General features: G+C 49.5%; 2 protein-coding genes, 1 long non-coding RNA gene and 1 other non-coding gene across 6 annotated transcripts; 1 reads left to right on the forward strand and 3 right to left on the reverse strand.

The window, feature by feature from the left end:
- Nucleotides 1-318: 318 nt before the first annotated feature.
- On the forward strand, nucleotides 319-17,452 carry LOC140712439 (uncharacterized). Its single transcript, XR_012094079.1, has 4 exons — nucleotides 319-1,330; nucleotides 3,288-3,425; nucleotides 12,497-12,620; nucleotides 14,809-17,452. It is a non-coding gene; the product is annotated as an uncharacterized lncRNA (long non-coding RNA).
- Nucleotides 10,698-45,517, reverse strand: CHRDL2 (chordin like 2). Of its 3 annotated transcripts, XM_008020141.3 has the most exons (12): nucleotides 44,900-45,517; nucleotides 32,833-32,945; nucleotides 27,479-27,572; nucleotides 24,924-25,066; nucleotides 22,707-22,800; nucleotides 20,888-20,943; nucleotides 18,884-19,052; nucleotides 17,711-17,905; nucleotides 17,215-17,388; nucleotides 15,992-16,046; nucleotides 11,622-11,714; nucleotides 10,698-11,012 (listed from the first exon to the last, which is right to left on the reverse strand). In XM_008020141.3, the coding sequence occupies exons 1-12, from the start codon at nucleotides 44,979-44,981 to the stop codon at nucleotides 10,922-10,924; spliced, it is 1,359 nt and encodes a 452-aa protein (XP_008018332.3). In that variant the 5' UTR covers nucleotides 44,982-45,517; the 3' UTR covers nucleotides 10,698-10,921. The 3 variants fall into 3 exon arrangements, with proteins under 3 accessions (XP_008018332.3, XP_008018334.3, XP_072875585.1); XM_008020143.3 differs by lacking the exon at nucleotides 15,992-16,046; XM_073019484.1 differs by lacking the exons at nucleotides 15,992-16,046; nucleotides 17,711-17,905; nucleotides 44,900-45,517 and having other exon boundaries at nucleotides 32,833-33,118.
- On the reverse strand, nucleotides 12,632-13,509 carry LOC119626615 (uncharacterized). Its single transcript, XM_038005469.2, has one exon. It carries the CDS (start codon nucleotides 13,258-13,260, stop codon nucleotides 12,784-12,786), a length of 477 nt encoding a protein of 158 aa, XP_037861397.2. The 5' UTR covers nucleotides 13,261-13,509; the 3' UTR covers nucleotides 12,632-12,783.
- On the reverse strand, nucleotides 30,800-30,862 carry LOC119626634 (small nucleolar RNA SNORD43). Its single transcript, XR_005242793.1, has one exon. It is a non-coding gene; the product is annotated as a small nucleolar RNA SNORD43 (small nucleolar RNA).
- Nucleotides 45,518-57,909: the final 12,392 nt, after the last annotated feature.

Raw genomic sequence — 57,909 nt, forward strand, 5'->3', positions numbered from 1 at the left:
CTCAGTTTTCGAGTGTGAGCAAGACCTGTGATTTGCTTCTGACCACTAGAACATGGCATAGGTGAAGGGATTTTGCAGATGTAATTAAGGTTCCAAATTATTAGATTCTGAGTTACTCAAAAGGGAGATTATGCTGAGTGGGCCTGATTTAGTCAGGTAAAATTCCTTAGAAGAGGAACTGTACCCTCCCTGGAGTCAGAGACTCTGAGTTCTGATTTTGAAGAAGTAAGCTGTTGTGCTGCAAGAAGGCCTATGAGAAAGGCCACGTGGCAAGACTGTGGGTCACCTCTAAGAACTGAAAGTGGACCCTGGCTGACAGCCAGCAAGAATACCAGGGTTTCAATCCTGCAACTGCAAGGAGGTGAATTTTTCCAACTTAAGGGAGCTTGGGAGTGGATCTTTTCCCAGTCAAGCTTCTGATGAGACCACAGCCCCAACTGATGCCTGGATTGTAGGCTGGTGAGACCCTAAAGCAGAGAACTGTCTGTTTCCAGGCTTCTGACCTACAGAAGCTGTGAGACAATAAATATGCTAAATTTGCAGTAATTTGTTACTCAGCATACAAAATTAATACAAACAGTATCCACATTATAGGGGTCTAATGAAGATTAAATGAGGTCACAGAGGTAAATAAAGCCTTGGTCTGGTGCCTGGCTCATGGGAGATGCTCAGTAATTGGTAGTAACTAGCTGCCAATGCTATTATGTTTAGGATTAGCACTTTACAAAGGTATGTTTTTAATCATCAGCTTATTAGCACGTTTAAAAAAATGATAGGTTTTGCAGGCAGGAAACCTACATCTGAAACATAGCAAAGTTGCTGTTAGACCTTTACTTTGCTGGGTCTGTATCTGTTAGAATGCATTAGGCTGCAAGTATAGAAAACCTGACTAACAGTGGCTGTCTTAGGTTGGGATTCTTAGAAACAGAAGTTGAAATGAGGAGTCATGTGAAAGTGATGTATTGGGCAGTGTTTCCAAGACAAACCAGTAGTAGGGGAGTGGAGAAGTGGGAAGGGAAGAAGGCAAGGCAAGGGTGTGATTCAGGCCAAGTCCCACAAAGGGGAGCTTGACTCAGACTTGCAAAGGAGCGCCAGAGATCATGCAGTCACTCCTGAGTCATCCACATCAGCATAAGGGAGCTGGAGGATTGGCACCTCAATACTCATCTGTCTGGGCTAAGGGCCACCTGGGGTGGAGTGGGGGTGGACATTCTCAGGCTCTTCTGGTTTTCCATGCTCACTGGCAAAGTGGGCTCTGGCAGCCTGAGGGCAGTCCTCTGACAAAGAGAAGCAGGTGCTGGCTGTTGAGAATGAAAGCTCACTGGAGTTGGTATGTATGACAATGGTAAAGGTATAAGAGGCATTGTGTTTGGGTCAATGGCAGTGCTGCTACAGTGGCGTAAACTGCAAGGACATCTGTTGTTTTCTTAACAAGAAATGTGGAGGTATGTGGTCCCCAGACTGGTTCAGTGTGGGCCGTCAAGGTCATTGAGGACTCAGCTCAGGACAGCCTTCCTCAGCATCCTGGCTTTCATCATTCTCAGCCTCATGGCCACAAGATGGCTGCTGCAGCACCAGGGCTCATGTCCTTAACTGACAGCATCTGAGGCCGGAAGAAAAGGGAGGGCTGCAGCAAAAAGCCTTTCTCCTCACATGACCCTCCCCTACAGAAGGAAAATCTTCCCTGCTCACTCCACCAGCCCTGGGTCATGTCACCAGTGCGTGTGAAAGGGCTTTATAACCTGCGAAGCACAACAATGCTGATTTGAATTGCTATTGAAATCCATGCTTTTTCTTCCCCTTTGTACTGTGAGGGGCTGTTTGCGACTCACCGTGGCTTCTGTTGATTCTACCCTCTAAATGGCTGGCAATCCCACCCACTTCTCTCCCTCTCTGTTGCCATGCTGTAGTCCAGACTGCCACCATCTCTGTCACTGGTAGCTGCAATAACTTATTAATACTAACCGATTGCCCTGCTTCCATTCTTGACTCCTTCCAAGTCTTTCTCCCACAGAAGCCTCAGGGATCTCTGTAAAACACAAATCTGTTTGAGTCACTCCCCTGCTGGAAATCGTTCCAGGCTCAAAAATAGGGGAGATATTCAAAGTAACTACTGGTTTGGAAAGGCCCTGGGCAATCAGGATAGGCCCCAGTGTTGACAGCCCTGCCAGCCCATCTTTCCTGAATATCAGCCCTGTTCTCGTGGCCCTGGGGAAACTGACCTCTGCTGCCTCTCCAGGCTTCCCTCTAGAGCCTGTTCCCCTCACCCCCACTTCCTGCACCACCCACCTCCACTGCCCGATACTACTCTCTTGCCAGGCCGAACTTTTTGCTGCTTCCCAGATATCTGACATACAGTAGGTGCTCAATCAGTGGTTGTTGAGCTCTGGAATGATCACTGCTACCATTGTTACTCCCATTACCACTGCCACCACCACCATTACTGCCTCCACCACCACCAGTACCACTGCGCCTATTTGTAGCACCCGGGCAAGAATGCAAATGGAGACTACATATCATAATATGTAATAGATCATATGTGATATGACATGGAATCTCTATTTGTATCCTTACCTGTCACCACTTTTGCCTGTTTCCAGGCCTCTGACCTCACTGTTTCCTACGACTGAAACACAACTTCTCCACTTCCCTGAATAATTCCTTAAGGTCTCTATTTGGATGTCCCTCATCCAGGAAGCTTCCTCTGACACCCCTTTCCCTGCCCCCTGGCCATGGGTTCTTACAGCCCCCCTGTGCCTTCTTCTGTGTTTGTCACTCTGTTGTCATTGTTTGTGTCTCTCTTTCCCTCTCTAGACTGGAGACTTTTGAGGATGCAGTTGGACACAGGACAATTACATCCCCTTTGCTGGTAGTAGCAGGTAGCAATGGTGGTGAAGGAGGGCAGGACCACCTTTAAGCCCAGGAAAGAGGGACCCCCAGCCTGGACCATGCCCTCTGGAGGGCCCCAGTCTGACCCACTTTCAGTTGCACTCCTACCCACAGCCCAAGGGGTCCATAGGATCGAGGGCATGTGTACCCCACTTCCCTTCTAGACCACAGTGGGGACCTAGGATCCTGGAATTCTCTGCCCAAGCAGCCCTGAGTCTGCTTCTTGGACTGCACCTCTTCCCTAGGTCTGTTCTCTAAAGCTGAGGGATAGTTTGCTGGGGCTCTGGATGAAATTTGAAAAAGTTCCATTTGCTTTTGCTGCATAATGAATTACCCCAGAATTTGGTGGCTCAAACAACTTTTCTTTTTTCTTTTCTTTTTTTTTTTTTTTGAGATAGGGTCTTGCTCTGTTGTCCAGGTTGGAGTACAGTGGCATGATCATAGCTCACTGCAGCCTTGACCTCCTGGGTTCAAGCAATCCTTCTACCTCAGCTTCCTGAATAGATGGGACTACAGACGTGTGCTACCATGCCCAGGTAATTTGTTATTTGTTATTTATTTATTTATTTATTTTTGAGGCAGAGTCTTGCTCTGTCGCCCAGTCTGGAGTGCAGGGGTGCAATCTCAGTTCACTGCAACCTCCACCTTCTGGGTTCACGCCATTCTCTTGCCTTAGCTTCCTGAGTCGCTGGGACTACAGGTGCCTGCCACCACGCCTGGCTAATTTGTGTGTGTGTGTGTGTGTGTGTGTGTGTTTTTAGTAGAGACGGAGGTTTCACTGTGTTAGCCAGGATGGTCTCGATTTCCTGACCTCGTGATCTGCCCGCCTTGGCCTCCCAAAGTGCTGGGATTACAGGCGTGAGCCACTGCACCCAGCTGTTATTTTTTATAGAGACAGGGTCTCGCTATGTTGCCCAGGCTAGCCTTAAACTCCTGGGCTCAAATGATCCTCCCACCTCAGCCTCCCAAAGTGCTGGGTTTATAGGTGTGAGTCACCATGCCCAGTAACAACTGTTTTTCAATCCTCATGAATTCTGTGGGGCAGCAACTTGGGCATGGCACAGTGGGAATGGTTTGTCTCTGTTCCACAATGCCTGGGGTCTCAGCTGGGGAAACTCTAAGCTGGGGGCTGGATCCCCCTGGAGGGGTCTTTATGTCCATATCTGCTTGGTGTTTCCGATAGTTGGTCCAGAGCTCGGCTGGGTCTGTTGAGTGGAGCATACGTGTGTGTCACCTATGTCGTTTTGGCTTCCTCACAGCATGGTGGCCTCATAGCAGCTGGACTTTGTGCAAATGGCTCAGGGCTCCAAAAGCAGTTATCTCTGTAAGCAAAGCAGTAGCTGCATTGCCTTTTCTGACCTAGCCTTGGAAATCACCCCTTATAATTTCTGTTTCATTCTGTTGGTACAAATGAGTCACAGCCTACTCAGATTTAAGGGGTGGGGACATGGGCCACACATGGCCTACCCCTCAATGGGAGAAGTATAAAAGCATTTGTGGACATGTTTTAAAACCACCATAGACATGCAGATTGGGGTGTCCATACGTGTGTGTACGGGACCCCTCACAGTAGAGGATGGAGATGAAATGAGGAGAGAGGTGGGCCAACAGCTGGAAGCCAGGGGTTAAGGGTTGGCTCTCCCTGGGTTTACATATTCTGGCCAAGAATTCAGAGAAGTCAGAAAATTTTAAATTTGAATTTGGCCTTCCAGGCCGTGAAGAAGTTATAATTGCCAAGGTAGGAACACAAAACATATTCATGTAATAGTTTTGTTTGATTTATAAATTTTAAATATTCAGGATGTGATAGGTAGTCTTCACATGCATTCTTGCTTGGGCCCTGCAAGTGTAAGGGGTGGTCCTAGTGGTGGAAGTGGCAGTAACGGTGGTGGTGGTGGTGGTAATGGCAGTGACAATGGTAGTGGTGATCATTCAAGGATTGAACAACCATTTATTGAGTACCTACTATATGTCAGCAGTCAATCACATCTTACCACAGTTGCCTTTACCATCATTGTAATTCTTCCTTCCTTCAATTAGCATATACTGAATGCTTCTTGTGGGCTAGGAACCATGCTAGGGGCTGGAAGTGCAGAGATGATAACATGTGGTCTCTGATTCCAGACACTAACTGTCCTGTGGGAGGACCAGATCACTGCAGTACAAAAGGATGAGTTCCACTACTGAGGAGCAGACAATGCTGGGGCAGCCAAGGACTAGAGAGGGATTTTCTAGGAGATCTTGAAAGATAAAATGAAATAGTACAGGCATAAAATAGGGAAAGGCATTCCAGAAAGAGGAAACAGCTTGTAAAAGGCATGGAAGAGAGGACACAGGTTCAAGAAAGTTGTAGCAGTGGCAGCCTGGGAACAGGGATCCCTTTGGTGACCACTCTCTGTGTTTGCCACCTACTCCCTTATTTTGGGGCACTGCTCTTCCCCTACTCCAATCATGTGATGCTAATACCTCATCCCTGACCACCCAAGACTGGCTGTATGTCACCCAATATGGACCAGTCAGAGTTCCTCCCCAAAGTATTTCTATTGGAATGGGAAGGGAAGTTCCTTTGTACCCGATCTGGTTGGGAGCTCTTAGGATGTTCAACAGTGTGTAGTGTGTTGTCTTCTTCTTGAAAGAGTTGGTTGGAAAGAAGGAATGGCTATTCAGGATCTACAGAGTTGAGAATGGAGAAGGAATGTTCTGATGGTGTCAGAGTCCATGATTCAGGTCTTGCTGGAGCCCAGATCCATCCCAACTCGGTCAGATGGTGCAGCAGGACCCTTGGGTATTTCTGGGAGATAAACCCAAGGGTTGGACTGAAAAGGCAGCAGGAGTCAAATCATGAAGGGGTTGGGGGGGAGTTTTGGTGTCATCCTGAGGACAAAGGAAAGTCATTTAGGGAGCAGCTTAATAAGGGAGAGGCATGGTCAGATTTGTGTTTTTGAAAGACCATTCTGATAGGCAAGACTTACTGGGAAGGGGCAGGGGTGGGAGAGGAAAGGCTGGTGACAGGGGAGCTGGTGAGAAGGCTGATCTCATCCTTGGCCCAGTTGTAACCCGGCAGGAGAGGCTCGAACTTTGGAGTGAGACTCTGTGAGTTCCAATCACAGCCCCACGTCCCAGTTGCTGTTTGACTTTGGGCAAGTATGTGAGCTCTGATGTGTGCTGGAGGAAGAAAAAGGTGGGATTGGTGAGAGAAATCAAATTTCATGTGGTCATTAAATCAGTCTTGAGCTGGGTACCAGAGATCCAGGTTCTAATTCTAGAAAGTCTGAGAAAACACCGTATACACAGAAACCCATGCCAACCCACCCCCTTTCCAACCTCAGCCAGCTTCCTACAGCAGTTCCTGCTCATCTTCCATGAACTGACTCTGATGGAGGATGTGGCAGGCAGGGGGTGTCTTCCAGGGACCAGGGCGAGGGGAAGCAGGGTGGCTGAGCCAGTCCTAGAGAGAGATGCCATTGTGCCCAGCGGGGCCCCAGGCCATCCCTCACCCCCAGGCTAGCCCTAAACCACAGGCCACGTCCTGTTTCTCAGAAATACTGCTATTTCCCAGAGCCCAGCATTTGTGGGGGGACAAAGGGAGGTGACGTGACAGCTGCCAGAGGAGGAGAAAACATCCCCAGGAAACCTGGAGGCCGGGCCTGGCATTGTGAAGGATGATCACATTTCAGGGCCAGAAAGCTACCTGGGAAGGTTGAGTGGAATGAGGGCTCTGAGCCCAGGTCTGTGGTGCCTGCCCCTGCCCAGGACCCGGCCCCCTCCTGTGCTCTGGGACCCATGAGGATACAGAATCCTATCACATAAAGGTAGAGAGTGGAAAGGTAGATGACAGAGACTGGGAAGGGTGCAGGGAGCGGGAGGATGAAGAATACTGGGCTGAAGGTACAGACATGCAGACAGAAGGATTCCATTCAGTGATTGATAGCATGGTAAGGTGACTGTACTTAACAAAAATATATTCAGGTGATGGACACCCTAAATACCTTGACTTGATCACTGCACGTTATATACACATTATATACATGCAGCAAAATTTCTCATGTACCCCATAAAGTTGCACCAAAAAAATTAAAAAAAATAAAATTAAGACTTTAGGATATAGAATCGTAGACCTCAGTTGGAATCCAATTGTCCATTTGTTATTGTGACCTTGGTGAGTGACCTTCTCTCCCTGGAGGCTTAGTTCCCTTGTCTGATATGGTTAACAAGCCCCACCTCACTGGGCTGTGCTAGGGATCAGATGGGACAGTGGATTTGAATGTGCTTTGTTAACCAGTGGCCAGAAGGGATATCACTACCTCAGCTGGAGCTCTGGCTGTGCCCAGCCGGGCCACCGATGGGACAGTGGATCCCATGGGACTCCCTGCTGGAGCCTTGGGGAGCCCCATGGTGGGGCATGGCTGGTCAGATCTGGGAGCCCTCCACTCCCCTTTCATCACACTCACAAGGAGATGAGTAGGGTTATGCAGCAGGTTAGAGGCCAATGAAGAATGGATTTTAACCCGTCCCTAAATCTTGCCTTCATCCATTCATCCATCCTCACTCCTATTTCTCCTAATCTTCCCTCTCCTGGGGCATCTCCTCATCACAGACTTGCTCCCAGCCAGAGAGCTGTCTTCTTAAGCCCGTGTGCACAGTCAGCCATGGGCCTGCCTCTCTTCTTTATTGCCAGCTTTCTTAAAATGCTTGTTTCCTCACTTCCCAGAAACCATCTCAGCACCTAAAGCCCAGCTCCCACCTCTCAGCTATCCTGACTTTGCTCCCTGCTGTGGCCATTGGAGTCTCTTTGTCTCCATGAAGGTCTCTTTGCCGGCCTTACTCGTGGTCCTCTCAGCACCCTGCTCCCCACCTGTTCCGTCTGCCATGCTGACTCTTTGCTGATGCTCTGCGGTCCGTCCTGCTCCCACTCTGTTTACTCCATCATCTCTCCCAGACCAGTGTCACCCCCTCTCCCAGCTTTAGTTCCCACCTACAGGCCAACAGCTCCCAACTCCCCACCTCTAGCCCGGTTTTCTCTCCAGACCTATTAAACCCAGAGGGCTGTGGATACCTCCTGAGACCCAGCGTGTACTCAGCTGAAACTTCTGGCTTCTCCTCCCAGAAGGTATCACCAAGTGAGACACCAGGTACACACTTGCTCCTCGTTCTCCCTCAATCCCGAATCTAGCCAGTCATCCACTGTGCCTTGCCCATGACTTCTCTCCTACCCAGGCCAGAGTCATCCTCACATGGATCCCACAGCAGCCACCTCCTGCCTGGCCTCAGCCTCACTCTGCCAGGCCCTTCTTTACCTGGCCAGTAGAACCAGTGTTCTCAACCACAAATCTGACCAAAGTATTGAAACTCTCCTGGGCCTACCTGCTAGCCTTCAAGATGCAGTCAGAGCTCTTCAGCTAGCTGTGCAGCCTCACCTCCCTTTGCACATTGCCTCAAATTATCATCCAGTGACAGTGAGCTATTTATGGTTCTGCTGTAACTTGCTATTTTTCACCTTCTACCAAGTTTTCTCTTCCTGTGCCATCACCCACCCTCCTCTCTCTCTCTCCTTTTTTTCTATCTCCTGCTCGCCTTCCGAGCCTGCTTGAGTGTCCTCAGTCTGGGTTGGGGCTGTGCCCCTTTGGTCCCTGCCCTTAGCACTCGCAACGCTCAGGGGCTCGGATGCCACTCCCTCCTCTATCTCCTCCTCCATCTCCTCCTCCAGACTTGAGGCTCCAAAACACAGGAAGGGCAATTAGCTCCCTACACTGTGTTGGTGCTCTAGCATAAAGCCCACCCAAGAGCAGCGCAGAAGATGTTTTATGAATGAATCCATGAAAGAGAAGACAACATGGCAGAGCTGCCTAAAGACTCACATGGCGAGCCCATGTTTACACACTCAGAAAGGTCTGGACCAAAGTCAGGAGAGGGCAATGTGCTGAATGTGTCCCCCCGGTGGAAAAGCGAACCTCATAGGCATCCCATAAGCCTGTCAGAGAAACCAGGAAGGCAGTTTGGTCTGTAGCATCAGGAGAAGTGTACAGCGAAGTCCACTCCTGTCCAGAGACCCTGGAACTGCCTCTGATGACAGAGCCCTGCCTCCAAACCCCATTTTCCAGGAAAGGAGGAGCGGGTTCAGGGCACAGATGTGTCAGGCAAAGTATCACTGAAGACATCTGAGCTAGGTTGAAGGATGACCAGAGTTTATTCTGTGAACGGTTAAGCTTTCAGATTCCTGCACTTTAAATGAGGCAAGCTCAGAACCCATCTCCAGAGCTCCAAGTGAACCCTCTGTGTGAGCAAGCCAGGCCAAAATTGTGAGTCGTCGAGGAGAGACAGGTAGAGGCTGTGAGGGGAGAAGGTGAATGTCTTCTGACTCAGGGGATGTCGGGAGGTTCCAGCCTGAAACCCCAAACTTTCAAACCCAGACCCTGGGAGCTGGCAGAGGAGTTAGGGGAGGGAGACACTCATCCCTGCTCAATAAGACTTCCCAAACCTTAGCCGACTTCCCAAACCTTAGTAACCCTAGATTCAAGATTAGGGCTATGGAGGCCAGCTTAGTGGCTCGTGCCTGTAATCTCAGTACTTCGGGAGGCTGAGGCAGAAGGATTGCTTGAGCCCATTAGTTCTAAACCAGCCTGGGCAACATAGCAAGACCCCATCTCTTAAAAAAAAAAAAGACCAAGGCTATGGAGACAATGACACTAAGCCCTCTGAGTGGCTGCACAAGTCCAGTCAACAGACTACTGTCCACCATTGCTCTGGAGCTTTGATCAGGCTTGGGTGGGGAGGGGATGGAGAAGCCATGGTTGTGAGAGGGTTGAGACCAGCTGTCCTGAGGAGAGAACCCTACCTGGGGCCGGAAGACCTGAGTTCTAGCCCTGGCTTCAGTACAGCACTGTGAGGCTTTGGGGAAGACATGCGGTGGTCCCGAGCCTGTCTCCTCCTCTCTAAAATGTGGGTAGTGCCTACACCATTCACCTTTAGTGAAATCATAGGCATTAAAACATCTTTGAAATTATAAGGATTTGTACACGTTGGCAGGATAAATAATTGATGGTGTCTTTATTTTATTATTAATATTTTTAGAGATGGAGTCTTGCTCTGTTGCCCAGGCTGGAGTACAGTGGCATGATCTCGGCTCACTGCAACCTCTGCCTCCTGGGTTCAAGCAATCCTCGTGCCTCAACTTCCCAAGTAGCTGGGATTACAGGCGTGCACCACCACGCCTGGCTAATTTTTGTATTTTTAGTAGAAATGGGGTTTCACCATGTTGGCCAGGCTGTTCTCGAACTCCTAGCCTCAGATAATCCACCTGCCTCGGCCTCCCAAAGTGCTGGGATTGTAGGCATGAGCCACCGCACCTGGCCCTAATGGTGTCTTTAATTGTAACTGTTGGGCCTTCTCAGAGCATGGTGCCAGTTGGCAATCTGACCGCTCAGTCTTGGAAATCCTCTGAGGTGAGGCTATCTGGGCATGTGACACTGGCCACACTGGAACTGGGGAAAGAGTGCTAGCCTGGAGCGAGAGATCTGGCTTCCAACTCCAGATCTGCTACTAAGCAGCTCTGCAGCTTCGGGCAAATGACTGCCCGCTGCTCCTCCCTAACTGGGTTTCCTCGTTGTAGGGTGTGAAGAGAGTAGTGAGGATCCCAGGAATATTTGCTGGGAAAGTGCTTTAAGGCTCAATTAGCGCCCTCCCCTGGTTAATTAGAGTCATTCCTCTTTCTGAGGCTCAGTGTCAAAGAGCTGTGGGAGGGGGGCTGCCCAGAAAAGCAGGAGGCGCTGCAGGTGGGGGGCCTGGGTGAGGAGGCTGGGGAAGCTAGCCCTGGCTCCGGTGACAACTCACTGTGAGGACCGGAACCATTCTCTGTCCCTTCTGGATCTCGGTTTCCATCCCTGTAAAATGGGGATAACCAGGCCTGCCTTGCAGAGTTGCTGGGAGAGCATGCAGGAGACTGGATATGAACCCAGAAGGCAGGGTTGAGGGTAATGCAACTTCTTATTTATTAATATATAATAACAATAATAAAACTCATATCTGCAACTGTTTAGGTCTTTGTTATAATGTCTTGGTCACTTTGTCTGGACTGGCCGTGACCTTCAGCTCCGGGGTCTGGGCTAGGAAGACGTTCCAGTGACCTGCATGGAGGAGGGCAGAAAAGAAAAGGGCGCATATGCTGCATGTGCACAACAGAGGCAGGGGCTGGGGGCTGGAAAAGCCTTGGGCCAGGAGGAACTGCAAGGGCCAGGGTTTGGAGCCCACAGGGAGCCTGGAGGTGAGTGTCCCATCACACGGCTGGGGCACATGACTCAGCTTTCAAACAACCTTGGGGGACAGAGCTGGTTTCCTGACACCTGTTGGTAATACTCCCTTCTGTGACCTCCCCTCCCCGACCCGAAGCCCCACCTGGGTCCATCTTCCTAAGAGTAAAGTATAGAAGGAAAGTGGGAAATGTTCCAGTAGAGAGGGAGTAAGCAGCACACAGGTTTGGGGGCTCAGACCTCCCCACTCCACAGCCTTGTCTCTCTCCACCCCCAAGATCAAATCCAGCCAGCTCTGCTTCACCTTCCCGCTCTGGAGTTGGGAAATCTCTGGCGCAGACACCCACTGGATTCCTGTGCTGGGAACTGACGTCTGTGGCTGACAGCCCCTCCTCCCAGCACCAGCAGCCTGGGAACTCCCCGAGAGGCTCTGGCCTGTGTCCTTGCCTTCTTCCCCAGGCCCCATTCCTCAGCCCAAGCTCCTACCTTCGTGGGGGCCAGCGAGCAGCCGGAAGTGCTGTGCCTCTTTCTGGAAATCTTGCTTCCTGACTTTCTTGATCTGAGTCAAGTGGAAGATCCCTGAGGGCAGAGACAAGGACATGAGCAGGAAAGGCAAAAACTTACAGTCAGTGAAAAGTGAAACAGGGTGACTTAGCACAGAACGGACCCAGTCACTCCCTCCCCCACCCCTATTCTGATCAGACACAAAATCCTGCTGATGACATTTCCTCAATATTTTGAATCCATTCTCCTACCTCGCTGCCACTATCCTCACTCAGGCCCCTGTTGTCTTGTCTGGGTCACTACACTAGAGTCCTAACCCCTTTCACTCCCCCTCTAATCTGCAGTCCTAGCTGTGGTCATTAGAACATGTATACATCACCCTGTCATTCCCATTCCCTGACGTCCTGTCGCCTCCACGGCGAAGCCTGTGTTCTTCCATCTGTTCTCTCTGCCGACCCTGCTCCTGTCACCTGCACCATCCTGCTCTCACAACACCCACCTGTCCCCAGTGCAGGGAGGGAGGGAGGCGGAAGGCAGGAAGAAGAGAAGGAAGAAAGGAAAGAGAAGGAAGGAAAAAGGAAAGGAGGGCAGGAAGGGAGGAAGGAAGGTTGGCTGGCTCATGTGGACTGGTCACACTTTTCTCAGGGCATAGAACATATGATAAAAATCAATAGGCGTGGTTATTCAGATACCAAAGAACGAGCAAGTGGCAGAGTAATAGTGGCTTGCCTGTACCCTAGCCCTAACCAAATACTTGACGTCCCCTGAGGAGGCAAGCCTTTTCAAATGCCATTCCCTCTCCTGGAATACCTTCTACTATTGCCTTCTATTTCTACTTCTTCTTTTTTTTTTTTTAGATGGAGTTTTTGCTCTTGTTGCCCAGGCTGGAGTACAAAGGCATGATCTCGGCTCACTGCAACCTCTGCCTCCTGGGTTCAAGCGATCCTCCTGCCTCAGCCTCCTGAGTAGCTTGGATTACAGGTGCCCGCCACCACCCCTGGCTAACTCTGTGTGTGTGTGTGTGTCTGTGTGTGTGTGTCTGTATTTTTAGTAGAGACTGGGTTTTCACATGTTAGCCAGGCTGGTCTTGAACTCTGACCTCAAATGATCCACTCGCCTTGGCCTCCCAAAGCACAAGCTGGGATTACAGGCGTGAGCCACTGTACCTGGCCACTACTTCTACTATTGGCACCAAATGAACTCCTACCTGTGCTACAAGCCTTACCTGGGAAGTCTTCCCTAATCCACCCAAGGCAATTCCTCCTTGGGGCACCCACAGCACCTGGCTTCCATCTGTGATTGTGCCTGTTTCTAATGTGCTCTCACTGTGCCTACTCCTGCTTCCTTTACCAGACTGGGGACTCCCAGAGGGCTCTCCTCTCTGGGTCTCTTGAGCCTGGCCCACATTAGGCATGTAGAATGAATGAATCCCTGGATGGATGGATGGATGGATGGATGGATGGATGGATGGATGGATGGTTGGACAGATGAACAAGTACACACACACACACACATACACACACCACACCCAGTCTAGGCCAGGCCTCAAGGGGGAATGAGGTATTAGCTGGATTCCCTGATGTTTGCATCTCATGGGGAGCTGGCCACTGGCACCACACATGGCTCTGAGGCCCTGAGCACATGGGCTGTGAGGCTGCACCAGCTGTTACCCACCAAGGTCTCTGGCCAGAAAGAACAGATGCAACCAGCAAGGCCTCTGCTAGGCCAACACCGCCTTTAAGAAGACCAAGAACTGGCCCTGCTTTATGGGAATCAGCGTGGGATTCCTGCCAAGGGGAACAGAAAACCCTGATCCTGGGACTGAGTTCCAGGAATCAGGAAATGTCCAGCACTGTCCATGGACCCCCCAGCCCAGATGCCAAGGACCAGGATATGGAAGAAACTCCAAAGGCCCAGGGACTATATCATAGCGGCAGGCAACAAGCATGAGATGAGATAGGGAGAGATGAGATGGGGCTGGGTCCTTTGGCACAAGCCTGCCACTGCATGCTCCCAAGTTACAGAGAAATTGGAGAGAAGGTGGCAGGGATGCGGGCGGGTTCCCACACTGTGGTCTGTAAAACATAACTGAAAGGACTGGGTCTCTGGCCTGGAATCAAGAGCTAGCCTGAGGGTCATGGTTGTGCCTCTTGCCCTTTGAAGGGCTGTGGCAGGTCTGAGGGCAGGTGGGCTCTGTGGATCCTCAATGCAGAGCAGGGACCAATGGGCGAGTCCAGGGACACAGGATAGGCTCAGCTTAGTGTGAAGTCAGATGCCCTTTGGGCTGAGCAATTCACAGTGTTGGAAGTGAGTCACATATCTGGTGTGGGAGTGAGGGTATGTACAGTCAGGCACCAGACACCATCAGGCCATCAGGAGGCTGCAGGGGGGCTTCCTTCCTAGGCAGGGCTTGGAATTGAGACCCCTGACATCCTTTCTACTGTGAAACTTTAAAAGGCCCTTAACCCTAAGCCAACTATCTGGTTAGATTCTGGTGTCTGGAGCTGGCCCCTCATGGTGTGGCCTCACCTAGCATCTGCCTGCTCACTTTGTTTCCGTTCCTTGGATTGGGGAGACAGTGAGTGGTTTCCACTGACAATCAACCCTGGGGAGTGTTTGTTTTAACTCCCACGGTCTGGGACAGGGAGGGAACAGGGAGGTTGATGGGGCATTTAGGCAACCCACGGGGTGAGGAGATGGGGTGCGGTTTGCTAGTGACAGGATGGCAGGGCCTGGCATTGTGAAGTTGTTTTTCCTTTTCTGCTGGGCCGGTGGCAATGAGATTGGCCATGAGCTATGTCCCCACTGTGCCATCCTGGCACACCTTGGCCATCCTCCCTAAAAGCACAAAGTCACCTCTATGGAGGTGGCACCGGGGACAGTCAGATCTGGATTTGAATCTTTGCTTTACTGCGTGACTTTGTGTAAGTCATTTGACTTCTCAGACTCAGTTTTCTTACCTGCAAAATGGGGGCATTAATACATGTCCCTTAGGTTTCTTAAGAGGATTAAATGAGATACATTATATATAGTGCCTGCTACACACCAATCACAGAGCACAGGGCATATGGGCGTGAGCTCTGGAACCAGCGTTTGAGACTTTCGCTGTCATCCTGGATGCAGTGTACCCTTCTTGCCTCTTTATTTACTTATTTATTTTAATTTTTAGGTACACTATCTGTTCATTGGCTCTTTACATCATTGAGGCCCATTCTCCATGAAGCCTTCCGTGACCAGCTCAGCTCCCAATAAGCTCCGCTGCACCCAGGTCACTAAGCCATGACCTCCTGAAGACAGAGGCCGGGGCCTGTTATGCTCCATGTCCCGGCACTTAGTTGCAGGCAGCAGAGGGAGAGAGGCCCAGAGTAAATATGTGGCCAAAACCTGCCCAGGGACTGATGGAATCTTTTTATTGTATATATTTTTTGAGACGGAGTCTCACTCTGTCACCCAGGCTGGAGTGCAGTGGCACGATCTTAGCTCACTGCAACCTCCTCCTGGGCTCAAGTGATTCTGCTGCCTCAGCCTCCTGAGTAGCTGGGATTACAGGCACCCACCACGCCTGGCTAATTTTTGTATTTTTAGTAGAGTTGGGGTTTCACCATGTTGGCCAAACTCCTAGGCTCAAGCGATCCGCCCACCTTGGCCTCCCAAAGTGCTGAGATTACAGGTGTGAGCCACCGGGCCCAGCCGGGACTGATGGAATCTTAAGGCTCAAAAAATGTTAAGGGTTACTGAATCTAACTCCCCAGCTGCAGACAGAATCTCCACCAGCCCCTGCTTGCACGCTTCTCGTAACTGCAGCTTGCTCCCTCCCTTCCACTGGCAGAAGCCTCTAAGCGTGAGAAAGTTCTTCCTCTCTTGGAGCTGAAAGCCGCCTCTCTGCATTTCTCACCATCCCAATGTGGTAGAATGAGAAGACTGACATTTTTAGTGCCTGCTGTATGTCAGGGGCTGCACTGATGTCATGTCATTTAATCCTCCAAAAACCCTCTTCCCTACTTTACAGAAGAGAAACCTGAGGCCCAGAGAGATCACGTGACTGCCCAAGGCCACACAGCTAAGGTATAGCACAGTCTGGATTCAAACTGGCAGAGTTGGGATTCGAACCCAAAGCCCCTGCTTGTTGTTTGACCCTTGTGGTCACTCAGAACACGGCTGCTCCCTCTGCCTGGGACAGCCCTTCAGAGCCACGAAGCCAGCAGTCCTGTCCCCCTGAGTCTTCTCTTCTCCAGGCTGAACAGCTCCACTTTCTTCGTCCATTCCTCCTACGACAGGGGGCAGAGTAGAGCAGGGAAAGAGCCGCATCTGACGCCACAAGACATGGGCTCTAGCTCCCGTCCTCCACTTACTGGCTGTGTGGCCTTGGGCCAGGTACTTCACCTCTCTGAGCCTCAGTTTCCTCATCTGTAAAATGGGGATAATAATACCTAACTCTCAGGATCATTGAGGATCAAATGAGATAGTGAATGTGAAAGCACTTTGTAAACTCCAAAGTGCTACACACATTGGTTATTATTATCATTGTCATTTTTCTTATCATTCCCTCTTCCACCCCCACCCCGCCAGCCAAAACCATCAGTAGAGGAAAGGAACTTTAGAGATAATTCACACTTAAAAGAGTTTCGTTTGGATCCTGGCTTAACAGTTCACTCTACCCAGAGGACTTATGTTTTACAAGAAAGGCCACAAAACTGAACTTTCAGCAATTTCTTCATCAATGAAAACCCACTGGGTGTGGTGGCTCACGCCCGTAATCCCAACATTTTGGGAGGCTGATGCTGGAGGATCACTTGAGTCCAGGAGTTCGAGACTAGCCTGGGCAACATGGCAAAACCCCATCTCTACAAAAAAGAAAAAAAAGATACAAAAATTAGCAGGGCGTGGTGGCCCCAGCTACTCAGGAGGCTGAGATGGGAGGAGCGCTTGAGCCCAGGAGGATGAGGTTGCAGTAAGCCAAGATCATGCCACTGCACTCCAGCCTGGGTGACTGAGACCCTGTCTCAAAAAAAAAAAAAAAAAAGTAGAAAAAACTCCTCTTAACCTTAAGTTGGTGATAGCAACAGACTGTTGAAGAGGGTGGGTTTCTCACCGAATGAGAACTATGGTTCTGATGTCCACTTACCTGGGAGTGATAAGATCCACCACTTTAAAAAGACTGAACACAGCCAGCCTCCAGGCCCTCCTACTTTGAGGATGCTGTGAGGGCCCTCCTGCCTGAGAAGACCGCCCCCACACCCCCACCCCCAGTGCTAAAATCCTGCCGTTAGACATCTATCTATTTCTCCAGGGCAGGCATCACCCTGCCTGGCTCCTCACAAGGTGCAACAGCGCCTTCCTCCCAGGAGAGGGAGCACTATCGAGCCTTGGCATCAGCAGGAGGAGCTTATCAGAACTGTAGAGAACCAGTCAGGCTCACTATCTCCCTGCATCTTGGAATCAGGGGCTCTTAAACCTGGTGGGGCAGCCAGAGGCACCTGATCAGCAAAATGTCCCTAAGGCCCCTGTGGGGTCTGGGGCACGGGAAGGGGGACTGGCCAGAGGTACACCCCACTGGGAGTGGGCAAACACTCACCTTTTACCAGCTTCCAGAGGTAGATCTCCACCAGGTCTGAGGCCTCATGTTCCAGGGCAAAGCGACGCAGGTTGTCTGGGCTTGGGGATACCGACGTGTGAACAAGAACCCGGCCCGGTGCCTTGGGACACCTGGTAGAACTGATCTCACTGTGGCCAGGGTCCGCCTTGTCCTCTGGAGAGACAAGAAGCTCATGAAGTTGTTCAATAAACAGTGGCTGTACCTCTTCAAAGCGCTAGCATTCTAAAATGTTGTGACTTCATGGAATCTGGAACATTATTTGATTCTATGTAACAACCTCTGAATCTATTATCCTGACACCACATGCTTCTAGCCATTTGATATTTTCATCTGACGTTTTCCACCCCTGTGTGTCTGACATGCCCTGCATCCTGTGGCACTGATGCATGCCCTTCCATGTCTGAAATGTTCCAAGTGTCTGTGACCCTGGGGAGAGAGACCCAGGGCTCACTCTGGCCGGCACCCGCCTGTGTACCTGGGCAAATCTTGCAGCATTTCCCAGCCACTTTCTCAGGGTGACGACAGGGGTACTCGGTGGGACAGGTCACACGCTGGCAGTCCTGGCGGCCATCCTCACAGGTGCATAGGATGCAGGGCAGGGGGCCGAAGGCACGAAAGGCCGGGTGCCACACCTCCCCGTGGGAGTACGTCTTCCCGCCATGCACGCAGGCTGAATGAGGGTGAGAAAGGAGGAGGATCAGGGCCTCAGACGTGGCCAGGGCCTCTGGTCCAGCAGCGGGTGGGGCGGGCCCTTGGAGAGCCCTCACTTTACCAGTCCAGCCTAGCCACACTGCCTGCAAAGCATAGGCCAGGGTATAAAACCTGTCCCCTCTCCCTGACACCGCCCACTGTAGCACTCAGAACTGAGATGGGCCCTGAAGGAACTTGCTGAAGATGGAGAGTCCTCCCTCGCCCTTCAGAGCACTTCTGTGGGAGCAAGGAGAGTGCTGATCTTGTGGTAGAACTGAGATCAACTTTTGTCACCACCTGGTCATGTGAGCTCTGGCAGGTCCCTTCCCCCCTCTGCCTCGGTGTCCCATCTGAACGAGGCAGGGCAAGGACTCAGTAGTGCCACAGCTCTTCCTTCTCCAGCAGTTGGGGCACTCTGCAGGGAGGACTCTTCTCCCCTTCTGTGGCCATGGCTGCCCATCTGGCCACCTTCCCTGCTTCATCCCCACTGTCCTCCTGCAACCTTGCTCTGCTCCCTCCTTCTGTTGTCAAAAACTGTCCCTCAGCACACTTCCTTATATTAAAGTCATTTATTTACTTGTCTGTCTCCGCAACTAGTCTATGAGCCCCTCAAGGGCAGAGACCATTTTCCATTTCCCATCTGTCTGTTCTGTCTGCCCCTCTTCCCAGCAAAGATGCCGTAGATGCTAAAAAAAAATCTTATACTGTTCCAGGACTAGTTGTCTCTAACTCAGTACTCTGAACCTCAGTGTCCTCATCTGTCAAATGGGGGCTTGAACCTGATGATCTTTAAGAGCACCTTCATTCAGTTTTGGCATTCTCCGAGTCTACAAGCTCATGGCCAAGTTGGAATTGGGGAACTGCTGAGTGGGGAGTACAGGGGGTTGGGGATGGGAGGTGGGAGCAGTCAGGGCCCTCCTTCCCTGCCTCACAGATTGGAGGAGGGTTCAGTCCCCACCTTTCTTATGTTTCTCCTTCAGGACAATCTTGACGGTCGTGCTGCCTGCCCCCTTGGGTCGGAAGTGGCGAGGGATGAAGCTCAGAGGGGCGCTGAGGCCAGTGGGGGCTGGGGTGCCCGGGCCTCTCTTTCTCCCAGCATCACTGGAACACGGATCCTGAGGATGTCTCTGCAAATAGCAGGAAGGATGAAGGTCACTGACTGAGCGTAGCAGGCCCCAGCTGGGGCGGGAACAGCAAGATAGGCTGCAGCAAGAGGCTGCGGGGAGACCCCAGCATGACTTCCCAGAGAAGAGAGGGCAGAGGCCAGAGATAGAAAGGTCTGGATGAGGTCTAAGATGTCTTCAGACAGTTCGATCTTTGAAAACTCTCAGAGGATAGTGATTTGGAAATCTGGCCTCCAGGAAGCCTTTCTTGGGCCTTGTCAGACAGAGCCAAGGCCTTGGGGCTGGGGTGGGCAGAGGATGTTGAGGTCTTGATCTGGCAGACATAATTGATCAGGGAGAACTTCATATTTGAGAAACAGAAGGTGAGCATGCAGTGAGGATGCACGGCAGGCAGTTCTCCTTTGCGGAGATTTAGTTGGTGGCTGGACAAGAGGATGGCCCTCTGAAGACTGCATCAGGCCCCAGAATCCCATGGGGCGTGAAGACCAAGAGCAGGCCCCATCCAGACCCAGACAAAGGGTCTCTGAAGCTTAGGCCCCCTTTCCTGAACCCCTGGGATCCAAAACCCCCAGACCCTGTCCCTCCAGACCAGGTCTTGAGAGGGCTGTCAGTGACAGCAACAGGGGTGTGACGAGGACAGCTCAGTTTAGGGAGTGGGCAGCTCCCGGCCACAGGAGAGGAGCAAGTGGGCTTGGGACAGGGACCAGAGCCTATTTATCTCCCTAGCTGACCTGGAGCCACACACATTCCTTCCAGAGCCCATTCCTGCCTGGTACAGTCCCTGCATCAGTTCTCTGATGGCCCAGAGCCTGAGCTCACAAGAGCTCGTAGAGTGGAAACTGTCCCAGGCCCCAGCACGGGCTCAGGCACATAGGATACTCCCGGGAGATGTGTGTTGAGTGGAATAAAGGCAAGAAGGAATCAAACAGCTCAGTCTCCTAATGCTTGCTCCAGTCACCCAACCCATCAGTAAGTAGCTGATCAGAGCCTGGAACTCAACCTGGGTGGGTTTCACTTACGCACTGCCTCCTAGGAAGAGGACAGGAAGGAAAGTGGAGGGAATGGTGGCTCAGGTCCTGTAGTACCCCAGTTCTCAGGTCTCAGGTCCCTACCTGAGAAGGCCTAGCCTAGGTGGGGAGGGCAGCAGGATGAGCTGGCAGAGGAGAAGGGTGCGGTTATGAGCTCAGGCTCCTGGGGAATCTCTGGGAAGGGGAGGCAGCCTCTAGTCTCCCAAAGACCAGGAGACCCAGGCTGAAAGAGCAGGTGGAGTTGTTCATGTGGCAGACATAGCAGAGAGGACCCGTCAGGGACTTGAATCAATGTGTGAGCCCATTCTCTATCTCCTTCCTCTCAGACCAGAGACAGCTGGCCAGCTAAGCCCATCTTAACCTAGACCAAGCTTGAGAGGGGCCAAGATACAGGTGGGTACAGACAGGCAGGCTCTAAAGAACAGTACCTCAGGAATTGGGTGGGGAAGGCTGGCCCAAGTTAGAGGCCATTCCCTGGGAGGAAGGTGCCTGAACTAAGGGGAGACACAGGCTGTAGATGGAACAGTGTCAAGGTGTTTCTCTAGAGGAAAATGAGGAAGTTTGGGGCCTGCTGCTGCCCTGCATGGTGACCTGTTCCCTCAGGGCACTCCTTGCCCATCAACCGTGATGGGACCCATAATGGGAGGCTAGAGAGAGGGGCTGGAATATAGTGGGGGTTCATGTAGCTGACCCAGGGGACAAACAAGAAATGAAGACAATAACTGGTATTGCTTGCCCCAGAGTCATGAGATTTAGGCCCTGGATCCCAGCCCCCTGTCCCGCACCCCATCAGGAAGGCTGTGCACTCACCACCCCGCGGAGCGACTGCACACTGTCCTCTTCAGCCGACTGCTCACTTGCCTCATCTGAAAACTCAAAGGGAAGCTGGGTCAGCCTCAGGCTTCCCAGCTTTGCTGGCTAGATAGAGCCCTGAGGCCTCCACCTATAGGGTCTGCCCATTCCCAAGGCCTGCTGTCACATCTGCAGCCCCAGCCCACTAGCTGGCTCCTTTGCCCCAGTGGGGGCTTCTTCCACTTCCCATTACAGCCTCTCTTCATCCTGGTTGGGTTGATGAAGTCCCCTACAACTGGGTTGCTGCCTCAGTTTCCCTGTACTGACCTCCTGGTCACCATTAGGACCGAACTCCTTGAAACAGAGCATCTTGTTTGGTCCTTACTGAAACTCACCTCTCTGGGACACTGGGCCATACCCTTCAGTATTTACCATAAATGGCCCAAAGGCCCAGAGTCCCATCCCTGCAGTCTGCATAGATGCAGTTTCCTGGACAGCCACACTTGAAGTCACCAGGCCTTGGTTTACACTTCCAGGACCCCACACTCCAGCCCCTTGGCCCCTCCAGCCTGAGGACCCTGCCAGTCCCTATTCCCCTGGGAAACCAGCACATAAAGCCGTTTGGAGCCCTGCAGCTTCCTAAACCCAAGTGGACCTCTCTCTCCTTAGCCCTTGCCTCACTCCACAGTCTGGTTCCCACCAGTCATTCTCGCTTCAAAGACCCAGAACATTAGAATTAGACTGTGTTAGAAATCACAGGGCACAACTGAGGCCCAGAGAAGGGAAGCAATTTGTGGAGTTAGTTGGAAGAACCAGGACTAAACTGGAGTCACCTGATCCCTAGTCCAGTGCTCCTTCCAAAACGCCAACATCTGGGGATGCATCCACTGTGGAGCACTCCCCTACCTGAGTGCCACCTCCTCCAGGAGGCTTTCCTTGACCACCCCAGCCTGCAGGGAGCAGTCCAACCACTTCATTCTGCTCAAGCCTAGCCCGCCCTTCACTAGCTGATGTGTTGCTTCCCTGTTTTATAAGAGGTTCTACCTGGGTTCTATATGAAAGACATGTTCTGATCCCTGGTGAGCCCAATACTGTGACCAGCTCTGCAGTGAGGAAGGCAGGATGAGACGTAGTCCTTACCTGTACTAGACCCCTCTCACATGCCACTTATGGTCCTCTCAGCTCATCTGATTGCAGGGACTTTGTCCCCCCATGGCAGGCACTGCAGCGGCAGCCCCCCTGCACAGGCTCCCCAACACTTCCCTCAGGCTCAGCCTCACAGTGTCCCTCCCTCAAGTCCGCAGCTCCAGTCCACATCCCGTGCCCCCACTCCTTACCCCAGCCCACTCCTGCCTGTGCTCCCAGGGCTACTTAGCACCCACCCATGCATGCACAGCAAGGAAGTCCCACGCATGGATGAGTCTTTGGGCTCAGTGGAGAGATAGTTGGTGGCTGATGGACATATTCTTACTGCTTCCTCTACCACCCCAGACTTTTCTGAGAAGCAGAGACTACTTAGAGCAATAGGTCACTTTTGCTTGGTTAGCAAGCAAAGGCCAGCCCCTGGACATATTCCTGCATTGCTTCTCTCTCCTTAGCTGCTTCACTCCGCCTTCCCTCTTTCCTCCCCCAAGGACTGCAATAAAAATAAGTAGCACATCAGCTTCTGCCAGGCTCTGCTTTCTGGAGGGTGCAGGCTAAGCTACCACCCTGGAGGAAAGAGCCGTCTGCTACATGCTGGCTGTCCCCTGCAGTTCCTCATGGCTCTAACAGTCTACGGCTAGGCCCATGGAGTGGAGGGGTGGGTGAGCGCTGCCAGATGGAGGGACAGACTCACCTTTGCAGGCTTGGCAGCAGGAGTCTGGCAGTGGGAGGGGTGCGGGGCAGCCTGGTTCAGGGCAGGTCATGAGGCCGCAGTAGATCTGGCCCTCCTGACAGATAGAGCAAACCAGCTGGGAAATGAGCTCTGACGAGGGCTAGCCTTGGGGACTAGGGACACCCGCTTCCCTGGGAGCAAATGGCCTTGAGGTCTCTCCTATGGTGGGGAGGGGAAGCAGCAGCATCTCCTGGGCAAGGCCCAGCCAGCTCAGAGGAGGGGTCCCCCATGCCCTCCCAGCCCCACTTCCAGGCCCTGCAGGTAACATCCAGCCTTCAGCTTCCGACTCACTCACAGCCAGTTTGTCCCTAGGTGCCACCTGGTGAGGCGGGAATCTCCCTGTCCTACAGATGAGGAGCTGGAGCGGGGCCTGAGCCATCTCAAGTTAGAAAGACAGTTGGGGCCCAGTCTTCAAGCTTTTCCCACTGAAATCAGCATCCTGGGAGGGGGACGGGTAGGTGATACCTGGGCTCGTCTTGCTCTTTACTGAAAGCCCTTGGTCTCCAACTTTGGGATCCAGCCTTGAAAGGCAAGACTGCAGGGGAAGGGGCCTGCTGGGGGTCTGGGGCCAGGTGACCTTTGGTGGTCACTTCTTTCCTCCGGGCCTGAGATCCCTCCTCTGTGAAGTGGGGTCACACCCATCTGGGGTGTGAAGATCCAGCGAGGGAATGGTTGTGAAAAGCACAAGGCACAACGTGCCTGGGGGGAAGCACTGTTGCCTTGAGATCTTTCCCTGTTCCCTTTCCAGAGGGTCTGAGGAGTGAGTGTTCTGGTCCCTCGGGCGAGGCCAGAAGTCACGCCAGTCTCCTATAGTCAGGGATGAGAAGAAAGAAGGGAAGGCCCAAGTACCCAGGGAGAATGAACAGAGGAATCCTGGGAATGCTGTCACCACCCACCACCCAGCATTTCTGTCTCCTGCCACAGCCTCTCCTCATCCAGGCCTCATCCTTTCAGGGGAGGCACAGGGAAAGGAACATTGGCTTTGGAGCCAGGTGGCCTTGGGTCTGAATTCTGGTTCTGTCACTTACTAGCTGTGTGATCTCAGGCAAGTCACTTAACTGTTCTGAGCCCCAGTTTCCTCATCTGAAAAACAGAAATAGTGATATCCTCCCCCTAGGGTCATTCGGATACTGTCTATAAACCAGGCATTTCTATGAACCTGGTGACACAATAGACCACTGCAAAAGGCTCACACCCTGCAAAAGGTAATCGCTTACTAGGTTGATTTATAAGTAATCACTCCTCATTATTTGCAGGCTGTTTGCTCTGCAGCACAGAAACTTGAAGATTCAGAGACTCAGACTGATGGGACCCTGTCACTGAAAAGATGGGGAGGCAGGCCCAAAAGAAGTGACTTGTTCGAGGTTACACAGGGAACTGGGACAGTGCTGGAGCTCAAACACAGGTTTCTGATACCTCGTCTGGAGAGAACATTAATGATCATTTGGTCAGACTCCCTTAGGCACTCAGAGGCCCGAGTGTGGTGATCAGGTAGTAAGGAAATCAGGAGGGCAGGGGCTTCTCCTGCCAATTCATGGATGAGTTGCCAAGCCAAGGGTTAAAAACGACATGCTGAAAGTCACCTGCAAACCTATAGGAAGGCCATGCCTAGACCGCAGTTCCCTTACAAGGAGGAGGCTGAAGACTTTCTAGAGGAGGCCCTGCGTAGCTTCAGTCTCTGTCCCATGATAACACTGCGAGTCAGCCCTGCCTGCCCCGAGGTCCAGCTCTAACAATAGGCAGGAGGAGTTTAAGTAGCTTCAGATTAATTTCCATTTACTACAGATAATCTGGCCCTGTCTCTGTCCCCCAGGACTGATAACTGATCATTTGCGTATTCATTCTCTCATTCAACAATCATTACAGATGTCTTCTGTTTTTTAGGTCCTGGACTGAGAGCAGAGGATAGAGAAATGAAACACATATGTTTCCTCCCCTCAAGGAATGCAGCATCTACTGGGGGAAACAGAAGGCTCAGGAAGGTGTGGAAGCTCACAGAATGGTCACCTGACCCAGCTAGGGACAGGACATTCCAAACCCCAGATGTTCCCTTTCCCCTGAGCCCATTCATTTTGCTTTGGCCAGGAGGGACAATCCCCCAGTCCGCAGTCCAGGCTACTGTGTTCTTTGCAGGCCCGGAGCGCTGGCCTGTGCTGAAGGGAAGGCAGGAGTTCTTACGGTGCAGCTGCAGAGGACACACTGGTTGGGCAGGCGGGAGGGGAACAGCTCATGGGCACTGAAGATCTCTCCGTGTTGGTACACGGTCCCATTGTGCTGGCAGGACTTTGGTGGGGCCCGGAGCCCAGAAGGAGTGTGAGGTTCTGCAGTTGGGGAGGGGCAGGAGGAAGATTAAAATGAGGTTTCATGTGAATCTAAAAACCTTTGCTGAAATTAACGAGGCCACTTTTCTGAAGACTTTGCATTTGACCCCAACTTGAAATTTAAACCAAGCTCTGGCCTGGGCCTTGCCAGCCATTCCCCATATCAGCTAAGAGGTCCCTCTGATACCTACATCTGACTGTGTCCCTCCCTCCCATGACCCCTACCACAGCCCTCTAGCCCCCTCAGTGTCTGAGCCAGCCCCAGTGACAGCAAGAAGGTAAAGCCGGCAGCCTCAGCTTCCGCTCAGTGGTGCCAAGTTAGTGGGGCTCCATGAGCTCCATGAGGGCTCATGGAGCACTTCTCAGTGCCAGGCACTGTTCTAGGTGCTGGGGATATAGCAGTGAGCAAGAGTCCCTGCCCTCACAGGGTTACATTCTAGTGGCGCCAGCTGGGATGATTGTCCCTGTGCTTGTGTAAATTCCTGTCATTCACTGGCCCCCAGAGTCCCCCTCCCCATCACCTGCCCATCAGTCCATCCTTATCCTGCCAGGTGGAGGGGTAAGCCTCTGGTCCCAAGAGAACCCACTCATTCATTCAAGACCCCTTCACTAAGCACTCCTCTGTTCCAGGCACCATGCTAGGCATTGGGAATGGAACAATGAGTAAGATTCAGCCCTTGCCATCAAGAAACTGAAACTCAAAAATTAGGGGTATGGTGGCTCACACCTGTAATCCTAGCACTTTGGGAGGCCGAGATGAGAGGATCACTTGACTCTAGGAGTTCGAGACTGGCCTGGGCAACATGGTGAGACCCTATCTCTACAAAAAAAAAAAAAAGATTTTTAATTCTTTTTTCTTTTTTTCTTTCTTTCTTTGAGACAGGGTCTCTCTCTGTCACCAGGCTGGAGTGCAGTGGAATGATCTTGGCTCACTGCAATCTCTGCCTCCCAGGTTCAAGTGATTCTCCTGCCTCAGCCTCCCAAGTAGCTGGGACTACAGTCGCCTGCCACCACACCCAGCTAATTTCTTTGTATTTTTAGTAGAGATGGGGTTTCACCATGTTGGCCAGGATGGTCTCAATCTCTTGACCTTGTGATCCACCCACCTCCGTCTCCCAAAGTGCTGGGATTACAGGTGCGAGCCATCGCGCCCAGCCAAAAACTTTTTAATTTTAAAAAAAGAAGTTTGAAATCTAATTAGGCAGAAAGACAAGCCACAAGCAATGATGCTGTAGCAGGTAAGGGCTAGGGTGGGTAGAAGCACAGAAGTTGTGACAGCAGAGAAGAGGAGCCTCTAACTCAGCCAGGGAGGAGTGGCCAGGGAAGACTTCCTGAAGGGCCAATGGCAAGCAGAGTCTTGAACTGTGGAGCCAAGCAGGCAGAGGAGCAGGGGATGGAAAGAGAGAGGGAGTGAAGAGCATTTCAGCAACAAGAGGCCTGGGCCAAGCACAAGGGGAAACCCAAAGTCAGCAAGGAGAGCTGAGGCCCCCTGGAGTCAGCATCAGACATGAGGACACTCCTTCACTGTGCAGGATGAAGCTGAGAGCCACTGTTCCCCTCAGGGACCCGCAGCTAGGAATCTCTATGACCCATGTCAGGGCCACGAGTCAGATCCCTACTGGGCTCCCCGCTGGAAAATGAGCCCCATTCCATACCAGCTCACCTGGAAAGCCCTGATTCCAGAGCCCAGACCCGAGACCAGAATCTGAAGCCTCTTCTTCACCACTTTCTTGATGCTTCTAAACATCAGTTTTCCTCTCAACCTCCCCTCCCACCTCCAAGTTGGCCTCCCCTCTGACTGCCCCTCACTGGACACTTGCTTTTGCCAGTTTCTTCCCAGACCACCTCTCCTTTCTCTGACCTCTTCTTCCTGGAATCTCATTCTCAGAGGCTTAGAATCTTAAAATCATGGAATCATAGACACTGAGCATCAGGACACACAGAGTCCCTGAATCTCAGCAGTGCGAGGAATCTCAGAGAACAGGGCCTGACTCCTTTAGTCCTTCTCAGCCCCCCAGTGGTAATTCTAGGGTCTCCCCCTAGGACCTTCAATCCCAAGATCACTCACCTTCACTTCCAGACTGCGCCCATACCCTCCAGCTCTGGCAGGCCCGAGAGAGACAAGAGCCCAAGTGTGCCAGTCAGCAGGCCAAGCAAGGCCCTATTTCCTGCAGCTACTTTCTGCATGTCCTCCCTCCCCTGCCATGCACACCTACTTAAGGACACGAAGTCTCTGCTACCCCAGCACTGCCTGCGGATCTGGGATATTTCCTCCCTTGAGCACCTTTGTGTGTCTACACCTCTGATGGGTAGAGACTGCCCCTCTCCTTGCAGAGTTCTCCCTCAGCTAGAGGGCTACACTGGGAGTAGGAGAAAGGTCAGTGGACGATGGGGAGGAGCATGGCTACTTACCCACACACCTGGGACAGCACTGCTGTGGCTCTGTCACAGGCTGGGGGCAGTGGACAGGCGGACAGTGGAGGCGGTAACAACTCACATGGGCGCTCTGAAGGGGACACAAGGGTCAGCCCTGGTTCAAAGAACCATCATCTTCCACCTGTACCTGTCCTTTCCCAAAACTCCCACCCCAACTGCAGAAGTCTGTACTTGTAGTAAGCCTGTGATTGGACTGAAAACAATGAACTCAAGTGTGCCCAGTCCTTCCCCGTTCCTGCCCACCAAGGGGATCTCACTTGGCCCACACATCCATGTGCCTCCCCTACCCTGGAGGAAGTCAGACCTGTCCATGGACTTGCTTAAACACTGTGTCCCCTTCACAGAGAAAGACAAGGAAAAGCCTAGAGTTGTTTGACATTGATCTTGATGCTTTGACTGCACTATTTTAACTCTGGGGCTTGGTCCTTTTAACTCTGGGCCTGAGCCTTGTGGTCAAGAAAGGAATGAAACATGAGGACACGTGACCAGGAGGGGGTGTGAGACGAAAAACCTGATGTAGAGAAGATGGATGGCTTTATAATCCAGCCCCTAAATCTCTGGGAGGTTTGGGTAATCCTGCACAAAGCCTTTGGAGTTGGCACCACCGAAGGAGAGGCTGAAGTTCCTTCTCTTTTTCAAGTATAGCAAGTGAGAGAACTGGGCAGGGGAATGTACGCAGAGAGAGACAAGCAGAAACTGATGGATAGTGGCCACCACCCCTCGTGGGGGTCTTCCCAGCTCTCCAGGCAGTTTTTCTTTGGCCCCTCAGCCTTCCCGCACCTTGTTCTTCACTCTGTTACAAGGGTCACTCTGCTGTATTGTGATGAACCATTTACACCTGTGTCACCAATTCAACCACGAATTCCAAAGAATAGTAGGCATAGGGCCTTGCTCCAAGTTAGTGGCTGCTGGAGTCTGAATGAATACATGAGTGAGTGAATAAATGAGAGTAAGGAAAGGAGGGGTCGATGGTCCTCTCCTAGATGAATGGAGCCTGCTTTGTTCAGGATTCTGAGGTTGGCAAAGTTTGTTTCTAGCCCCGCTTCTCCCCCTGGTTCCTTCCCCCTGCCCTCTCCCTGGACCTGAGTTCCTCGATAGCACTTCAGAGGCAGCCTCTTGCCCCATGGAAGGCCCTTGAATGGCCCTATGTCTTCTGGGGTCACTGCTTCCCAAGATGGCCAGAGGTAATTGCAAGGACTAGTCAGTGCTAAGCGGCATCCCAGAGTCCACAGAATTGGGCTCAGCTCTAATAGGGGCCTTCTAGAGTCCCAACACACATGGGGGATTAATAAATGTCTAGAGGATAAACTAGACGCTAGACATCTGAGGCTCCCAGATGAGAAACTAGGATGGAGTGCAAAGGACTGTGTGGCCTGAAGAGTTAAAATCGGTCTCTTGATTCTGGCCTTGGAGAAGCCAAGGATGGCGATTATTATTAGCACCACGAAGCAGGAAATAGGATGGAGACAGGTTAGTGGTGAAAGGGCAGGTAAGGCACATGGAAAAGCCCTTTGCAGTCACAGGGAACCTCTCAGGAAGTCATAGCCTCCATTTATTGAGTGGCTACTGAGGTAGGGCCTTTACGTTATATAAAAATCATCCCACTTTATATTCTCAACACCCCTAGAGGTAGGTACCATAGTATTAGTCACACTTTTTAAATGAGAAAAGAGCCTTGAAAGGTTAAGTTGCCTAAGATCACACAGCAGGTAAAAACTGTCACCAGGGCCCGTGCACTTTCCACAATGCTGAGCTGCCTCTGGTGAGTAGGTGTGGACTCATTCATACTCAATATTTGCTGCAGGTCTACTGGGTGCCAGGCCCTCTTCTGAGCACTAGGGATTTAGCAGTGAGTGGGACCAACAAGGTTTCTGCCCTCCCGGAGCTCACATCCTAGCAGTGAAAGATAGACTATTAAAGAAGTAAGCAAGGGCCGGGCACAGTGGCTCACGCCTGTAATCCCAGCACTTTGGGAGGCTGAGGTGGGAGGATCACTTAAGGTCAGGAGTTCGAGACCATCCTGGCCAACAGGGCAAAACCCTGTCTCTACTAAAAATACAAAAATTAGCCAGGCAGTAGTAGCCCACCTGTAATCCCAGCTACTTGGGAGGCTGAGGCAGAAGTATTGCTTAAACCCGGGAGTGGAGGTTACAGTGAGCTGAGATTATGCCATGGCACTCTAGCCTGGGCAACAGAGTGAGACTCCATCTCAAAAAAAAAAAAAAAAGAAAGAAAGAAAAAAAAAGTAAACAAGTAGGAACAAGAAGATTTCAGATGTTAAATTTATGATATAAAATGAAATAGAGGACCTGGTATGGTGGCTCTCACCTGTAGTCCCAGCACTTTGGAATGCCAAGGTGGGCAGATAGCTTGAGGTCAGGTGTTTGAGACCAGCTGGACAACATGGTAAAACCCTGTCTCTACTAAAAATATGAAAATTAGCCTGGCGTGGTGGTGCGTGCCTATAATCCCAGCTACTCAGAAGGTTGAGGCATGAGAATCACTTGAACTTGGGAGGCAGAGTTTGTAGTGAGCCGAGATTGTGCCACTGCACTAGCCTGGGTGACAGAGTGAGACTCTGTCTCAAAATCAATCAATCAACAAATAATAAATGAATAAATAGAGGAATATTATTTAATTAATAGGGGTAGACTCTGTTAGAAACAGCTGTCAGGGAAGGCCTTATAAGGAGGTAACATTTGTGTTATGAACTGGGAGATCAGAAGGAACTGTTTGTGAGAAGATCTGAGGGAAGAACATTCCAAGTGGAGGAAATAAGTTGGAATGAAGCTCAAGTGTTGGAAAAACTGACAGAGGTCAGTGTGGCTGCAGCAGAGGGAGCAGGTATGAAATGAAATTGGAGAATAAGGCCAGGCGCGGTGGCTTATGCCTGTAATCCCAGCACTTTGGGAGGCCGAGGCGGGCAGATCATGAGGTCAAGAGATGGCGATCATCCTGGCCAAGGTGGTGAAACTCTGTCTGTACTAAAAATACAAAAATTTGCTGGGCGTGGCAGCGGGTGCTTGTAGTCCCAGCTACTCAGGAGGCTGAGGCAGGAGAATCACTTGAACCTGGGAGGCGGAGGTTGCAGTGAGCCGAGATTGCTTCACTGCACTCCAGCCTGGTAGCCTGGTGACAGAGCATGACTCCATCTCAAAAAAAGAAAAGAAAAGAAAAGAAAAGAAATTGGAGAGTAAGACAGAAGCAGAGCCCTCAGCAGGGAATTTGAATTTTACTTTAGGTCCAACGAAAAGCTATTGGAGGTTTTTTTTTTTTCTTTTCTCTCCTTTTTTCCCTAAATCAGAACATGACAATCAGCACACAGTCTCTGCATGCCTGTCAATGAGTTCATCATCTGTTACTGGAGGGTTTTAAGAGCGGAATGACATGATCAGTTTCATGCTGAGAAAAGACCATTCTCACAGGGCACGGTGGCTTACTCCTGTAATCCCAGCACTTTGGGAGGCTGAGAGAGGCAGGTGGATTTCTTGAGCTGAGGAGTTTGAGACCAGCCTGGGCAACCTGGCGAAATCCTGTCTCTACAAAAAATACAAAAATTAGCTGGGCATGGTGGCATGCACCTGTGGTCCTAGCTACTCAGGTGGCTGAGGTGGGAGCATTGCCTCAGCCTGGGAAGTCAAGGCTGCAGTGAGCTGAGATCGCACCACTGCACTCCAGCCTGGGTACCAGAGTGAGACCCTGTCTCAAAAAAAAAAAAAAAAAAAAAAAAAAGACGATTCTCCCTGCCACATGGAGGATGGATTTAGAGGGGGAAACAGGAAGACCCATTAGGAGACTTGTGTGGCAGCCCAGGAAAGAGATGACAGATGATGGTGGCTTGGATTACGGGGAACAGTGATGGTGGAGAGAAGTGGAGGGATTGAGGGTATATTTTGCAGATAACAGCACAAGTCCTGTGGGTTGAGGAAACTGTATGTGAACTCTGGGAAAGGAGAAATGAATTAACTCCAATGGCTCAAAAAACTTGGACTTTGTCAACTGGACCACATGATATGTCTGGAATTTTCTGTTATGATTTCCTTTCTGTTCTCTGGCTATATTTCATAAAGTCCTTCTTGAAAAGGCTGATTGGCCTCAGATGTGCCAAGGCAAATGGAGGGGAGGCAGTGATGATGGGGGTTGTGTCCCCATTTCTACTTGGGGCCAACACGGTAGAAGCAGTGGTGAGTCTGGGGGAAAGACCCCAGGAGGAGTGGGACCCCAGTGTCAAAGTCAGGAGGGGGCTAAGCCACCCCTCCGCCACCCCACAGGATCGTCTCCAGAGCTCTTTCTGCTCCCACCCCAGAGGGTTCTGTTTTAACAAGGGAGACTCTTAGAGGCCTTCCGCATTCCTCTCTTGGCTCTGTGCAGGGAAAGAGAGGGGCTGGGAGGCTGGCTCGGGCTAGGAGCTAGCTACCCCTCCCTCCAAGCACCAACACCCAGACAAAGAAAGCTGGGGACATCCACACTGGGTTCCAGGCAGCTGAGCTAAAACCAAGGGTTTTTCAAGCCTTCTAAGCCACTTCCTCCTCTTCTGCCCCTCCAATCTCATACCTTGCTTGTGAATTCTGGACCACATGGGGGTCTCATTCATTCTACACAGTTGATTTTACAAGGCCCTGTGGAGGTGCTGGATTGTTATGGGGTACGGTGGGGTGGGAGGAGATGGAAAACAAAGACATGGTCTCTACCTCAGGTGGTTCAGCCTTTGGCAGGGAATCATGCTAGGCACGAGTGAGGGCCCAGCAAGTCCTAGTCTCAGAGGTTCAGTCTAGGAGGGGCAGTAACTATGCTGCCTGGTCAATAGTGACAGGAGAAAGGGGCAGAGAAACTTCTGTGGGATCCCAGAAGAAGAAAATTCTTCCAGGTGGAGGTCATTTTCCCATTTGGGCAAATCCCTGAGGAATAAGTACTTGGGCTAGTGGAGGTGGAGGAATACATCCTAAGGCAGGGCCGAAGTGGCTGGAGGAAATAGTACATGAAAAGGAGGGAATGGAAGATAAGGTCAAAAAGGCTCTGTCTTGGGCTGCATGGGAGGCAGGGAGACTGGCACCACTATGAGGTGGAAAGAAAGCTGGAATGTGAGATGGGAGACCAGGGTCCTCATCCCAACCCAGCCACTAATGTTTGTGTGACTTATCTTTGGGAGGTACACAGTAGCCATCTAATCCTGTATATTGAGTACTCAGTAGTGAAATGGCTTTTCCCAAGTCCCTCAGCTGCTGCTGACAGCACAGTTCTAGAAGGCCTGGTCCTCCCTCTGGGGTGACTTCTCTGGAGGGTTCTCAGATATCCCCGACACAGGTGGCAAGGTGACCAGAGGAACCTACCTCCGAGCAGGTACAGCGCAGGCAGTACATCAGGCCTTGTGGCTCCAAGTAGGGGTGCCAGCTCTCGCCAGGGGAGTATCTCTTTCCATGGAAAAGGCAGAACATGTCTGGGCCTGGCAAACCGACCAGTGCCATGTTAGTCCCAGGAGGCTCCAGCCCAAAGACCCTGTCTCATTTCTCCTTCTTTCTAGCTCTAGAAGAGATGTCATCTGGGCCACTCAGGCAAAAGAGAATCTGCTGGACAACTGGACGTGCTCTCCTAGGCAGGGGGCCAGAAGGTCTGAGTTTGAATCTCAGCTTGACCACACACTTACTGTGTGACACTGGGCATGCCACTGTCTCTGAACCTTAATGCTTATCTCACAGGTCAGTTAGGGAATCAAGCAGTGAAATGCTGTACAGATTTATATCATGGTAACATTAATTATTATGATTAGATGAATGAGGCCCAGAGAGGGTAAGTTACACCTCAGGGCCACACAGCAAGTCAGTCACCGGGCAGGGATGACAGCATCAGTCTCCTGACTCAGTCCCACGTTCCTCTGCCCTCACAGTCACGCTTGTTTCCTTTTTATTTGTCCCATTTGACTTATTTAGTACATCACTACACCCTTCCCTCCCTTCCCACCCTTCTTTCCTCTCTCATCCCGCTCCCCTATACACACACACACACACACACACACACACACACGTGTACACATATTCTCTGGGTCCTGTAGCCTACGTTTTGAACAAAGCCCTCCTGGTGTGACAATCACCAGGCACCTGTGTAGAGGAGGGTTGGCAGGGATGGGGCCCAAGGCCATGGTGCTGGGAGCTTTCTTGCTTTCACACTTTTCTATGTCCTTGTATTTTGGTGAGCCATGATGGAAAGGTTGTAGGAAACTGACTTTCAAGTATCTTTAAAAATGGTCATTGCTACTACTGTGATTTGTGATTGGCACATCAATGGACTTTTTTGCAATCGTACATCAGTTGTCAATATCTGGATGAATGCTTCTAAGAATTACTAAAATCATTTGTTCCATGGGTTGGCTCTCTCTCCCACAATCCTGCATTCCTGAAACCTCTGCCTCTCTCACCTCTCGTAACCTATTGATCCACTCCTGCTCCCACATCCTACCCACCTATCCCCAGCCCTGGGTTAGACCTCCCAGCCCAGCACTGCAGCCTTGTGCCCTGCCCCTCTGCCTCCCACCCTATCCTCGCCAACCCTCCTCTACACAGGTACCTGGTGATCTTCACGCCAGCAGGGAAAAACATTCCATTGCCTGAGCTCTTTTCAGGAGGAACTGGGAGGCCCAGCACAAGCTAAGTGCCAGTAAAGGTTTGTTGAATTAAATGAGATTGAAATATGGAGAAGGGAACCAACATTTATTGACTATCTTCTCTTTGCCGAACTCCTTACAGAAGTTAGTTATCTCATTAACATGGTTGTTTTGACCATTAAATTAGATAACGCTTGTAAAGTGCTTACCCAGTCCGGTTTCTGACCCTTAGTTGAATGCTATTATTATGATAATTGTGGTAACAATCACAAAGCCACTGCAAAATGGACATTGTCATCTTCCGGAATAGATGACAGTATCCGTCTTGCAGTGGCTTTGTGACTGTTACCACAATTATGAGAAGGCTCACAGAGACTATGCCACTTGCCTAAAGTCCTCCGCTAGGATTTCAACCCAGGACTCCTAACTCCAAAGCAGAGCTCCTTTCTCTTCACCTCATCTCCTATGGCTTTTTACCCAATTCCAGGGCCTAAAGGCTCAACTGCCTTCTCTCTCTGCCCCACCGGCCACCATCCCCAACTCCCTAGCTTATTCTTTTAGTCCCCTGTTGGTCTAAAATGGAGAAGTTGCCTCTCATGCCTCCTCCTCATTTTCCAGAGTCAAGCATCTTGGAAACATGGGTTCTCACACTTCCTAAATCACATTCTCTTAGACTTTGAAACAGAATTGCAGAGCCTTGAAAGCAGTAATGAGTTCGGTGGGGTGAGCGGAGAGCTCACATTCAGTGCAGGAATTCCCTCTCAGCACTGGGGGCTGGGCTGGCGTGCAGCCTCTGCCTGACACACGCCTTCAGGGAACAGGAGCTCATGGGCCATTCCTAACCATTAGAAGGTTTTCTTTGTAAGGAGCTGGAGTTGGCCTCTCTCTGGTTCCTCACATTGCTCCTACTCTGCCCTCTTGGGCCTCCTAGAACAAAGATTTGAGACTGCTGTCATGATGCCTTCAGTCTGTGCTTTGAGGGTCGCTGAGAGTAGGAACACATGACTTAGTTCCCTCGCCATTCCCTTCCCAGCTCCCCAAAGTGGAGCTCACATTCCCAGCAAGCCAGCAAGGCCCGGCTGGCCCGTATCAAATGAGCTGTGTTTATCTCTCAGCCTCCACTGGCAGAGAGGGTGGGACACGGGCCCAGCTGGGGTGCTGGTCAGAGCCAACCCAACTCTCCAAGGAGTGAATAATGTCTTTCTTCCTCAGTCCCCTCCTCCCACCAGGGAGGGGGCGATTGCAACACTGCCACCACCTTAGGTCTCAGCCTGTTGCTGAAGAAACCCTGTCTTACCTTCCTTGGGGTGGCCCTGGAGCCCAGGCCTCTGTGCCAGTTGGCACCCCCTTCACCTCACCGCCTGCTCAGAGCATGAAGACAGAAAGCGTCTCAGCCAATGCCCAGGCAGGAGGCCCCTTCCCCCCACTGATAGACCTGGCAGAGGCTGAGAATGTGGGGGGCCTGGCAGGAGGCCTCCAGTGGCCACAATCCCCACCCCACCATACCCTAGAAGGTGACAGGCACAAGGAAGGGTGGCATGGCCTGGAGCTCTCTCAAGTGAGATGAGTGCCCACGGCCATGCCAAAACCAAGCAGGAGGAAGAACTGCCAGGCGGCGACAGGCCGCCTCAGTTTCTGCAGTGCTGGCACTAGCCCCAACCCTTGAACATGGCCGATGGAAACAGTTTTAGTTCTTTAAGCCACAACTTCACTGTGTGACATTCAGAGACTCATCCTCCTTTCTCTGAGCCTCAGTTTCCCATCTGCAAAATAAGAGAAGGGGGTAAGCTATGATCTTGAAAGATTTTCTGCATAGTTTATGAATCCATGATTTCAACATTTGAAGACTCCAAAATTCTAGGATTCTAAGATTCAGGATTTTGAGAATTCCATGTTTCTAAGAACCTATATTTCCTTAGAATACAAAGCTTCTAGAATTGTCCAATGTTGTGGTTCTAAGATTTGATCATTGCAAGATTCTATGATTCTTGGATGTGTTGATGGTCTCATACATCCTAGGCTCTCAGAACCTCCAAAGTCGGTTAGGATGAAGTTCAGGGAACCAGTAGGGCCAGTCCTGAGTGACACAGGAGTGTCACCTGAGTGTGAAGGAGGTAAAGTTTGTCTCACATCTCACTCCCTTCCCATACACTCCCTTTGGTCCTCTGTGGCGTTTGCACCCCTACCCTGGCCTTGGACCTGCCCTGATTCCTCTCCCTCCCCACCACCACGTCTCATCCCACCTGTCCCCATGCATCCCTCCCCATCTCAGAGACCAAGCATGCCTTTTCTCAGGGACCTTTTGGAGTCAGATCGGCAGGGGTTCAAATTGTGGATTTGGCTTTTATTTGCAGCCTGAATTTAGACAAGTTACCTAACCATTGGGGGCCTCTGTTTCCACATCTATTAAATGGAACTAGTAACAATCTTTACCTCTCAGAATTACTGTAGAATTAAGTTAGATAATATATGTAATACACCTAGTGCCTGACATATATTATGTGCTCAACTAAATAGGTTTTAAAAAAAACCAGATCTGGGCACTGACCCCAGACTTTCTTAATCCCTTAATAGTTTGTTTCCTGTGGTGTTTCTTTGACTCCCAGAACTCTCTGTGGTCATCCCCAGGCACCTATTAGGGGACGAACATCATAGCACACACTAAGGCCAAATCTCCCTGGTCTCATTTACAATTGCACCAACCCTGATTCTGGTGGCCTCCTGCATTCTTCTAGCCCCACCCACAAGCCAGATCAGTCTGCCTCAACTCGCCTCATGCCTACAGACTTTGGGCGGGGATACAGAGATGAAAGTGGCTCAGAAGTTGGAGGAGAATGGGAAGGCAGACATGAGAGGCAAGAGACCAGTCTGGAAAGAGAAGCAGAGGCTTATGGAGGGCTTTGAGAGCCCAGGAGGCAAAGGAAAGCCATGGAAAAGCTTTAAACTGGGGAGTCCCATGATCAGATTTGCATTTTAGAATCATCACTGTGCTCACAGGAATGGAGAACTAATTGGAGGGCAAGACTGGAGGCAGAGAGACCACGGAGGGGCTGTTGCAGTCATCCTGCTTTGAGATCATGCTGGACCTGTACCAAGATGGAAGTTGTGCTGATGGGCAAAAGTACAGATTTGAGAAACACTTAGGAGGTACAATGGGCAGGCTTTGGGACCGACTGGATAGGATATAGGTGGAGAGGGCAAAGGAGCCGTCAAGGACAGGATTGAGGTTTCGGGACTGAACACATATGTGAGTGTGGGGCACTTGGCATAACAGGCAGTAAACATTATTATCATTAGTAATACAGTAGTCCCCCCTCATCCTTGGTGATACTTTCCAAGACCCCCAGTGGATGCCTGAAAACACAGTTTGTACTGAACCCTAGATAGACCACGCATAGATTTCTTTTGCCTTCTTTACAATTTCACAGATAGAAGATTCACCCTTACTGTAGATCTTAGCAAACTCACTATATCATTTTTTTCCTTTCCTTATTAATTGAGAACTTCTACCTTTTTACTTAAAGAAAGCACTTTATGGCTTCTCTTTGGCATATCCAAATTGCTGGCATTGCTACTCATGCTTTGGCGCCATTATGAAGTAAAATAAGGATTCCTTGAACACAAGCCCTGCAATACTTCAACAGTTGATCTGATCACTGAGACAGCTACTGAGTGATTAACAGGTGGGGAGTATCTACAGTGTGGACACGCTGGAAAAGGGATGATTTACGTTCTGGATGGGACACAGAGCGATGGCAACAGAATTCACTATGCCACTCAGAATGATGTGCAACTTAAAACGTATGAATTCTTTATTTCTGGAATTTCCAATGTAATATTTTGGACCAAGGTTAATCATAGGTAACTGAGACCTCAGAAATTGAAACCATGAATACAGGGGGACTGCTACAGTAATATTACTTCCCATTATCATTTATTTATTGAACTTTTTGTATGTCAAATATTATACACATCCATGGGCCTGATACATGACTTAAATAAAACAAAGTCACCTCCTGAAGGAGCTCACAGCCTAGTGAAGGAGACATAGAGATACAATACATTCAGTCTGACAAACGCTATGATGGTGTGAGCATAGGGTCTTCAGGCGAGGCTTTTCTAGGAACATGCCTGAGTTGGATCTTGGAGAAATTAACAAGATGCAGGAGGGGAAGGACTTCTTAGGCAGTAGGTACTAGATGCAAAGGCACAGAGGTGGGAGTGGATGTGGTTTATGAAGGACATGGAGGCTTCTCTTTGGCATATACAGAGTGCTAGACACTAGCTCCCTTTCCCACAGGAAGTGTCCACTTGGATAGGCCACAGTTAAATCTCTTTACCTGTCTCAACAGACTTAAAGTGACTGGACTCAGTTGATCTAATCTGAATTCTGGACAGCAATGTTTACCAGACAGATTCTAAATGTCACTGTGTCATCCCAAGCCTATCATGAGCTGGCTCCTGCCTGCTTTTCCAGCAAAACTTTTTGTGGTGGTCCTGTTTTCAGCCTCATCTCCTCTTGCTAAATTCCTCACTCTTCCACCAGCCCCCAGGCCTCCTCCTACTGTGCCTTCAAACATGCTGTTTCCTCCACCTGGAATGGGATTCTCCATCTTCAATGTTTGACCAACTCCTTGCCGTTCTTCAAAAGCCAGCTTAGATGCTACCCTTTTTGTGAAGCGGCCCCAAACTTCCAGCCACTGGCCTTTCCTGCAGAACTGAGTTCAGCCCTCATTATAATGCTCATCACAAATGGATTAGAGGTACTTCTTAAGTAAGCTTTGCTTCCTGACTAAACTGTGACCTTCTTGAGAGCCAGGACCAGATCTCATTAAGTTTTGTGCTCAATGCAGAGCTTACATAGATAGAGTTGGTGCCTGATGAACGAAATCAATGATGAAAGAATAGAGTTAACAAAGAGGGAGAGATTCTGGAAGAGGAGCCAATTGATGGTCCTTAATCCTGGAAGCCTCTTTCATTCTTTTTTTTTTCTTTCTTTTTTTTTTTGCTCTGTCACCAGGCTGGAGTACAGTGGCACAATCTCGCCTCACTGCAATCTCCGCCTCCCAGGTTCAAGCTATTCTACTGCCTCAGCCTCCCAAGTAGCCGAGACTACAGGTGCGAGCCACCACGCCCAGCTAATTTTTGTATTTTTAGTAGAGACAAGAGTTTCACCATGTTGGCCAGGATGATCTCAATCTCTTGACCTCATGATCCACCCACCACAGCCTCTCAAAGTGCTGGGATTACATGCTTGAGCCACCGCGCCTGGCCCTGGAAGCCTCTTTCTTTAACAAAAGGAGTAGTTCATTATATGGGAAGAGGGCCAATTCCCTTTCAGCACTTTTACCTTGCCACCTAACAGAAATTAGCTTCTGACAACCCCCACTTTCCAGCCCCCTGCCATCTGAATGCTCAAACCACTGGCCAAACCAAATGACAACATGTACAAAAAGGTCAGGAGCCCAGAGCAGCTAAGGGGATGAGTGATTCCATGATCTTCACACATAAGTCAAAATTTCCAAACTGTCTCCATCCAAGTTCCAAGTTCATCCCACAGTCTGGCTTGAAACTCTCATGCTGTGATAAAAGGTCTTTTATGGGGTCAGTTAGGAGGGGTTAGTGCGGTTGAGAATTCTTCCCCAATAGGAAGCAGAAAAGACAACTAGAAAGAAGCTTCTGGGCTGGAGAGGAGGCTGGACAAGACCATGGAAAGGGCATCAGGAGGGGCCGGGGTGAGAGGAGAGAGGTCTGGAATTGTGGCTGGCCTGTCCCCAGCCTGCAAGAACTCAGGAAACCTGAGTGAGCCAGCCTGCCCAGGAATGTAGAACGTTTACATCTCTTCCCTCACACCCACACAGCCATACTTTCTTTATTTATTTATAATCCCCTCTTCACACAAACAAACTTGCTCCCCTCTGAGACATAAGCCCTGCTCTGGGCTCTGGCACCCGATGGGAGAGGCCTCTTAAGGAAACCAGAAGAAAAGCCTCAGCTCCTCAGGGGCTGAGCTGTGCAACCTGGGGAAAGGAACCGCATTTCTCTGAACCTGACTTTTTCCTCTGGCACATGACAGACATACAGGAGCATAGAAGGGCCTCTAGGGAGAGAACTGTCAAACCAGGAAAGGCAGCTCTGTTACCTCTTAAAGGACAGGAAGCAGGGTGGGGACTGTTCACATTCTCTTTTGCCTTGGACATATATGCTTAGATTCATAGAATCGTAGAAAGCTAGGGACTCAGAGGCATCTAGTCCCCTGTTTCCTTTCTGGGAAATTGAGTCCCAGAGAGAGATCGGGCCTTGCCTAAGCTTGATTCACTCCAGCACAAACTTCAATGCCAGTCGTCAGATGTGGAGAGAATGCTTACAGAGACACCCATCCCCTACTAGGCAGGACTAGAAGAAATGGCTTTAACTTGTAAACAGAAGTCTTCTGACGAGATACAAAAAAGAACTCCTGAGTACAAGAATGAAGATGGGGTCCTGGACAGAGGTAGGGGGACGCCTGAAATGATCTCTGTACTATACTTTCCAGGGGCACCACTGTCATGCCAGTCCTTTTCTTTGAGAATATGAAGGATTCAAGGTCCCTCTCCCAGAGCCGGGCACCATGGTTGGCGGCCGGGGGAACTTGAGAGGCCAGTCCTGGAACAGGTGCAACAGCTGGAGCAACTGCGCAGCTGTTGCCGGGCTCAGGCTCAGCAGCCTGCACGCCAGTGAGTGAGGCAGAGACCTCTGCTGGTGGGAGGGAGAGGTGCAGAACGGCCCAGTCAGATCCAGAGAGGTCAGCCTGGAGCCGGACTTCAGGCCTTCACTTAGGTGCTCCCCACTGCCTCATGCAGACCTGAACAGGTAGATGGGGATGCAGCTAAGCTGAACAGAAAAGCAGAGTCCTCTCTGGTCGGTCTCCCACTACCTCCACTGCCACAGGCCATCCAGGCACTTTTTTCTGGTGTTTGAGGGTCTGCCTGTCCACTCCTCCCTGGCAGGGCAGGAGTACTACCCTCCCACATCCCTATTCCAAAGGCCAGAGTGGACTCGGAATCAACGCAACCATCTCTTAGGGTTTTGGAGACTTCGAATCACGAGGTGTTAAAACTAGAATTGTCCTCAATAATCATTCACTAGAGTCCAACCATCTTACTTTACAGGGGGGAAAACTGAGAGGCAGAGAAAGGCAACCTGTCCAGGGTCACAGTTGGAATTGATGGCACAGCTAGGGCTGGATCCCTGACTTTCTGATTCCAGGTTTGCCCTCTGCATCACATCCTACCATGGGAGCTCCCTTCCTGTCCCATGCCTGCGTCTAGTCTAGGGCCTGGAATCCATCACCTGGGAATGAAAGCTTGGATTCCCACAATACACAAAACCCTTGAAGAAAAAAGATGTGTTTTTTTTTTTCTGAGCAGGGTCTCACTGTGACACCCAGGTTGGAGTGTAGTGGTACAATCACCGCTCCCTGCAGCCCCGATCTTCTGGGCTCAAGCAATGCTTCCACCTCAGTCTCCCAAATAGCTGGGACCACAGGTATGTGCCACCATGCCAGGATAATTTCTTTATTTTTTCTAGAGATAGGGTCTTGATATGTTTCTCAGGCTGGTCTCAAACTCCTGAGCTCAAGTAATCCATCCACCTCGGCCTTAAGTGCTGAGATTATAGGTGTGAGCCACTGCGCCCAGCCCCATGTTTTTACTTGGTAACTGACTCTCTCCTTAAAGCAGGATTGGATGGAGGGAGGGAAGAGAAAGCAGAACATACTAGACACCTACAAGGGACAACTAGGGAAGTGAAACAAAGAGAGGAGCTGAGAGGACTAGGGCAGAAAGCACTGCAGAGGGAGGTAAGAAGATAGTAGACCTCTGGTGGACACTCATCCACAAAGGGCTGATTGTCTAGAGTGACCAGCATCACCCATGTCTGTGGCTCAGCCTGGGGCTGGGACCAGTACTGGTCAGTAGCCGGGTCAGGGACCCAGCCTGGGTAAGGCGTCTTGTATAGGGGTGGAATTGGTGTTCAACCTGTGGCCAAGGTTGGAGGATTAGGGCTTGGCTTGTGGCTGGAATTGAAACAGTCTGTATTGGGATTAGGGCTCAATCTATGGCTGGAAATAGAACCAAAGAGAGAATAAGTTTTGTTTGAATAGCCTGAGGAGCAAATTGTTACCTGTGTTCACAGGCCCTTGGCATTATTCAGGGCTCCGGCACCTCAGGAGCCTGATACCACACAGACTTGAAAATTTCCATCTGTTAGCACTGTTTCTGAAAGCACCTAAGACATCACCAGATTTCTGACCCACAACAGGCTTGAGATCTCACTGAAACTAAGATGAGGACCTTTGTAAGAGACCTTCAAATAGCCTCATGGCAAATGACTATAGGATCCTTTCTAGATTCATAGGTTGTCAGCACTAAACAAAATGAGGCTCAGATAAAGAAGTGGTATGTCCCAACTCACACAGCCAATAAGTGACAAATCAGGGTCCAGGATCCAGGTCTGTTCTGTTTTTTTTTTTTTTTTTAAGAGATGAGGTCTCACTGTGTTCCCCAGGCTGGCCTTGAACTCCTGAGCTCAAGGATTCCTCTCCCTCTCAGTCTGCCAAGTAGCTGGTGACTGGAACTACAGGTGTGTACCACTGTGCCTGGCTTTTGTTCTTTTCTTTAATAAATTTGCTGTATGACCTTGGGCAAGTCATTCTTCCTTTCTGGGCTTTAATTTAACTCTAAGTATAGGTACATCGATGGGTAGAAGCAGATGGTTTTTGACAGTTTCACCAGTTCTAACATCCAGTAATCTTAACATTCCCCAATGAGTGCCAGTCCACCTCACCCTAATGAGTTGGCTCCAAGTCTTTTTCTCACATGTCTGGAGCTCTGTATTTACAAAGCTGTAGGGAGATGGAATACTGGCAGGACCTGCTGAGAGGTACAGAGCTGAAGGCCAGGGAGGCACAGAGGAGGGAGATCAGACTGGATCAAGTCACCACGGAGAGTTTGCTTGAAGAGGTATGACCTAGGCAAGGCCATGAAAGGCTGACAAGATATAGGAAGCAAAGAAGCGGGGTGTGGGTAGGATAAGAGTCTGGTTCTAGGACATCTTTCTAAGATGCATCAAGGGCAATGATATCTGGAGAAAAAATTGCATGGACTAAGAACAAGGTGTGAAGTGGATGGGAGGCAGGCATGGAGGGTATCCTGTGCAAAGTCTCTTTTAAGAAATAGAAGGCAGGTGTTAGGAGGAAACACTCAGGGTTCGAGGAAGAGATATTTATTGAGTACACAGCATTGTGCTGGGCACTTTATTACCTCCTTTAATCCTTCTGAGAACCTTTCAAGTTCTGGATTAGTAAGTATCTCTCTTAGACAGATGAGGAAATTGAGGCTCAGAGAAGTTATGACTTACCAAAAGTCACACAGCTATAAGGGGCACAGCCAGGACTTGAATCCAACACTGAGCTAATTCCATTACTTGTTCTATGTAATGGAAAGACTTCTATGAGTCTTATGCTGCTGGCAGGCCAGAGACACTCAGCCTGCTCTCATGAGTAGAAACAAGACTGTAACAAAGTCCAGCACTACCAGCTTCAGAATGTCACGTGCAAAAGAAAGGCATAGATGGAGGAGCTGAGCTGGGGAGAGGAAAGAGCACCAGACTAGGAGTTGGGAACATGGGTTCTTAATCGCAGGCTGTGCCATGTATGACCTGAAGAAACCCACTGCCCCTCGTTGGCCTCAGATTCCCTATGGGTATTTCAGGGTTTGAATGAAGCTCCTTTCTTCTGATTAAGAGAATGTGGTTTGGTTTCCCATCCTCACAATATTCTAAGAGATTGGCCAGGCATGGGGAGGGGGCCCACCAGCCTATTGTGGGGGCAGTGAGGAAACTGAGGCTCAGATTGATGATGTAACCTGTTTGATGTTACACTGTATCTACGTGGAAAAGCATAATTGGGAACTGATTTTTTTGGGAAGCTATCAGGCGCCAGTCTTGTGCTAGCCGCTTTACCTGTTTTCTCTAATTTAATCCTATCAACTCTCCTAGGATTTTTACTTCCGCTTTATAGATTAGGAAACCCAGGATCAGAGAGGTGCTCTCCATGACGGCCTCTCAGCAGCTGGCATTCAGCGGGGCTGGGATGGTGAAGATGCTGGTCTATCTCACTGTGCCCTGCCTCCTCCCAGTCTCACTCTGCAAATTCAGGGTTCCTTCTAGACACTGTGCGGCGGGGAATAAAGCATGGGATCTGGAACTAGAGTTCTGGCTTTGGATGGCTTACTGGCTCTGTAAGTTTTAGCAAGTTCCTCCTCCTTACTCAGCCTAAGTTTTCTCACCTGTAAAGTGCGAATGATAATACCCACCTCACTGGAGAGTTGCGAGGATCAAAAGAGAGAAAGGAATGGGAAGGTTATCCTAATTACCTCTCATTTCTGCCGAATGACTCTTTCCAAAGGCAAAAGGCCTTTTCTTCTCCATCACACTCCTTACCTTTAGCCAGACATGCCCGACTCCCTCCTAGGAACAGTAAGTGCACCCCCAACCCAAAGCACAGTGCCCTGCCCTCTCCCCCGCTGCCCTCGGTGCCCCTCCTCAGGTCCCTGGCAGCAGCCCTCTCTCAGTTCTGAGTCGTGCCGAGTTCCTCCGGTCCCCCGGCCCACACTGGTTCTCACGGAGTCTCCACCCCTCCGGCACAGGTGCTGCCTGGACGGTTGTCAGAAGAGCTTGGGGTCCGGGTCCTGGCGCTGTCCCGCACATTCCAGGGGCCGCATCCCTCCTCTGCCCACCCAGTCTCCCGGTCTACTTACGGGCTCGAGCGTGGGAGTCCAGAGGAAACCAGAGCAGCGCGAGTCCCAGCAAGGAGGAGAGGACCCTCACCTCGGGAACCATCCTTCCTTTCCCCAGGGTCAGGCCGCTGGTGCGGGAGCGGAGTCGGGAGGAAGGGAGACGAAAAGGACACTGAGGCACAGGGGCCACAGATCAACCCACAGATCTCGGGAGGGCTGCTGCTAGAGCGGGGTCGGAGAAGGGTCAGGAAGCAGCGGTGGGCAGGAAAGGAGGGCAGAAAGAGAGGACTAAGGTGGGAAGAAGAGAAAGGTGGAAAGAGAACGCGGGGAAAGGCGGGAGAGATGGAGAGACGGAGGAAGGTCCAGCAGGAGGGAGAAGCGATCAAAGAAAGGGAGAAGGTGAGAGGGAGAGGAGGAGAAAGCAGGGAGAGGACCGGCGTCTGCCGAGCGCGCAGCGCCAGGCGAGGCGCGCGGGACCAGCGGGTGTTCCGGGCGCGCGGGCTAGAGGCGGCCGGCGCCCCCTGCTCGGTGGGCTCGGGGTCGGGCCTCCTGGTCCTGGGGCCCGGCGGGGCGGCGGTCCCGGCGGCAGCGAGGCGGCCGCAGAGGGAGGCTGAGCGCGGGCCGGCTGTGTTCGCCAAGGGCTCCAGGCGCCGCGCTCGGGCGCATTTGTACTTTGCCGCGGGAAGCAGGCAGCCCGGCCTGGCGCTGGCCTAGCGCTGGCGCCTCCTCTGGGACACCGCGGGCTCGGTGGATTGGCCACCCGAGAAACAGGCCCACTTTTTCCCCTCCTCTCTCGTGCGGGTCTCCCGGACAGACGCTCCAGGCGCGGCGCCGAGTGGAGGCGAGGGGGCTGCGGAGGGGGAAGGGGCCACCCGGGCCACAGGGTTTAACCCCTGACTCTCCGCGACGCCCAGAATGCAGGAGGGCAGAGTCGAGGGAGACCTCAGGTGGAACTTTCAGGTGGGGAATGCTGAGCTGTCGGGGCTGCGGGTACCGGGAAGGCTCAGAGTAAGGCGCTTGGCGGTGCGTGCCCGGAACTCGGCAGATGGAGGGAATGAGAACACTAGCGTTCTTAATTCAGTTTGTGGTCTTCAGCACGCCACCAAAGAGTCTGTTTCCCTAGCTTTAAAATGGGCATTTTAAGATTTAAAAATATCTACTATCTTCCCACGATATCTACTATCTTCCCACGAGGTAATGAACATCGAAGCACCCACCCCACAAAGGGTCCTAATTCCAGGTGCCTACAATACCAGTTGCCCCTGTTCCCACTCCGTCTGCCCATGCGCCATTCTCATGTTGAAAGCCGGCCCACAGGGATCCTGTGCTTTCCCCTGGAGGTCTTCTTCTGCTCCCACTCCCACTCCTGAATCAAGGCAAGATCTCTTCTTTGCCTTTGCCGGTGAGGGCTGCACTTCTCTGGGAGTGATGGTCACCTTCAGTCATCTTTAGGGAGAGCTGGTTGTCAAAGAGTTTTCTTTCCCACCAGAAGGAGAGTTCCCTGAGGACAGGGCCCTGACACCCCCAGCCCACAACTGGTGCTCCATCTCTTGTGTTGAATGAATACATGCTCTAATAGGACCCTAAGAAGAGAATAACCAACTCTGGCCAGACCAGAAACACACAGACTCTGAAATCAAAAGGGCAGAGTCGTTGTCCTGGCTCCATCCCTAACTTGTTGGGCCACTTTGAGTAAATACATCTATCCTTGCTTTGGACCTCATCTTTCTGCCCAGCTTCTCTTGAAGAGCTACTGGAGACTCCAAAGAGTGCCAGAGGAGTATGAGGTGGGAAGGGATGCTGAGCCATATCCCACTCTGGTAGGGAATCATATTTCCGGCTTTAAACACTTGGCTGGCTGGCAGTAAAGGTATCTTTCTGGGCCAAGGCTGGGCTCCCCATTGCACTGTGCTTTCAGGGTATTACCCCCAACATCTCCACCCCACAAAAGAGAGCAGTAGGAGGAACCAGTGATCCCCAAACTGGCCCTTCCTAGGGCTCTCAGGATCAGGGACAAACGTGATCTGTCCAGCGCCCTTCAGGCTTAACTTCTATCTAATCTGGCCAGTCTCTTCCTTTCCCTTGAGTATTCTTTATTTTAACAGATAATGCAAACTTATGCATGTCACCATGCTTCCCTTTTTGCCTTTGCTTCCAGGGAGCTCAGAGTTAAATCCCTGCTGCTTAATTGCATAAACAATCTCATCCCAAGGGTCTGGGACAGTGATCTTTTCTTTTCTCCATCTTTGTTTAAAATGTGCTGTGCACATATATTGGTGTCTTAGATGTAATAAGGGGATTAAGATGAGGTTCCCCTACATCCTGCCCATCATACTTCAAAATAGGCCTCCACCATCTCAGCCCTCCTGTCCATCCCCATTATCCTCAGAGTTGAGGCCATCTTCATTCTTTTTTTTCTTTTTTCTTTTTTCTTTTCTTTTTTTTTTTTTTTGAGATGGAGTTTTGCTCTTGTCGCCCAGGCTGGAGTGTAATGGCATGATCTTGGCTCACTGCAACTTCTGCCTCCAGGTTCAAGCGATTCTTCTGCCTCAGCCTCACGAATAGCTGGGATTACAGGCATGCACCACCATGCCCGGCTAATTTTTGTATTTTTAGTAGAGATGGGGTTTCACCACGTTGGCCAGGCTGGTCTTGAACTCCTGACCTCAGGTGATCCACTTGCCTCAGCCTCCCAAAGTGCTGGGGTTACAAGCGTGAGCCACCGTGCCCGGCCATCTTCATTCCTTACTTGAACTTTCCCAACAGCCTCTTAACAGGTCTCCTCCCGCTAATCTGGATCCCTCCTATCTATTTTCCTCACACCTGCCGTGAGAACTATGCTGATCATTTCTACTGACAAATCTGATCACATCACTTTCCCACAAAAAACCTATCATTCACTTCCTATCATTTATAGAATAAAATCTAAAATTGTCAGCACTGAATTGAACACCATGCATATTTTAGTTCCGATCTACCATTGCCACCTACCCTACACTTTGGCCAACTGCTTACCTCCCCAAACTGACCATGCGTCATCGCACCTCCATATCCCCTCACATGTTTTCCTTCTGCCTGGACTCTTTGTCTTCCTCCGTCTAGTGAATCCCATTTAACTTTCCAAAGGTCACCTCCACTCTGAGGTCTTCCCTGAGTCCCCCAGGCAAAGTCAATGTTTGGTCTTTGTGTTTCCCATTGCACTTTGAATTGTAGCTTTTGGAGTGTAAGTATTTATTTGCATTTTTACCCTGCACTGTGAGTGCAGGTGCCTTTTAAAATTTATACCTGTAATTTGAGCATTTAGCAAAGTCCTTGACACACAAAGATACTGAATAAATAATTGCTACATGAGTGAGTGAAGACCTCAGTGATTGGAAAAGTCTTCAGCCCACTATTGGCCTCAGCTTTAGTCAATGATTGACATAAGAAACAAACACTTGAAAGTTTCTGTGTCAGGCCGGTCGCAGTGGCTCACACCTGTAATCCCAGCACTTTGGGAGGCTGAGGTGGGAGGATTGCTTGAGCCTAGGAGTTTAAGACAAGCCTGGGCAACAAAGTGAGACCCCCCAACTTCGTCTGCACAAAAAGTAAAAAAAAATTAGCTGGGCATAGTGGCACGCACCTGTAGTCGTAGCTACTCTGAAGGCTGAGGCAGGAGGATTGCTTGAGCCCAGGAGGTTGAGGCAGCAGTGAGCCGTGTTCACACCACTGCGCTCCAGAGCAAGACTCTGTCTCAAAAAGATAAAAAAGAAAGAAAGTCTCTGTGTCTTCTGTAGAATTACTATTGAAGAGAGTTGTCCATATATTATTTAATGTCCTTTTAAAAAGGAGACTGAATAAATTCTTCCAAAATCTAGACAGAAAAAAAAAATGCATTTCCCCACAGCAATTTGTTGCACCAAGAGTTTATCTGGCATCTGCTTGCTTCCTTCATAGCGAGCTTGCTCATTGCCTGCCAAGGCAGCCCATTCCACTGTTGGACAGCTCTGTTAGAAAGTTCTTTATATTAAACTGAAATCTGATTCTCTGTGACTGCCTGCGTTGCCCCTCGCTCTGTCCCCAGGGCTATGCAGAACAAGCCAAGTCCTTTTGTCTTTTGAGAGCTCTCTAGAGATTTGGGGCAGAGAACCCCTCTTCCATACCTTCACCTTTACCAGTCTGGGTCCCGGGACCCCTCATGCCACATTAAACATTTTCTTCAAATGTGCCAAGCTCTTGGCCCTCCATGCCTCTGCAAACACTGTTTCTTTGCCCTGGAATGCCCTCTCTGCACCCACTTTGATTTGTCTGGCAAGCTTACTTATTTTTCAAGGGTTAAGATAATTGCTAACTCCTTCACTCATGCAACAATTATTGAGTGCAAATTCTGGGCCAGACATAGTGCTAGGTGCTAGGGACACAGTGGAGAACAAGACAGACACCGAAGCTTATATTCTAGGGGCTCTGAATCCTCTTTGCTGGTCTCTGAGTTAGCTCCATTCCCCTCTACACTTCTTTGTTATAGCACTTATTACATTGTATTTTCAATAGGTTTTGTGTCACCTCCTCTATAGTGAGTTCTTTGAGAACATAGACTACTATTTAATATCTTCCCTAGCCTTCAACATACAGCTTTGCTGCTAAATAAAGGTTTGTTGAATAATATCCTAGTTCCTTCAAACAGTCCTCTTGTGACATGCTATTTGTGACTAAAAGGCCACTTCCTCCTCTGCAGGTTGCTTAATTACGTAAAATTACCATAGCGATAAGGATCATAGGGATCAGTGTCAAGGAGAGACTTAGCCTAGTCCGTTTAATTCTGTCCATAAGATTCTAAAAGAAGATTCACCACAAGAAGATTACATAATAGAGACTCTACACCAGTGGTGTGCTGGTAAGTGTTTAACAACAGGTTCTCCAGGGGATAAAAAGTTTTGTTTTTTACAGTTGCCAACGTCTGTGGTATAAATACTGTGGCCAATTCACGCTACCAATGTGACATCACTGAAAGTGCAGTGGAAAAGAGAGGCACAGTGAGATAACGTTATACAGTATTTCCTCCCTATCGACATAGTAGATGTAAATAACCTCAAGAACATTGAGAGTAGTAATTAGGAAGTGATGACTCAGTTTTTATTACCTCTGTTTTAAGTGTAACTTATTTAATTATATGTTATGTTAATTTTTAGGAATTATTGTGTTCAATAACTAGCTTGCAACATTTCTAAAAATTTAACCCCTGGCTCTTCTTAGCTGGTAAAAGCCAGCTCTAGTACACTGCTTTTACATGATTAGGTGCTGAAAAGCAATGAACAAATAGACTCTTTAAAGCTGGGTTCAGCCAGTGGTGGTGGCATGTCTATAGTCCCAGCTTCTCTGGAGGCTGATGTGGGAGAATCACTTTGAGACCAGCCTGGGCAACATTATGAAACCCTGTATCATTTAAATAAATAAATACGCCAGGCACAGTGGCTCACGCCTGTAATCCCAGCACTTTGGGAGGCCGAGGCTGGCAGATCACGAGGTCAGGAGATTGAGACCATCCTGGCTAACACGATGAAACCCCGTCTCTACTAAAAATACAAAAAATTAGCCAGGTGTGGTGGCGGGCGCCTGTAGTCCCAGCTACTCGGGAGGCTGAGGCAGGAGAATGGCGTGAATCTGGGTGGCGGAGTTTGCAGTGAGCCAAGATCGTGCCACTGCACTCCAGCCTGGGCAACAGAGCAAGACTCCATCTCAAATAAATAAATAAATAAAGCTGGGTCCAATTTATTTACATTAGGAGGAAAGTCTTATTTAAAGGACCTTCAAAGTGTATTTATTTGTGAACAATTCCTACCCTACTCCCACCCCTCAACTGAGTCAGTTACTCACCTATATAACAAATATTTATTTAGAACCTACTATCATTTTTGTATTTATTTGGCTCTCCAGATATTGTGCATATAGTTGGCCTAAATAAAAATGTCTGTAGAATGGATGAATGAATCCTCAACACCTGAAATAGTGCCTGGTGCATTGTGGGTGCTCGATCAGTATCTATGTGAGTGAGTGAATGGATCTTCTTAAAGTGAGGCTCATCCGTATGTACATGGGTTTCCATATGGCTATGTGAATATTCCCAAGTCTTTTTTCTCCCTCATTGAGCCCTCTGTTCCCAGGACAATCTGTACACAGCAAGAGGAGGAAGTATCAGGAAACCAGAATGGGGAACACATAGCCCTTAATGTCAGAGAGCCCTCATGAGGAAAACTGAGTGGGGACATTGTGTCTTCAGCAGAAGACATGGAGTGGGATCATCATTCTTCTAGAGTCGTAAGCTCTGCCACTGGCCAGAGGCCTCCTCTACTGGGGCATCCTCACTTACCAAGTACCAAAGAGAGAGGACCTTGCTCTCTTACCTCCTCCACATTCAGTGGACTTTTGAAAAGCAGTTTGTTCTCAGACACTTCTTTCAATAGGTCTGTGAGGATGCAGTTAGAGCACCAGAAAACAGTGCCATACAACTTGGGTCACGTAGTCGGAAGGTGGCAGGCACTGTATCCACTCAAAGGTGGGAATGAAGAGCCACCAGAATTATCTTTTAAAAATGCAAATCAGGCCAGGTGCCATATCTCATGCCTGTAATCCCAACACTTTGGGAGGCTGAGGTGGGAGGATTGCTTGAGCCCAGGAGTTTGAGACCAGCCTGGGCAACAAAATGAGACCCTGTCCCTACAAAAAACTTAAAAATTAGCTGGCCATGATGGTGTGTACCTGTAGTCCCAGCTACTCGGGAGGCTGAGGCAGGAGAATTGCTTGAGCCTGGGAGGTCAAGGCTGCAGTGAGCCATGATTGTACCACTGCACTCCAGCCTGGACGACAGGGTGAGACCCTATCTCTGGAAAAAAAAAAAAAGTAAAGTAAATTAGTGAAGTCACTTCCTTGCTTAAAACCTTTCCATTGCACTTAGAATAAAATTCAAAGGCTGGGTGCAGTGGTTCATGCCTATAATCCCAGCACTTTGGGAGGTCTAGGTGGGAGGATCATTTGAATCCAGGAATTTGTGACCAGCCTGGCCAACATCGTGAGATCTCATTTCTACAAAAAATTTAAAAATTAGCCAAGTGTAGTGGCACAAGCCTGTAGTCCTAGCTACTCTGGAGGCTGAGGTGGGAGGACTGATTGAGCCTGGGAGGTGGAGGCTGCAGTGAGCCAACATCGCACAACTGCATTCCAGCCCGGACAACAGAGCAAGGCCCTGTCTCTAAATAAATAAATAAATAAGAATGAAATCCAAATCATTTGCCAAATATGTCAATCCTCCCATGCTCTGGCCCTGTCTACACTCTGACTTCAGAACACTCTCCCTGTGCTCACTATGCTCTAGTACACGGGCCTTCTTTCTGTCCCTGGGGTACATCAAGCTGCCCAGTTCCTCCTCAGCGGTTTTGCCCTTGCTAGTTCTCCTGCTTGGAATGCTCTTCCCTCAACCTTTTCTACAGATAACACTTCATTCAGCTCAAATGTCACTTCTTTAGTGATGTTTCCCTGGTCCAACCTATGTAATGATGCCTGCTTTTGAGTACTTTTCTATCTTATTGCCTTGTTTTCTTTCCTTTTCTTATAATTCTCGGAAACATATTTTTTCACTTGTATATTATCTGTCTCCTCCATGAGCACGAAAGCTCTGCAACAGCCTAGACTTTAATTTTCTTTTTTTTTCTTTCTTTTTTTTCTTTCTTTTTTTTTTTTTTTTAAAGACAGCATCTCACTATGTTGCTCAGTCTGGTCTCAAACTCCTGGGCTCAAGCCATCCTTCTGTCTTGACATCCAAAAGTACCGGGACCACCGGTGTGAGATGCTGTGTCTGGCCGTGGACTTTAATTTTTGACCACTGCTATATCCCTAGCTCCTGGAACAATGCCTAATACATAACAGATTTTTGTATGTGTGTGTAAACCTAACTTCAAGATTTTATTGTCTTCACAATAAAAAAAAGATGAAGCTTTGAACTAGGTCACTTGGCCCTTTTCTTCCTATCTCCCCCCAGTTTAAAATGCTTGCTTCTCGGCCGGGCGCGGTGGCTCAAGCCTGTAATCCCAGCACTTTGGGAGGCCGAGACGGGCGGATCACGAGGTCAGGAGATCGAGACCATCCTGGCTAATACAGTGAAACCCCGTCTCTACTAAAAAAAAAATACAAAAAACTAGCCGGGCGTGGTGGTGGGCGCCTGTAGTCCCAGCTACTCGGGAGGCTGAGGTGGAAGAATGGCGTAAACCCGGGAGGAGGAGCTTGCAGCGAGCTGAGATCCGGCCACTGCACTCCAGCCTGGGCCACAGAGCGAGACTCTGTCTCAAAAAAAATAAAATAAAATAAAATAAAATAAAATAAAATGCTTGCTTCTCTTAATAGTCAGCCTTCTCTTAGCTCTGCAGTTGGGCTCATTGCACTCAAGGCTCAGCACAGTCTTTTTTGTGGTTTTAACCTTTTTCTGGAAAATTGGCTTAGTCTGCCCACCCTCGCCACTCTGCTTCTTGTTATAATGCTGCTTTCCCTGGACATACAGTGGATCCTTACCCTTCTTGTACTGTGTCGGTTTGTGGGGTTGGTGCTTGCCTCACTTCTTATGGAAAGTCTGGCAAGTTTTAGGAATGTTCACTATGTTTGCAGGAGTGCTATTGACATAGAAAGTGAATTTTAAAAAGAAATGGAGGATGGAATATTTATCTGTATTATCTGATTCATGTGAGGAGTGAACCCTAGATTCAAGACCCCAAACCCTTGGAATTCACCCACATTAGTATTTTCATCATCACTATTATTATCCTTACTTTTATTATCATCCCATCACCATCATTCTCAATAACAGCGCTGCATGGCACGTGGGAGTATTTAATGTTTGTTGAATGACTGAATAAATGAATAGCAACTTTACAGCTGACCTTGGACTTCCTTTTTAGTCTTCTTTACTCCTCCTCCTCTGCCCCAGTCCAACTTCTTATCTATACTGTGTGTAGCTACTCAGAGTCATTTTCACTGAACACATGCCTCCATGCCTCCATGTGTTGGCTTACTCTGCTATTCCTTCTAATTGTAATTCCCATTTCCCTTCTCTGATGAGTTCGCATTCTTCTTTTAGGACCCAATTCTGTATCCCATTCAGGTATGTAGTCACTTCCTCTCCTGTGCTTCCATATTGCTTTTTCTACGCCACTGTTAAATGCTCATGTCTTAAATTATAGGTGTTTGTTGGTGTATCTGTTTCCCTTCCTAGATAGGGAGCATCGTGAGGGCAGAGGTGGTATATTTCATCTCTGTGTTATCAGGAACCATTATTGGACTTGCCACGTAGCAGTTTAACAACATTTGTTGAAATCTTCGTATTTGTATTGGGCATACAGGTTGCCTTGCAGAACAGTGTGCTACAGGAGAAGATGTACAGTGTTGGTCAGAACATGGTCCCTTGCCCCAAGTTCTTACAATCTAATTGGGAGAGAGTCTTTTCATAGAGATACAGCATTAAAACTCAATGTATTCTAGAATTAAATATGAAACTGGAGAAAGCTTGGTGTGGAACATGTGTAGAACTGGAGTAGTAAGTCAAAAGACTTGTTTTCTAGTTTCTACTTTACCAGTCACTCACTATGTGGCTTTGGCAAATTATTTCCCCTCTTTAGACCTTGGTTTTCTTCTCTTGAAACAAAAAGGTTTGATTGGAAGCCTTGGATGATTTCTAAATCCAGTTACAGCTCGACATTCTGATTCTGGAGTTTGGAAACTGGGTGGAGGAGACTGCGTAGGCTCAGTTTGCCCCCTGGTGGTCAAACTGAGGAACATCACAGACCCAGGAGATGCCTGCAGGCATTTCCCAGGGATGGGATTGCAGAGCACAGAGCCAAGTAAACAACGAACTCTGGGACGATGACCATTCTAGAACAGAACCCATCAGGTTTCTCGTTGATCACTAGTAGATTGGTATAGAAGCCTGTCTTCCTTCAGGACAAAGGAACTTGGGAGATCATGCTTTCTGTTCTCAGACTCCGGCTGAACCCATCTCTCCCCTGTTTCTTTCCAAAGTAGACAAAGTCAATCTCTGAGTGGCTATTTTGTAGCTCCTCTGACTTTTTCTTCTGCTCCCATCACAGCGCTCTCTTCTGAGGCAAATCCTCCATTCTGCTCAATGTAACTATTCATCTATTTATTTATGACAAGAAGAGGTTTTCACTCTTCTCATTCTTTTCCTGGGGCAGGTCCATGACCCACTCCTTATTGGAGACTTGGACCAAAGTGAAGGTAGTAGGATTTCTTTGATGAGAATGGGAAAATACAGAGACTCTGCGAGAATAAGAAATGTGATTTACAGTGTAAAAGGTGAGCAATACTAGCACAGAAAGGTTTGTCTTTTAGATATTTCACTCTGAGTGCAGCTGGGTAAGAGCATTTGCCAATTTCTTTCCCCTCTTATTCTCTATATCTTGAACCTAAAGGATTTCTTAAAGCCACCTCTATCCTCTTGTAAAACAAAAAGAACAACTCTACACTATAAATATATACAATTTCTATTTGTCAATTAAAATTTAAAAAACAGCCAGGCACGGTGGCTCATGCCTGTAATCCCAGCACTTTGGGAGGCCAAGGTGGGCAGATCACGAGGTCAGGAGTTCAAGACCAGCCTGGTCAATGTGGTGAAACCCTGTGTCTACTAAAAATACAAAAAATTAGCTGGGCATGGTGGTGCGTGCCTGTAGTTCCAGCTACTCAGGAGGCTGAGGCAGAAGAATCGCTTGAATTCAGGAGGTGGAGGTTGCAGTGATCCAAGATCACGCCACTACACTCCAGCCTGGGCGACAGAGCTAGACTTCGTCTTAAATAAATAAATAAATACAACTAAATCAAAGAGGAAACTAATTGGTTGCTTGGAACTTGGGGTCAGAGTCTAGAGGAAGAAGAATAGGGGCCCTGAGTGCAGGGAAAAGAGGAAGAAAGACTGAGGTGAGGAGAGGGAGGTGCAGAGAGGAGTTAGACTAGTTGCCAATTCTAAGTGGATTTATAGACATCTGGAGGGAAAATGTAAAGAAATTAAAGAACTATTTTGCCCCATCGATGTGCTTGTTTGTTAATTAGAATTTTTTTTTCTGACAATGAGTACTTTGAAACTCACTAAACATGAAAGTGTAACTAAGGCGATAACATTGATTCATTCCACAGCAGCTGGAATGTGTCAAACACTGTACCTAATGCTGTTCCTGCTCAAACTGGCCAGCATCCAGACTTTGTCTTCCATGTTCACTGCTGAATTCTTAGCACTTACATAATCCTGCCACATAGTAGGTACTCAATAGATATTTGTTGAATGAACAAATGAATGAATGAACATTAGCTACACCATATTTTCTCCAGTAATATCTCAACTCTGGGGGTGGGATGAAGCCTGCTTAGATTCTTTTTATTATTCACTGATAATTATAGAATTGATATTTATCCTTACAGAACACAAATCCAGGCTAGGCATGGATTACAGATCACACACCTGTAATTACAGATTACACACCTATAATCCCAGCACTTGGGAGGCCAAGGAGAGTGGATCACTTGAGGTCAGGAGTTTGAGACCAGGCTGGCTAACATGGTAAAACCCCGTCTCTACAAAAATACAAAAAAAAAAAAAAAAATATTTAGCCGGGCATGGTGGTGCATGCCTGTAGTCCCAGCTACTCAGGAGGCTGAGGCAGGAGAATTGTTTGAGCCCGGGAGGTGGAAGTTGCAGTGAACCAAGATTGTGCCATTGCATTCTAGCCTGGGTAACAGCAAGACTCCATCTCAAAAAACAAAAAACAAAAAACAAAAAACCAAGAAACAAAAACACAAATCCGTATGTACCAATCCCTTGGGCCAAATATTAAATCTTTCAATCACTTGAGGTTTAAATGAGAGAGGTATATGGTTGCTTAGCATGGCACTTGGCACATGGTAGTTGCTCAATAAATTCTAGTTTCTTTTCTTCTCTGATTTTCTAGCCTCATCTCTAACCTGACGTTCTAGCCACATCAAATTCTTTATCAGTCCCACACAGGTCCCAAACTTTTATGCCTTTGTGCCTTGGCTCTTATTTTCTCTCTGTTTTCCCTTGTATCCATGTTGTGAACTCCCTTCCCTCAGTCTTCAAAAAGGAGCTCAAATGTCCCCTCTTCTGTGAAATCTCCCCAATTTCTGCTCACCTTTGCCCTCTGCTTCCATGGCACTCTGTTTATGTCTGTTGTAGCCCTTGCAATTCTTCTATAACTCTTCTGTTTTCTGCTGTATTTTTTTTGACTTTTGCCTCTCTGTTAGGTTTTGACTTTGAGGGGGCAAGGACCAAGTCTTATTTGTATTTGTAGAGTGTTTGGAAAGAGTCTGGAGGAGACTGGGCAGATGACATGACAAACACAGATGGAGGGATTAGATTTGCAAAAAGAATTACCTCTTCCTCTGAAACAAAAGGGAAGGAACTGAAGATGAATAGAAGTAAGAAGGTAGCAAGAATCTTTAAAGCAAAATGGAAGGGGCCAAATCTCAGGGGAGATCTGACTTGAGGCAGGAAGAGTACAGGAAGAAGATGCCATCCAAAGGGATGAGGAGGCTAAGGGAGAGATGGCACTGGTGTGGTCTGAGGGGCTGAGCCTTCTCCTTCTTGGATGTGTGAGGTCTCAGGATGGACCCAGCAGCACTTAAGCTGGAGGAAGGGGTCTTGGGCTGCAGGAAGAAACAGCTTTGTCTCCACCTGGAACTAGGCTGAATGGTCTTGCTCATATCTGAGTCTTTCAGTCCAGCAAGGAGAAGCTGGAGCCATCAGCTGGAGGGAAGAGGGAAGGTTTGTAGTGATGTTAATGAGGAGTGAGAAAGGGTTAGTGGTGGTGGTGGAACCATGCAGAGCTATCTGGGTAGAGGTGCTATGAGAAGGATGGTAGGGAATTCTGACAGCAATACAATCCTCAGAAAGCAGCTGGAGGGGAAGCATTGGTACCTGTGGCTGCACTGCCATTTGTTCCAGTTGGCATCGTACATTAAAGGGAGTCTATGAGTCCTTCTTC

This window comes from Chlorocebus sabaeus, chromosome 1 (genome assembly GCF_047675955.1).
Source record: "Chlorocebus sabaeus isolate Y175 chromosome 1, mChlSab1.0.hap1, whole genome shotgun sequence".
Lineage (NCBI taxonomy): Eukaryota > Metazoa > Chordata > Mammalia > Primates > Cercopithecidae > Chlorocebus > Chlorocebus sabaeus.

Excerpts from the sequence above, each read along its gene's own strand:
- CHRDL2 (XM_008020141.3), bottom strand. The coding sequence starts at position 44,981 with ATGGTTCCCGAGGTGAGGGTCCTCTCCTCCTTGCTGGGACTCGCGCTG. Across the intron at positions 22,801-24,923 it reads GTGTCCTCTGCAGCTGCACC|GAGGGCCAGATCTACTGCGG; the intron begins GTAAGAACTCCT and ends TCTATCTGTCAG. Across the intron at positions 19,053-20,887 it reads TGCAGTCGCTCCGCGGGGTG|AGACATCCTCAGGATCCGTG; the intron begins GTGAGTGCACAG and ends TGCTATTTGCAG.
- LOC119626615 (XM_038005469.2), bottom strand. The coding sequence starts at position 13,260 with ATGTGTGGTGCCAGTGGCCAGCTCCCCATGAGATGCAAACATCAGGGA.